This window comes from Malus sylvestris, chromosome 8 (assembly GCF_916048215.2).
Source record: "Malus sylvestris chromosome 8, drMalSylv7.2, whole genome shotgun sequence".
Classification (NCBI taxonomy): Eukaryota; Viridiplantae; Streptophyta; class Magnoliopsida; order Rosales; family Rosaceae; genus Malus; species Malus sylvestris.
In genome coordinates this window covers 21,306,432-21,378,520 of record NC_062267.1, presented here as the reverse complement: position 1 = coordinate 21,378,520, position 72,089 = coordinate 21,306,432, and the positions used below count along the sequence as shown (strand labels likewise).

The 72,089-nt window shown below is 40.0% G+C and overlaps 1 protein-coding gene and 1 pseudogene across 1 annotated transcript; both read left to right on the top strand.

Annotated features, from left to right (window-relative positions):
* Positions 1 to 24,082: 24,082 nt before the first annotated feature.
* LOC126631436 (kinesin-like protein KIN-14S) lies at positions 24,083 to 26,218 on the top strand (annotated as a pseudogene).
* Positions 26,219 to 32,213: 5,995 nt separating this feature from the next.
* LOC126630985 (FCS-Like Zinc finger 6-like) lies at positions 32,214 to 33,598 on the top strand. Its single transcript, XM_050301148.1, has 2 exons — positions 32,214 to 32,830; positions 33,382 to 33,598. The coding sequence occupies exons 1-2, from the start codon at positions 32,472 to 32,474 to the stop codon at positions 33,509 to 33,511; spliced, it is 489 nt and encodes a 162-aa protein (XP_050157105.1). The 5' UTR covers positions 32,214 to 32,471; the 3' UTR covers positions 33,512 to 33,598.
* The last annotated feature ends 38,491 nt before the right edge of the window (positions 33,599 to 72,089 follow it).

Genomic DNA, 72,089 nt, shown 5'->3' with positions numbered 1-72,089 from the left:
TCTTTGACTCCTTACAGAATGGCTCCTGCTGAATTAAGAGAATTAAAAGTGCAGTTGCAAGAGTTAGTGGATAAATGTTTCATTCAGCCTAGTACTTCACCTTGGGGAGCTCCAGTCTTATTTATGAGGAAGAAAGATGGAACTTTGAGGCTATGCATTGATTACATGCAATTGAATCGGGTAACCATTAAGAACCATTATCCATTGCCTCGTATAGATGATTTATTTGATCAACTCGTAAGTGCTTGCATATTTTCTAAGATTGACTTGAGGTCTGGATACTATTAGTTGAAGATTAAAAATGAAGATGTCCCTAAAACCGCATTCAGGACTCGATATGGTCATTATGAGTTTCTTGTGATGTCATTCGGGTTAACTAATGCACAAGCAGCTTTTATGGATTTGATAAATCGAGTATTCCAGCCATATTTGGACAGGTTTGTTATTGTCTTCATTGATGATATCCTGGTATAAGTCTAAGGCTGAGCATGCTAAATATTTGAAGTTAGTGTTGAGCAGTTTGAGGGAACACCAACTATATGCTAAGTTTAGCAAATGTGAATTCTGGTTGAATCAAGTGGAATTTTTGGGATATGTCATTTCTGCTCAAGTCATTCAAGTGGATTCTCAAAAAGTGGTAGCTATGGAGAATTGGGAGCAACTTTGAACCGTTACCGAGGTACGGAGTTTTCTTGGCTTAGCAGGTTATTATAGACGGTTCGTTAAGGATTTTTCGGTGATTGCCTTGCCATTGACGAGATTGACTCGAAATGATGTTAAGTTTGAGTGGGATAGTAAATGTGATCAAAGTTTTCAGCAGTTGAAGTACTATCTCACTCATGCTCCGGTTCTAGCACTTCCAGATGATAGTGGTAATTATGAGGTTTATAGTGATGCTTCTTTGAATGGTTTGGATTGTGTATTAATGCAATATGGTACGGTGATTGCTTATGCTTCGAGACAGTTGAAACCTTATAAGAAGAATTACCCTACACATGATTTGGAGTTAGCAGCTATCATCTTTGCTTTGAAGATTTGGAGACATTATCTTTATGGTGAGAAATGTAAGATCTTCACAGATCATAAGAGTCTTCAGTATCTGTTTAATCATAGAGATCTTAAACTTCATCAGCGGAGGTGGATTGAGTTACTTAGTGACTATGATTGCACGATCGAGTATCATCTTGGTCGTGCAAATGCAGTGGTGGATGCACTTAGTAGAAAGACTCCAGCTAGACTTAATGCCATCTATGATTGTCATGTTCCTCTCCTAACAGATTTGAGGTCCACTGGAGTAGAGCTATGAGTGGAAGATCGAGAAGAAGCTCTGCTTGCTAATTTTCAGGTTAGACCAGTTTTAATTGATCGTGTGCTTGAGGCTCAAATGATTGATAAGGAGACCTAGGAAATAATTAAAGCAAGGAACCAAGGCAAAAAGAAAGATTTCGAGATTCGAGAAATTGATGGCATGCTTATGCAGGAAAGCAGGATGTATGTGCCGAATAATGCAAAGTTAAAGAAAGAAATTTTGGATGAGGCACATATTTCAGCATATGCGATGCATCCATGAGGCATTAAGATGTATCATACCATTAGACCATTTTATTATTGGCCAGGTATGAAAAAAGAAATTGCCGAATATGTGAGTAGATGTGCCATTTACCAACACGTTAAAGCTGAAAGAAAGAAGTCGTTTGGGTTAATGCAGCCACTTCCTGTTCCACAATGGAAATGGGAAAATATTACTATGGATTTTGTGTACAAGCTTCCTCATACACATAATGGTCATGACGGCATTTTGGTGGTACTTGATCGGCTTACGAAGTCAGCGCATTTTATTCCAATGAGGGAGAAGTATTCGTTAAGCCGATTAGCTAAGTTATTTTTATATCACAGATTGTGAAGTATAATGGTGTGCCAGTTAATATTATCTCGGATCGGGATCCCAGATTTACTTCCAAGTTCTAGATAGTATTCCAGTAAGCTCTTGGTACGAGATTGCTTTACAGTACGGCATATCATCCTCAGACAGATGGACAATCTGAAAGGACCATTCAGACATTAGAGGATATGTTGAGATCTTCTGTGCTGCAATTTGGAGATAGTTGGCATGATTGTTTAGATTTGATGGAGTTCGCCTACAACAACAGTTATCATTCGAGCATTGGTATGGCACCATTTAAGGCACTTTATGAGAAATCTTGTCGTACGCCTCTATGTTGGTCAGAGGTTGGCGAAAGAGTTTTAGTATGCCCTGAAATTGTGGATGTGACTACTCAAAATGTTCAGGTAATTAAGTTTAACCTGAAAGCGGCCCAAGATCAACAAAAGAGCTTAACAGACAAGCATGCCACTAATCGGAAGTATGATGTAAGCGATTGGGTATTTCTGAAGCTATCACCTTGGAAATGTGTTGTACGATTTGGAAAGAAAGGAAAGTTGAGTCTTAGGTACATTGGACCATATATGATCACCGAGCGAGTCGGTGAGGTTGCTTACAAGCTTGAGTTGCCTCCAGAGTTGTCCAAGGTACACGATGTGTTTCATGTTTCGATGCTTTGACATTATGTTTCAGATCCTTCACATGTGATTCCTCCTCAACCTTTGGAAATCAATTCGGACTTGACTTATGATGAGGAACCAGTGACTCTATTGGATTGGAATGATAAAGAACTGAGGAACACGACAGTTCGTTTGGTAAAAGTGTTATGGAGAAATCATTCAGTGGAAGAAGCTACTTGGGAGACAGAGGATCGGATGAGGGAGATGTATCCATGATTGTTTTATGATTATTAGTGGATGTAATTGTTATGTATAATTTCGAGGATGAAATTTTATAAGGTGGGGAGATTGTCACAGCCCGTCCCAAACATATAATTTTCGACGATGTAAAATGACAGTTTTATCATTGGACCGGAAATTGTAGTGTGTATGTGTGACATATTGAGATTTTGAGTTTATTGTGTGGTTTTGAGTTTTGTAACCACGTGGACCACACACACACCACATTCACTCCCTCTCTCTTCCTTCCCGTGCCCTCATCTCTCTCGAACTCACTATCTCCATCTTCTTCCTCGTACGGACCAAGCTCAAAGTGAGCTTTCCAGTCGCAGATCGAAGATTCTAAAGGCACCATTGCATTCCTCGTGCCATTTTGAGTTGGTTGGTACACATTTCAGGTAAGGATTCATTAGAAATCTCGAGAACCCGAAACTCATTTTTCATGCATTATTCATGTGGACGTAAAACCTTGTGTTTCAGAAGATTTCAAGCTCACAGGGAGCTTTAGGAGGTCCTAAGGAAGCTTGGGATAGTTCATTGGAAGAGTTTGGACGTCGGAGGGCTGAGATCGAAAGTTTTCAAAGTTGGCTGGATTATCGAGCTTTCTCAAGTAAAATCTAGTAGATTTCAAGGCCTAAAGATGGTATAACGTGATTATACATGTTATTAGCTTCATTTTGGTACCAATTTAATGAAAAATGGTTGAGAAACGAGTGAGAATAGTGGGTTTGAAGTTTTACCCAGTTTCCCGATGACCGGTGACTCGCCGGAGAAAATGACGGCATATTCCGTCAGTTGGGACGGAATATGCTGACGCCGTTAGTTAGTTTTAATGAAATCTGTTAGGTTTTAACGGAATATTCCCTAACGGTGGTTAGGGAATCCGTCAGGTTTGGTCGTGCGTGGGGGGGCGTTTTGCCGTGCCCTTAGCGGCATGTGAGAACTCAAAAAAAATTTCTAAAAATATCACGATGTTCGTGAGGTTGTGTAGGTCACTATGGTATATTCATATACCCATTTTGAGCAATGTATGAGAAGTTATTAGCTAGTTTTGTCTATGTGCTTTAAAATAACGTTTTTATAGTTAATTCGCATATAGGTGAGGCTTATCCCGAGGACGAGCGTATCCACGGGCGACTCGGGGGCTACGACCCTTCGACATATCAGTGAGTGGGCTTTTGTTTTCAGTATATACTTATATACTTGATATATTTCCTAGAAATGCATTTTTAGGAAAGTATGCTTTGAATTAATATGCCAAATGTTTTTATATTATGAATATGCATTTCATGGTTGCATATATATATAAATGTCGTGCTATGGAGGCATAGGTAAGTTCAGGTAAGTTATATTTGGTTATGTGAATCATCGATGATGTGATATGTGATTGAATGATGTTGAGCTCATAAAACTGCACCTAGGGTGATTGTGATTTAGGCAGAGATATAAAGTACAGGCCTGGTTATTTACGTCACCTCCTGCACTATATGCTCATATTGGATCCAACTTAAGTGCACAGTCTTGTCATACAGACCTTATTCATGGTTCCGACTCGTAGGTGACTAGCGATTTATCGCCCAGCTATTATGAGAGAATAGAGTTAAGCATAATTATATTTCACCCAATCTTGTCGTACAGACCCTTCTTAGTGGTTCCAACTTATGTGCAGTATATTGCTGTATAGGTCATTGTAGTGACTCCGGCTAGATTGATTTTGAGCCATGAATTCAGCCGTACAGACCACCTCAGGGGTTCCGGCTAACATATCATATTTCTACGAAATTATTCTTACCTGGATTGTTTACTTGGTTATATTTTGGCATGGCATACATATGAATATGATTATGTGAAGTATGAATTGAATTGATATGAATTAATATATATGTGTGTATATATATATATATATATATATATATATTATGCATATCCTTATATTCTGATTCTGAGAAAAATTATACTTGTTTTACAGCGAGGGGTAGTTATGTTGATAGAGAAAATGATTTTGTAAAACATTTGTTTTTGCCCACTCACGTTTTCTGTTTTGCGCCCCTCCAGGTTTTACATAAGCTTGCTGTTACTGGCTCGACGGCGTCAGCAGTTCTAACTTATCTAAATAATAGTATGACATTTCTAGTACTGTATAACTAGTACTTGTCCTACTGGACTGCACCTAGACTTTATGCTCTGATTAGGAGTGTCCACTATTGTAACTAACTCCTATCACCTTCTGTTTAGTCGTGCACTCTAGTAATTTGGTTTTTAATTATTCGTACATTTCTTATCTTTGTTGCTTCCGCACTGTGCACATGGCTACCTCACTCTCACGTGACGACCATCATGCCTTGATCTCGGTCGGGGTGTGTCAGTGGAGAATATACTTGAGGAATTGTATGTTAATTGCCTATTCCTTGTGCCTTTATTTAGAGTAATAAGGAAGATAGAAACTTGCTCTCCAAGTAATACAAAGTCTATTAGGAAAGTTCTTCTAGATCCCAAAGGATTCTTAATCTGTCTCTACTTAGGATTGACATAATCACAATATGCATTAGAACATATGTCACAACACTCCCCTTTAAGTGTGCAAATACTCAAGTAGGTGGCGTATCAGATCTTCAGGCAAATATAGAAGTAGTTGATGAAGTCGCCTCGTCTAGTCGGCATGAGTAGTGAATGTAAGTCTAAAAATAAACGAAAGAATGCATGGGTGGTAAAACTCACGAAACTTGCTATGGCAAAGCCCAAGGTGCGACAAAAGCCCATAGTCAAAGGAGAAAAGTGAGAAGTTGCAGTAAGTCAAAACCATACGTCTTGGGATGCAAGTAAAATGTACACAAGGGTATGACCAACCCAGGATTAGTACCTTGTCAAAACCTAGTCAGGTAGCAAAAACCCAGTCAGAAAAATGCTTATAAGCATAGGGAAAAAAAGTACATTAAGGTCAAGTGAGTATACTTCTGAATACTCCCTCTGAGTTTGATAGAACTTCCAAATAAAACTACAAGCATTGCAAGTGAGAAAGTTATGCATACCAATTCCTCAGATAAGCTTCTAGAAGGTGGACTTTGGCAGTGACGTCGTGTAGAGGTTGGCAAGGTTGTCTGGGATCAAACTACTTGACTTTAATCTTCTGATGCTCATGCTGATGTAGACACAATATGCTTGGCGTTGACTTGTTAGATGTATCATGATCTGGTCGATACATACGGTGTAATCTTCATGAATCGTTATTGGGACTTAACAATAGATGAAAATTGCAAGGAGTTTGAATATGCTCAACAAGAGTTCTCGACCATATCTCTCACGTGATGAGATACAGTGAGTCTTGAAACGATTCAAAGGTTTAGCAACTAAAGGTATATATCACAGACCTCCAAGATATTGCGATGTTCCTTAATGGTAAAAACATAACCATTTGAGAACGTACCTTGTGCGATCAGATAGATAGTCTAATTCAGTAAATCCTACAAGGTAGATATCATTTCAAAGATCAAGAGGGTGTGATCTATTCTGAGATGTATAGGAATAGATAAACCCAAATCCGTAGTAACGGAAAAACGCTTTAACACCAAATTTGGTGGTGGCGTGTAAATGCATTGCTGCTTTATGCCAAAAGATTATCAACACATAAGATGTCTAATCTAGTGCATTGAGTTAAGTACAACAAACGCCAATTGTACATAGATATGGTTGCCTCACGTTCCAGTATGGAACCTTATGCTCCATATCATTTGTAAAGGTCTCATTTGCATCTAGCGTAAAGACGATCAGGGTATACTCGAACATAACACCTTCTGGGTCTAGTTCAAGTGGTGGACCAAAATACCATCAAAATTACCTCGAAACTTCAGGTTGAGGTGATGTCAAGTTTGCCCAAGATCATTCATATCAAAGTCCGACTTCATGTGCAATTCAGTTTCTCAACTCTAGCAATTTTGAATTTTGTACACGTAGGGGCATTAACTGATCAAATATTCACTTAGACGGGTATACCACATCCATTTGGATAGTTCTGCATCCACAAAGTGAAGGCCTCATCAGAATCAATAGGGTGTTCTTGTGGTCTAGAACTATTTGAATCAGTACATGTAAGTCATTTGGAAACTCCATGTAGGTTTCCTATCAGGATCCAAGAGATACTACAACCATGTTAGTAATGCTGCAACCAATCACATGGCGTATAAGAGAAGCCTTGCACCAGAAGTTGTCATATCGCATTCTTTCATTCATCTTACTCATCATGGATTGATTCTTTTAGTGACCAATTAGTTCTACATTGACAATAATCAATAGAACGTGGTTCATTATCATCATTTTTCATTTATGTCGGTAGTAACTATATAAACAAAACATCGTCTATGATAATCTCATTCCAATTCCATATCTCATCCAAACTAGTATATTGGACCAAGAACTTCAGGTCTCGGGAGTAATCCGGATTTAATCTCATGAGATGGAAAGGATTGAGATAGTGATCAAGGGGCGGATTCATTCGTGTCATTTTCCTCCATTTTCTGGGAGGTGAATCCTTCAAACCGAGTGATCTGCCATGTTTCTGGTGCAGGACAGATTGATAGGATAGCCGCCAATGTACGAGGGTCGACCACAGTAGTGGCGTTCCTGTTTTCAGGGATGAAGTTCCCTCGTACATTTGGTACATTCATCTTTATGGGCACTTTTACAGTTGGTATATGTGATCTCGTCAATTTTGCTAGATCAGAGGAAGCGTCTGGTTATACTTTGACGATCTAGATTAGGATCAAAATGAGACATAGTTGGGACATCCATGATAATTCGAGTCGTTCTTTAGGAACGTTGACATTCTTATCTTCCCTTAAGGATAGGAAGACTACCTCATAAAAGTGACAATCCACAAAAACGAGTGGTAAAGAGATTGTCTGTCAAATGTTCTAAGTAACGAATATTATAAGGAGAATCATAACTGACATAGATTTTCATCTTTCTCTGATGACCCATTTTTGTATGTAAGGGCGGCGCAAATGGTACATAGACCGCACAACCAAAGATGAGCAGATGCGATATGTTGGGTTCATATCTGGTAACTAACTAGCACGCGCTTTATAAGGTTGGGTTGTGACGAGCCTCAGGCGGACCAACATGGTTGCTTGCAATATTGCATGGCCTCAATCTGAGATCGGGAGCTTGGTACGTATGAGCAACGATCGCTCAATCATTTGAAAGTGTTTAATAAATGCTTTTGCTAGGCCGTTCTGGGTATGAACATGGGGTACTCGATATTCAACTTCAAAACCGAACCAACATACAATATCCATCGAAAGTTTTTCGATGTAAATTCTCCAATCAAATAAATTTGATCAGATAATCAGGGTGGTTAGCCCTGAACTTGTTAATCTGAACCACAAGTGTGAATAAGGCAGCTTATGGACAATAGCCACACGTGTGACCAACGTGTATAATCATCAACCACTACCATAAAGTATCTAAATGGTCCGCAGAGTGGTTGAATCAACCTATAAATGTCCCATTAAATCCTTTGTAAAAAAGATGGAGGGTGCCAAGGCATGATACGCTTCCAGGTATGATGTCTTTACTTATGGTAAAAGGATGCCCAAAACGGTGCATCACATATCATCCTAGAGATCCCAAACATACGTCTACAGTGAAAATTCCTTTGGAATCCCGAGCATCTGGTCAACCACACAGTGGGCCTGAATGGGTGAATTCCACTCGTTAGACGTTCCATTTTCTCTAGAATATGCTTCTACCTATATTTGTTGGAAATACAAAGGAATTTTACTCTATTTTCTACATTGGTTTCAATATGGTAATAATTCTCTCGAATATCCTTAAAGCTCAAAAGAGCATTATTCAGGAACAAAGTGAGTATAAGGCTTTCCATTATGGTAAAATTATTACCATTGGACAACATAGAGCAATGCCATGCCCCACATTCAGGTTGGATAAGCCTGAAAGGGTTGTCAGGGGATGATTAGGCATGAAGTTAGCATATAACTAGACATTTAACTTCCCCACAAAACATACCTAAGCGTGAGTTAATTGGATTTGTCACATGCAGTAATTTTCATTAATTAACTCTTATTCGTGAATAATAATGTCATCTAAACACCAATCTTAAATCCGAGAACAAGATATACTGTTCGCAAAGTAAATCAAATATACAAACTTGATTAGTCTCACGGATTGACTACGGACTCCTTAACAACATTGGTAAAAACACATAAAGTGCATAACCAATGATCTATTTTGTCAAAACGAAATTAGATCAACAAGGTTGAGGTTCAAGAATATTATCCTTTATTCTTGAAGTTTTAGGTCATAGATGCCGAGAATCATGCTTTGGGCGTGATACCACCTCTTAGCAGGCCTTAATTTTTACCATATATTTGTAAAACAAACTCGAAATGTGATTGTGAGAGAGAGACAGACCCATACTTGGGTTTGGTAGGCTCCAGCCGAAGCTGGAGGTGTCTGTTCGGTAGGCCTTTTCCGAAGCAAAGCAATAACGTTCGGTGCACCTCTGTCGAAGCAAAGCATGCCTTTCGGTGCATCTTTGCCAAAGTAGGGCACCACCATTTGGTAGATTCCAGCTGAAACTAGGTCTACACCGTTCGGTACCTACCAACCGAATTACTGGGATACCTTTCTTTCACAAGTGTGGTGGTAATTAGATCCAAGAATTTGGTAAACTTCCCCTCTCTATAGAAAGACGAGAAAGATTTTGTTCCAATCATGTTTTGATTCGGGCAAAAATTCATCTTTACATGATTTGAAACGATTCATAGAAAGTCAAACAGCCATAGAGTCCTCGGCAGTGAGGTACTTCCATTTGATATGCTTCAGGCATAAGTCTTCAAATGAAGATCATGGCGGAGGCTTATTCAATCTTCCACACCATAACTGGCTACAATGATTACGCAACTAGTCGTAGTCAAGTAGGGTGCCACGTCTTGGATCCACATAAAGTAGTTTCTTGTTCGAAACTTCCATATCAGTGAAATCTAACTTGTTACGATTCGACAACATGCTAAATAGAGGAAACAAGAATGTGATTGGTGTTTTAGGAAATTTCCATAAACATCAAAGTTAGAACATTTAGGTTCTAAGACATGGGTTGGATTAAACAGATTTAAGCATGAGTGGGACTCAACATGAGTGTTGCACATTAAGAAACTTTAGGTTTCTATGGCACTTATCCGAAACTTCGGGTTCAGAAGTATGAACTTCGGGTTCATAATACCTGCAAATAAGTGCAAAATATACAAGACAAAAATATGCAATAGATAAATGCATGTAGGTCTTCAAGGCCTATGATAGTTATTTAATTAATTATTAATCTTCGACCTAATGGGAATAATTGGGAGAAATATATATACCCAATAGTGCCTAAAAAAATTTCAGGCAATTAAAATTGGTGAACCAAAATGGACCAAAGTCCATAGGGGCTTTAAAAAAAAAATGGAACCATGAAGCCCAAACCTAAAAATTGGGCTAAGGTCAGTTCGGGCCAAGCAGTGCAAGAAGCAGGCCCATAATCGGGCAAGATCTAGCAACCCAAAAAAAGGCAGCGATTGTGTGCTTCGCAGGCACGGATGCACCAGTATACGACATTGATCTGGTGCAGCGTGATGTAGGGGAGCACCACATCTATACAGGATTGTTATCGTGAGCTTTGTGGTGTACAGAGGCGCCATAGCCCCACAGGCTGATGTCATGCGGGTCAAGCCAAAGCAATGGTAGTAGACAAAAAAAAAAAACATCCCAACCACTGCCGAGTGTGCTTGCCGAAGAAAAAAGTCAGCCTCCTCGCTTCAGGCGGCCATACTTTTGGTCAGGAAAACTTGGGGTGAGTTCGTGGTTCAACGACGACCATTATTGGTAACGGAAAATAGATATCGACGTTCAAAATCAATAACCCTGGAAATTTAAATCGGGACTTAGAAAAATGTGATGAGATTCAAATGAATCTCGACCAAAAGTCTGTCAGGGACGATTTTTAGGTCGTTGGGGACGTTGACCCATGGCGGTAGTGTGGTTGTAGGCCAAACTTGGCCGTGGTTTTGGTGATGGCGACGCCATTCATGGCGTCGGGTCTGGGTTCAAGCCCTGAGCAATTGCTCCGTGGCATGGCTCAGGGTTAGCTCAGCTCTATTGGCTCAAGATGTCAGTCTAGCATGCTGGTCTCGGCGGCTCGCTCAGTGAGAGGGGTTTTCAAACCCTAATATATATTTGTTTTTTTCAAAATTCAATTATGCATATATAATTTAATGCTGATCTATATATAATTTCATGCAATATCAGTTCCGTTAATTCAAAATTATAAGTTTAATGCATACAAAATACATGTAGAATCTAAAATTCAAAAAACGTAAAGTTGGGTTATGCATTATGGTGAATGTCCATGTTATCAGGGCTGCAAAAATATTGAGATAAAAATCGTTGTTTTAGAAGAACCTGATTGCGTGATGATATTGATGAATTGGTTTGGTGCAGAAAATTATTTCTTCAATTTCGGCTTTCCATCTCTAAAGCTTGTATCACGTTGAAGAAAAAAAATTGTAAATTGAATCAATAAAAGTATATGAATTCAATAAAATCAAAATTTAATGAATTAAGAATAATTGAAACGTAATACTCCCCTGACTGAAGAATAATCACATCAGATTGTAGACATCGAAATTTCGGTAAATAAATGTTGACCGATAAATCAAAGTTTCAACGATCATGTATTACATAAATTTTACACGTAGCGTGTGTCTAAACAAAAAATCGAAATAAGTTGGAAAAGTCATCAAACAGGACACGTGTCAACACCTGGCAGAAACGACTTATTTCATCTGGAATATTATATTCAAAATTAGGCCTTGGAGAATTCTATAAATAGAAGGCTAATTCATTCATTTAAGGGGACCAATTCATATTACACCTTGAAGCTCTTAAGCTCTGAAACTCCGAAGCTCTCAAGCATCCAGGTTCCCGAAGAATCAAGAAAACCTTATTCATTCTTCGTTCATCGTTCTTCCAAGATCAAGCCCCAACGGCCCTTTGGATCAACAATCATCCACCAATTCAAGATCAAGCCCCGACGACCCTTGAAGAAAGTGTTCTTCGTTCTTCGTTCATCGTTCATCCTAAGATTAAGCCCCGACGGCCCCTTGGATCAACAATCATCCACCTTCAAGATCAAGCCCCGACGGCCCTTGAAGAAAGTGTTCTTCGTTCTTCGTTCATCGTTCTTCTAAGATCAAGCCCCGACGGCCCTTTGGATCAACAACATCAACAAATCCACACGTCCAACCGTTCTTCAAGATCAAGCCCAAAAGCCCTTGGAGATCCGTTCATCACTGTTCTTCAAAGATCAAGCCCAAAAGCCCCTTTGAAGATCCGCTCAAATCCACCTTCAAGATCAAGTCCACGGCCCTTGAAGAACGTTCATCCTTAGATCAAGCCCAACGGCCTTTTGGATCAATCGCACATCCACAAATACACACCTTACGGAGATTGAATCAGAGGATCAAATTTAAGAGAGATTGTAACCCAAAATCATCAAATACAAATATTTGTTTGTGCACGTTGTTCTTGTCTCTTTCGTTTCAGGAAATTTTCGTGTTCACAAATTGGCACGTCTGGTGGGATAATCTCTGCCTCTCATCTCTTTCTCCGTTCAAGAAATTCAAGCGCACTTCCAAAATTAATGGCATCAAGGAAGGCTCAAACTGTTCCCGCAACCGGCGCAAAGAACAAAAGCGTCCTCGTCGCAACTGGTGTCACTTTGGGCATCACGACTCGAAGCATGGCAAGAGCTACTTCTGCCGCCTCTTTCACCTCTGCATCAACTCTGCCAAGGGAACAAAAGCACCCAAGGCACGAGCCTTTGATCACCTTAACCTCACTAAGGGCACCAAGAGGGGAAAGCCCAAGGAAATACTCTGAATCCATGCTCTCCGATGCCGATTCAAGCGACAGTTCAGCCATGCAAGTCATGACCATTGGAGCAACTTCAATCGATGAGTAGCTGGCTCAAATGAATGAAGCAATTGCAAGGCTAACCAGAACTATGGAAGAAAAAGACTTGCAAATTGCAACACTAGTCAACCGACTAGAGGCGCAGGACGGCGATAAACCTGACCCAGAGGATGATCCACTAAAAGGAGGAGCTGGCGGAGACGAAGAACCCCCGATGAAGAAAATCGATGGGAAGCCGGAGCCAGACCAAGCAGCGACACTCATGGGATCTCTTTCTATCCAGCAGCTGCAGGAGATGATCACCAACACCATCAAGGCACAGTACGAAGGGAGCTCACATACCTCATTGTTCTACTCGAAGCCCTATTCCAAGAAGATTAATGCCCTAAGGATGCCAAGGGGTTATCAACCACCAAAGTTCATGCAGTTTGATGGAAAAGGAAACCCAAAGCAGCACGTTGCACATTTCGTCGAAACTTGCAACAACGCGGGACGGAGGGAGACTACCTCGCCAAGCTGTTTGTGCGCTTGCTGAAAGGAAATGCCTCTGAGTGGTACACGGACCTAGAGCCTGAGTCCATCAATAGCTGGGAGCAATTAGAGTGGGAATTCCTCAACCGCTTCTACAGCACCCGCCGCACTGTGAGCATGCTAGAGCTAACGAGCACAAAGCAGTGGAAGGACGAGCCAGTCATTGACTACATCAACAGATGGCGCACTCTAAGCCTCGACTGTAAAGACAGGCTCTCGGAAACCTCTTCAATCGAGATGTGCATCCAAGGCATGCAATGGGGTTTGCAATACATCCTTCAAGGCATTAAACCACGGACCTTCGAGGAATTGGCCTCCCGCGCCCATGACATGGAGTTGAGCATCGCCCATCATGGGAAGAAGGAACCAATCGCCAACTACAAGAACGACAAAGTTCTTGAGACAAAGGTGGAGAAGGCTACGTGGAAATCCACCAAAGAAGCAATGACAGTCAACACAGCTCCCGTCAAAATCCCTACACGAGGCAAGGCGATTCAAGCCGAAGGCTTTCGTGATCAAGAGATGCGTAGACGCACTTTGAAGGAGCTTGAGGAGAAAACTTATCCATTCCCCGACTCTGATGTGGTTGCCATGTTAGAAGACTTACTGGAAAAGAAGGTGATTAGTTTGCCTGAGTGCAAACGGCCAGAAGAGATGAATCGCACTTGTATAGCCAAAAATATTCACAAGGCGACACGTGGGTTTTTTGGACAAAAAGGAAAAAAATACCCTTGCAGTACAACGAGGTTCCTACGCGCAAGCAGCAAGCAACCCTCTTTCAACCAAGACAGAAGTGCCCAAAATAGGTAACAATTCAAAGTCCATCTCATCAAATCCTTTCTACAAGGTAATTCCCAAACACATTCCTTTTAAATTATGTTAATTGGCTAATTAATGGGTTTATTGCCTAATTAACCCATTAATTCTCAATTAAACCATCCATTATATACAAATAACCACAAAATACAACCAATTCAACCCTAAAACATCACATGGCCGGCCATCCCCTTAAGCTTTCTACCTTCCCTATCTTTTCCCACTTTACTACCCCAATTAAGCTAGCTAATTGATTATATAACCATCCATTTATTCCCTTTATGTTTAATTAGCAAATTTATCATAATAAATTGGCTAATTAAACCTAAATTAAACCTAAAAACCCTAGCCACCTCCTATCCCTATAAATATACTCCCATTCTCACCAAAAAGCTAATTCCAACACTTTGGCAAAAATCCCAAAATTCTCTAAACACTCTTTCTCTCTAAATTCTAACTTTGGCATCGGAGGTTCTTCGGCCAAAGCCCCCCCCCATTCATCGTGGGCGCGTGAGGCTCTTGGCCTTAACCTAAGGTGTTAATTGTTTTGTAGGTGCAAAATTGTCTAAGATCAAGGAGGAAGAAATTCTCCACAAAAATATTCACAAGGCGACACGTGGGTTTTTTGGACAAAAAGGAAAAAAATACCCTTGCAGTACAATGAGGTTCATACGCGCAAGCAGCGGGCAACCCTCTTTCAACCAAGACAGAAGTGCCCAAAATAGGTAACAATTCAAAGTCCATCTCATCAAATCCTTTCTACAAGGTAATTCCCAAACACATTCCTTTTAAATTATGTTAATTGGCTAATTAATGGGTTTATTGCCTAATTAACCCATTAATTCTCAATTAAACCATCCATTATATCCAAATAACCACAAAATACAACCAATTCAACCCTAAAACATCACATGGCCGGCCATCCCCTTAAGCTTTCTACCTTCCCTATCTTTTCCCACTTTACTACCCCAATTAAGCTAGCTAATTGATTCTATAACCATCCATTTATTCCCTTTATGTTTAATTAGCAAATTTATCATAATAAATTGGCTAATTAAACCTAAATTAAACCTAAAAACCCTAGCCACCTCCTATCCCTATAAATATACTCCCATTCTCACCAAAAAGCTAATTCCAACACTTTGGCAAAAATCCCAAAATTCTCTAAACACTCTTTCTCTATAAATTCTAACTTTGGCATCGGAGGTTCTTCGGCCAAAGCCCCCCCCATTCATCATGGGTGCGTGAGGCTCTTGGCTTTAACCTAAGGTGTTAATTGTTTTGTCCAAAAAACCCACGTGTCGCCTTGTGAATATTTTTGGCTCCACAAATGCCCCCACACCTGTTGGGCTGCTCGCAGAAAAGGGCGGCAGGTGTAGAGATTTTCTTGCTTTAGGAAACTTAGGACTGCTTCCTATTTTGATGTAGATTCTCTCTTTAATAGGAAATTAGATCCTTCTAGGAAAGGGAAATAAATTTCTCTCAAAGCCTATTTAAGTCCACCTTAAGTGGGTTATTAAATCAACTTTGGAGAGCGATTTATTCTACTCTACAAGAGAGAGATAGCTTAGAGGATATTTGTTCCCCCTCCTCTAGTAATCTTCTACATCTTGCCCGTGCAAAGGACCGTCTTTCATTGCTTTCTTCGTCTTCTTCGTGCCGCACCAATGTAAGAAAAATTTAATTTTTCTTGCCTTATTCTTGGATAGTGCTATTGCGGGGTAGCCGTCGGGGTGGTGCGGCACGTCGGCTGGCAGGGGGCAGGAGCTGGCTCGGCATGAGCTGAGGAGATGTCGTGGCAGGGACCACTGCTTGGGCAGCTTGGCTTGGCTTGAGCCAAGGGCAGCTTGTGCAGCTAGGGTTGAGGATTGTAGCGCTAGGGCACAGTGTTAGGCGAGCCGCATGGCTCATGTCCTTTGGGCTCTTGGACCTGACTCGAGCCAGGCTGGCGATTGAGAGAAAATAAGGAGATTGCGGGTCTCATGGGCTGCTGGAATGTTGGGCATGCAGGCCTTCTGCCTGCTGGAATGCTGGGTTGAGCTCCCCTGCTGAGTACCATGAATGTCGTTGGCTGCTTAGTCTTCTTTGCTGAAAGAAAGGTGGGCTGCTCCAGAAATATAAGGTAAAGAGGATCAAGGCGGATGCATTGGCTCGTCTGATCGCTGTCGTGGAGCTTACTATGAATGAAGATGGAAAGAAGAGATCTTCCCCGCCTGCTCATGAGATGCCTAGTTAAGAAAAAACTGAAGATTTCTTCTGCTGCTCATGAGGGTCCGCTTGCTACCGAGAGGTATGTGATTGACATGACTTCTTCTAATGGGAAGAAAAATAAGGCTGCTAGATCTGAGCATGTGGCGTCTTCCATGTTGAGAATGGCTAGTACAATTGTGGATAAGATTGCTCATCGTAAAGGTTTTATCATGCCCCTAGTGCCGAAGTCTGTACCAGGACGTTCTTTGGGAGCCAAGTCCGGTTCACCTTTGTAGAGACTTGCTATTATGAAGAGTGGTAAGGTGGACTCTGCTGCTAAAGTGGCGCCAAAGCCTGCTCCCTTAGCTGCTGAGATTGATTCGCCTCAGATTCAAGATCTTAAGCTTGCAATTTCTGAGCTTCGTTTCGCTGCTTATGCTAAGAAGGGAGTGGATGAGCTGCAGCGTGTCTGTGTTAGTCTGCTTAAGAAGAATGAGCAGCTGAAGGGTGAGAATGATAGGCTTGAGGTTTTAAGACCTTCTCTATTTCTCCGAAAGACTTGCTTGCTTTTACTTTTAAGGCTTCCATTGGTGAAGTAGTTGGAGAAGTTAGTGCCCAGACTGGGGCAGCCGGGGGTGAAGCGCCGGATGATGTCGTTGCTAAGAGTGTTACGGCTGTTGAAGGTGTGGCGACCGAGTAGTCGTGGGATGTCCAAGCTGCTGTAGTGTAGTATTTTAGGTAGCCTTTAGGATTTTCTTTGTTTTTCCTTGTAGCTCTTGTTTTGCTTGAACTCCTTCGGCCTTTGCTAGTTGTTTATAAACATGTTTTCCTTCGTTTTTCTTCATCTTCACTTCTTTTGTTCATGCCCTAACCTTTAGACTTGATAGACCAGTGACAGGCATGCTACTTTTTTATAGGCAGACAAGCTCGCGTAGCCTATGCAACTGTAGGTGTTGGTGTAGAACTTTGCAAAGTTGTTAGCCATAGGGTTGGCAGCCGGATGCCTTACTTACAGAAGAAGACAAGTCCGCGTAACCACTAGGCTGTTAACCTTGACTTTCTTCAATTCCGTAGGTTGCGTAGCAAGTATCACAACACTTTAGGACTTGGTGTAGGTTGTTCCGCGCTTGGCAGAGGTAAAGCTTATCGACTACGTAGCATGTCGGCAGTGGATAAAACTTCGTATATGCTCGCTAGCTTGTCTAACCTTTCACAAGAATGTACGGTTGTATAAGTTTAGTGCGGCTTTACTGCTCGAAGGGCAAGCCGTAAGCAGTCTTCCGGAATCTGTAGGCTACCTTAGTGCACTCGGTAGCAGCTTTAGGATTCCAGGGCAGCCGTCCATCGGATGTACTGCGTAATGTGCCCTCTCCGTCTCTAGGGCCCGGTTCTCCACGGATTAGGCCAAGAGACCCAAAATCCTTCAGTTAGCTAAGCCTTGAAAAAGACCATTGCGGCTACTTCTAGGAATCCCGGCGCAAGCCATCGTGCATCTAGTTATACTAGGGCAGCCAGGCTCATCCACGTCTGGATATTTGGACTGTAAAGTTTATCCTTCCGTCTTGGAGAGCTGACCCATATGGGTGTCGGGGAATTGGTTTACCCTCTCGCACTGGAGAGCAATTAGTTTACCCTCTCGCACTGGAGAGCATGGTTGGTCCCTCGGGGGGCACAATTCCTGCGATGGGTCCCTAAGAAGGGCACAGTCTTCTTTTGAAGTACTGGAGTGATCACTTGTTGTAAGCATGCAGCCGAGCCAAGTTGTGATTACTTCTGAATTCCTCATTGAAAAACGAGTGAAACGAACGAGAACTTAGCTGTAAGGTAGGAACTGCATAACAACTGGATAGTCCTCGACTTGTGAAGTGGTGCCCGTCGAGCTTCTTAAGTCTTCGGGCTTTGATGTAGTCGGAGGTCACACATGGTACTTCTTCAGATTGTAGGCGCTCCACTACTTTTTGATCTTTTTATCGTTTCATGGTAGCGGAGGTATAATTACTCTTACCGCCTATTCTGCTGAGCTTGTACGGACCTTCCCAGATGAGATCCATATTTTTGGATGTTTCGGCCTGCCTATTGCCTTGAGGATATCTCGGCATGGACATATGCTGCTTGATGCCATATTTTTTGAAGAACTTCGCCAAATCTTTGCCCACGAATTGCAGGCCGTTGTTGGTGACGATGGATTAAGGGATGCCAAATCGGTAAATGATGTTCCTCCATATGAAGCGCTCTATGTCCGTCTGAATCGTGGTCGTCATGGGCTCTGCTTCCACCTATTTGGTGAAGTAGTCGGTTGCTATGAACCACGGCTGCTCGCAAGCCTTTGTAGTTGGATGCGTCGTTGACATGCGAATGCCAGAAATCTCCATTAAGGGAATATGTGCAGTTAAAGTGTGCTCGACTACCTTCGGGGCATCGTTGGGCCGAGTTGTTGCGTTCGTCAGAAAACTTTGCATCTGCCAGGGTCTACGCCTTTATCGTCGCCGGTTTGGATTCGGCGGAATAGTGCGTCATGATGATGACTGCAGGTAACTGTAGAATACAGGTAGTCGGGCCCCCAGCTCTTCTCGCATGATGGTAGAGCTTATTGCTACTTTAGATACCGTCAAACATGCGAATAAGTCCTCCGCTGCTTCTAGGGAGGTGATGTCGGGTACTTCTTCAAGTCCTTGAATATGCATTGGCAAGCCTCATCCCAAAGTGCATGCTTCTCTGCTAAAGCAAAAGAGTCTGCCAGAGTTAGATCTTCTTTCATGATCAATTTTCCGAATAGCGGGTGGTCTGCTGGAAGTCCTTTTTGGAAGGCTGCTCTAGCTATCGAGTCGTTGCATCCGACTATTTTTGCCTTCTCTATTTTGAACCTCCTCACATAGTCGCGAAGCGACTCCTTTGGGTTCTTCTTGACGTCGAACAAATGGTCAAACTTCTTTTTGATCGAGCGATAGGATGAATATTCTTTGGTGAAAACCAAAGAAAGTTCGTAGAAATTCCGGATGGATTATGGCGGCAGGGTGTAGAACCAATCTTGCGCCTCGCTTTGTAGAGTGGTGGCGAATATCTTGCACATGAGATCATCGTTGTTTCGATAAAGGATCATTGTGATTTGGTAACGTTTTAAATGTCTCTCCAGGTCTTCATCCCCTTTGAAAGATGTGAAATGTGGCATGCTGAACTCGCGTGGAGGCTCTGTCTCCTCGATCTCCTCCGTGAAGGGTGACCTGCTTATGTTGATTATGTTCCGTCGTAGTGCCTCGTCGGTGACCTCGTTGCGTTGGAAATCATGCAATCGCTTGGTCAAGAGTCTCTCTACTTCTTCCTGAATTTGCCTTTGTTGGGGTAGCGGAGCTCTTGGCTGCCCCCAGTCATGACTTGCTGGTCTAGGCTGCTCTTCCATGTGTTTGGCTCGTCTATGCCGCGGATGCAGTGCATGTGGTGCGTTCCTAGTAGGCGAGCGAGTTCTTCGCAGGCTGCTGGTTGAACTTGAACTGGATTGAGTGACTGCTTCTCTCCGTCCATCGTGCTGCCTACTCTGATGTAAGGTGGATGACGCTCTTTGTGGGCTTAGCTGCGAATAGACATTTTGCCCGGAAGGTTGCTCATCTTGACTATCGGAGTATGACCCCAACCGTGAATGTATGCTCATTCGTGGGCCTAGTCGAGAGTGCATGCTCCCTCGTGCTCTAAGACGGGAATGTACACTGCCCAAACGTTCGGCTCGTGGCTGGTCGAGTGGCTGCTTACCGGGACGCTGCTGGAAATGTTCGTCTGCCCTTGTCCTACTTCGGGATACCTCGTCCGGGGCACGTTGGATCCCGATACGTTGCAAAAGTTGATTCACCAAGGTTTTCTGTTGTGCAAGGGCGCTCGTCAACTCTATGACTTGTCGAGACAAGTGTTGTTCGCCATTTGGATTGGAAGAGCTTGGAAGGAATGCGCCTCCTTGGGCAGTGGAAAGGTGGTAGACTCCGAGCGCGAGATTTGAGTTGGGAAATGTCAAATCCGCGAAAAAATGTGGTGAGAATGCCTCCGGTTCGATGGTAGGTTCGGATGGTTGAGATAGTTTTGGGCCGACTTGGGCTGCTTGGAAAGCCACGGGAGCAGGCTGGGCCGTGAGAGTGGGCTGCTCGAAAGAAGCAGGCTAGACCACGGGAGTGGGTTGCTCGTTGGGAGCAGGCTGGGTCACGAGAGCAAGCTGCTTGGCAGGAGCAGGCTGGGCCACAAGAGTGGGCTGCTTGGCAGGAGCAGGCTGGGCCACCGGAGTGGGCTGCTCGACGAAAGCAGGCTGGGGATCGGGAGTGGGTTGCTCGTCGGGAGCAGGCTGGGTCACGAGAGCAGGCTGCTTGGCAGGAGCAGGCTGGGCCACGGGAGTGGGCTGCTTGGCAGGAGCAGGCTGGGCCACCAAAGTAGGCTGCTCGACGAAAGCAGGCTGGGCCACGGGAGTGGGCTGCTCGTCGGAAGTAGGCTGGGTCACGAGAGCAGGCTGCTCGGCAGGAACAGGTTGGGCCGTGAGAGTGGGTTGCTTGACGAGAGCAGGCTGGATCACGGAAGCAGGCTGCTCAATGCGCGGTGCATGTGAATGCGAGGCTTGGGCTTGGGTCCACGTAAACTTGGATGGCACGGCTTGGATCGTGGTCTTGGTACCATGAGCCTTGGATGGCACGGCTCGGGCCGTGGTGAAGGCTCCATGGACCTCGCCACGAGTGGCTACCGAAGTAGCCACCGCGGTAGTTCCCATGGTGGCCGTGGTGAAGACACCATGGATCTCACCGTGGGTGGCTACCGAGGTAGCCACCGCGGTGGCTCCCATGGTGGAAACTCGTGGTGGTGATGCCGCTCCCCTTATTGTCGCATTTTGCCTCACGGATCTCCGGGCCGTGGTGAAGGCTCCATGGACCTCGCCACGAGTGGCTACCGAAGTAGCCACCGCGGTGGTTCCCATGGTGGCCGTGGTGAAGGCACCATGGACCTCGCCGCGGGTGGCTACCGAGGTAGCCACCACGGTGGTTCCCATGGTGGAAGCTCGTGATGATGATGCCGCTCCCCTTATTGTCGCATTTAGCCTCACGGATCTCCGCAATCCCATTTCTTGAACATTAGAATTTTCACTTGTGGAATTTTCTAAATTTCTAGCCATTATATTTTGCTTATACGTTTTATCAAAGAACCTTTGCAAGTAAAAAATTCTAATAATAAGAACGTATGAAAAATATTCAAATGGACTAGAAAATAAAGAAAAAACCTTTTTGTGCGAGAGTCTTCTACGAGTATGGATTTCAACTCTCAATGAAAGCACCAATTTGTGGATGCAAATTTCTTCCTCCTTGATCTTGGACAATTTTGCACCTACAAAACAATTAACACCTTAGGTTAAGGCCAAGAGCCTCACGCGCCCACGATGAATGGGGGGGCTTTGGCCGAAGAACCTCCGATGCCAAAGTTAGAATTTAGAGAGAAAGAGTGTTTAGAGAATTTTGGGATTTTTGCCAAAGTGTTGGAATTAGCTTTTTGGTGAGAATGGGAGTATATTTATAGGGATAGGAGGTGGCTAGGGTTTTTAGGTTTAATTTAGGTTTAATTAGCCAATTTATTATGATAAATTTGCTAATTAAACATAAAGGGAATAAATGGATGGTTATAGAATCAATTAGCTAGCTTAATTGGGGTAGTAAAGTGGGAAAAGATAGGGAAGGTAGAAAGCTTAAGGGGATGGCCGGCCATGTGATGTTTTAGGGTTGAATTGGTTGTATTTTGTGGTTATTTGTATATAATGGATGGTTTAATTGAGAATTAATGGGTTAATTAGGCAATAAACCCATTAATTAGCCAATTAACATAATTTAAAAGGAATGTGTTTGGGAATTACCTTGTAGAAAGGATTTGATGAGATGGACTTTGAATTGTTACCTATTTTGGGCACTTCTGTCTTGGTTGAAAGAGGGTTGCCCGCTGCTTGCGCGTAGGAACCTCGTTGTACTGCAAGGGTATTTTTTTCCTTTTTGTCCAAAAAACCCACGTGTCGCCTTGTGAATATTTTTGGCTCCACAGCACTGACAGTCCAAGGTACTATAAATTCCACCGCTTCATCAGTCATCCGACAGAAAAATGTTTCGTGCTGAAAGATCTCATCATGAAGCTGGCTCAGAAAGGAATCATCGAGCTAGATCTTGACGATGTGGTGAAGTCAAACTATACCACCTTCACTTATGGCTCTTCCGACTCGAAGTTTTCACCTCAACCACTGGGGGCATGCTCCAAGTCAAGGAAAGTTAAAGGATGGGCTCAAGTCACTCCTAAGAAATTGCACAAGAAGCATACGTCTCCTCCACAAGTCCGCCAATCGGAAAGGGGGCAAAGCAGCTCTTGTCAACCTTCAAAACAACGTGAACGTGTTGAAGATGATGAAACTTCGACACGAAGATCATCCGTCCCCATCACGATGCGCGACTTCTTGCCCGAAGACTTCTTCAATCACGCGGTCAAAGCTCATTGCTATGAAAATTGTGAGGAACGCCTCTCCCGGATTGCTTGACAAAATTCACAAATTCTCCTCGCCCGCACGAGTCTAAACTGCATGGCACAAAGCTCCTGGTCTGCACGAGCATAAAAGGCAACATCAACGCTCCTGGTCTGCACAAGCATAAAAGGCAACACCAAATGCTCCTTGTTCGCACGAGCCTAAACTGCAGGAACCAAACGCTCCTGGTCTGCACGAGCATAAAAGGCAACACCAACGCTCCTTGCCTGCACGAGCTGAAACTGCAACACGGCACAATGCTCCTGGTCTGCACGAGCATAAAAGGCAACACCAACGCTCCTTGCCTGCATGAGTTGAAACTGCAAATGGCACAAAAAAGAAAAAAAAATAACAAAAAAAATATGTATGTACTTGAACTACGTTTTGACTTGATCTCTTTCTTTGGAAGGGTACGTAGGCAGCTCGAGCATTCAAAATTTCGAGTTCAGTCACATCAAAATATAAATAAATGTTTTATTAAAGAAAGTCAATTTTATTAAAAAAAAATTGATGAATACATATGTTTATGCATTTAAAAAAAAAATTCCTTATACATATATATATATATATATATATATATATATATATATATATATATATATATGTCTTCTATCTAGCAGCAATAAGCCCATCAAAAGGAGGTTGGCCAAGCCCAAAGCCTATTGTCCAAATCCAGCTCCAAGAAGAAGAAACCCAAATCAAACCAGTCTCATCTCCTTCCTTGTCCACCAATTACAAAACCGGGCCCAGCTCTCAAAGCCCATCTTCACAAGTCTCACTCTCTCTGCTAAAATGGCTGCGGGGAATGTGAAACCGAGCGAATCGATGGTCTCGACGATCGTCCTTCCTTCTCCACCGTTCCGCCGCCTACTCTCGTCTTCTCTCGGTCGGAGCTCCACAAGGCCTTCAGATGCAATGGTTCAAGATTAGGGTTCAAAGGTGCTGGGATCAAATAGATTTGCAAAGCTTCAGAGAAAATGGTAGATCTGCTATCGTCTTCTCTCGTCAGCCTTTATCTTCCCCCGTGACGCAACTGCAGCTCAGCAGCAACCTCTGCCATACGCTCCACAGACCTGTCGCTGCAACGACCGCGGCCTCACCCAAATCAAATCCTTCCATTCCCTCCAAGGCTTATCATTCGCTACTTTCTCCGACGGGTTCGATGACGGCATCGAACCGACCCACGACCTGGACCTCATCAATTGGAATGCTCAAAAGACTCCAAACCGTAGCCTTGTACACATCTCTACCCTCCGGTCCTGAAAGAAAACGCTCTCTCTCTCTCTCTCTCGCTCTCTAAGATCTTCGTCTAAATTCACTACCCCCTCTCTCTCTTCTAGAACTCGCGTTCTTGCTGTGATTCGAATCCATGGAAGATCAAACGGTGGAAATGTTCCCCCAAATCTGCAAAGACGTCGTTCCAGATCACGACTCCAAGTCCTCTTCGACCTCTGGTGCAGTTAAAACCCTAGAGACAATTACAACCCAGTTGGACAGTGACGTGAGCAACAAAGAATGTACTCCAGATATTGCTACCGAACCCGCCGATGGTGATTCTGATTTGATTGGTGAGAGTAGCATGTCGAAGGGAACTGAAGAAGGTTCTCCAGGTCAGATGGTTCTTCCAGTTTTGCAGAAGATCACTGATTTGACTACCAAAATTCAGGATTTGAAGAGAGAGCACACTGCCTTGTCTATCGAAGTCAAGCTCACAACGAATTCCTTTCCAGACCCTGCAGTTATAAACACCATTCAGCTTCTAAGTATTGAACATGAACTTTTAAAGAAGAAGTACCTAGATGAGTCGTCTGAGCGAAAGAGACTATACAATGAAATGATTGAGCTTAAAGGCAACATCCGAGTTTTCTGCAGATGTAGACCCTTGAATCAAACTGAAATTTCAAGCGGATCAGGTTCCGTTGTTGAATTCGAATCCTCCCTAGACAATGAGTTACAGGTCATTTGTTCTGATTCCTCCAAAAAGCAGTTCAAGTTTGACCATGTTTTCAGACCTGAGGACAATCAAGAGGCTGTTTTTGCTCAAACGAAACCTATTGTGACTTCGGTGTTGGATGGCTACAATGTCTGCATTTTTGCCTACGGACAAACTGGAACTGGCAAGACCTTTACGATGGAGAGTACTCCTGAAAACAGAGGTGTTAACTACAGGACTCTGGAGGAGTTGTTTCGGATTTCAAAAGATAGAGGTGGCTTCATGAGATATGAGCTATGTGTTAGTATGCTAGACTTCTATAATGAGAAGATAAGGGACCTCTTGGTTGATAACACAAATCAACCGACAAAGAAGTTGGAAATAAAGCAATGTGCAGACGGAACCTTAGATGTTCCAGGACTTGTTCAAGAGCGTGTTTATGGCTTTGAAGAGATGTGGGAACTGCTAAAGTCTGGAAGCCAAGCTAGATCTGTTGGATCTACCAGTGCTAACGAGCAGAGCAGCCGCTCTCATGCTTGTTGCGGGTGACAGTAAAGGGGGATAACTTGATAAATGGGCAAAAGATAAGGAGTCAACTGTGGCTCGTAGACTTGGCTGGCAGTGAGCGTGTGGGGAGGATTGATGTTGAAGGTGAAAGACTGAAGGAATCTCAGTTTATAAATAAATCTCTCCTGGCCCTTGGCGATGTTATCTCATCCCTTGCATCTAAAACAGCCCACATTCCTTACAGGAATTCAAAGCTTACTTATATGCTGCAGTGTTCTCTAGGAGGAGATTGCAAAACCTTGATGTTTGTCCAAATCAGCCCAAGTGCCTCAGATCTTGGAGAGACACTGTGTTCACTGAACTTTGCCAGTGGGTGCGGGGAATAGAGAGTGGCCCTGCTCGCAAACAGGCAGACCTCAGTGAGCTGTTCAAGTACAAACAAATGGCTGAGAAGGCTAAACATGACGAGAAAGAAACCAAGAAACTACAGGACTGCATACAGTCTCTGCAGTTGAGGCTTGCTGCAAGGGAACACATTTGCAGAAGTCTACAAGAAAAGAATCGAGACCTTGAGAACCAGTTGGCTGAGGAAAGGAAGACCAGACTGAAACAGGAGACTAGAGCTTTTGCAGCTGCTTCTCATCAGTCTTCAGCATCATCATTCTGGAAACAAGGAGCCCAGAAAACTGTTGCAGAGAAGAAGCCACCTTTGGCTCCTCCAAGAGCGAGCCTACCTCTGCGAAGAATTTCCAACTTCATGCCCTCACCTTCATCTGCTTTACCTCCTAAAAAAAACCAGCTCTACAACTTCCGTCCCATCTTCAGTGGGAGGCAAAGAAAATATCTCCACCATCCGCAACAACCACAGTTCTCCGGCAACTAGAGCTTTGGCGACTCTCAGATCTCCAGCTCCCCATCCTCTCCTCCTTGCTCCGCCATGGCTACAGCCTTTGAATGAGATTGACAAAACCAAAGTTTGACAATCCACACCCAAAGACCTCCTTCGTCTCTTGCCTCGCAACTGCCAACAACTTCAAAGACCGCTGTCAAACGACTAGCCGGCCGAGAAGCGCTTCCTCAAACTCCAGCTCTCCGTCCGTCTTCGTCCGCTCCCTGCAAATTCCTCTACCCACCACCCAAATTTATACAGAAAAATATATTAAAAAAAAAAAAAGGATGGTGGAGCAAAGTGGTGCTGGCACCACGTGAAAAAAGAAAAGAAAAGGGGAATGGTGGATCAGCACCATGTGAAAGCAAAAAAAAAAAAAATAATAATAATAATAATAATAATAATATATATATATATATATATATAAAATAAAAATAATAAAAAATAAATAAAAAATAAAAAATAAAAAATAAAAAAGGAGAGAAGGTGGATTCTTGGTGGCTAGCACCATGCAAAGGGGAAGGGTTTTGGAATGGTGGATCAGTCCACGTGAAAAAATATACATATATATATATATATACATAATATATGTATGTATATATAAAAAAAATAAAAAAAATAAAAAAAACGCATTGAGAGAAATAAAGTCCATTTCATTGATTTTGCTAGAAAATTACAGAGGGAACATTTACATGCCAAAAAAAAAAAAAAAGTGCAAACAAACAAAAGCCTTTATTGATCAGGTGGCGCCTCAGTACTCGGCGGAGCCCCAGGTCGGAGAGGCACAAGAGGGTGGTTATTTAGAGCCTTAGTACTAGGCAGAACCCCAAGAGGAGGAGGCACCGAAGGTTGATCATTTAAGGCTTCATTACGCGGCACAGCCCCAGAAGACGAAGGCAAATGCTGCTGGAACAAACCCACAAACCTCTGATGATCAAGTAAAATCTGACCATCAGATTCCTGCATCTGGTCAATCTTCCTCTTCATGTTTGTCGCATAGCTATGGGCGAGCTTATGCAACTGTTTATTCTCCTGCTTGAGCCCTCTAATCTCTTGTTTGAGACTCATCACCTCAGCCGCCAATGATTCAACTTGACGGGTTCGAGCAAATAGGCGTTGGGCCATATTAGACACAGAACCTGCACACTGCACACTAAGAGCCAGAGAATCCTTAACAGCCAACTCATCAGACCGTTTGGAAAGTAGTCTGTTATCTCTGGGAGTGACAAGGTTTCGGGCCACCACCGCAGCGGTCATATCATTCTTCACCACCGAATCCCCAACGGTAAGAGGACCAGTAGGGGATATGAAGGATGGGCGCCATATGTTGTCTGGAGAAGGCGGGACTGCCTCTTCACCAAGGTTCAAATCAAAACGACGGTCGGAGGGCCCAGACATTTTCAAAGGTGTTGAAGAAAGAAGAGGTCGGACAAATTAAGATCTTAGAAGTGCAAGAGGGGAGTTTCTACATGTGAAAATTCAAGTGTGCTTTGAAACGAACTGCGTGCCTCTATAAAAAAATCAGCACTCGACGGGATTTCAGGGATCGAAAAGGTGAGCTCAGAGATCGAAAATGCCGATTCAAAAATCGAAGAGGCAAGCTCAGAAATCGGAGAAGCATTTTGCTTTTCCAGACGCGTTAGCACTCGTCACACGCAAACTCAGCTTTGCGGAAATCACGGGCAATTTGTTAAAGCGCCAATCCCAGGTATCGAAGAGGCGCCAGTCTTTTTCAGCTTCGTTAGCACCCGTCACGTGCAAACTCAGCTTTGCGAAAATCATGGGCAATTTGTCGAAGCGCCGATCCCAGATATCGAAGAGGCGCCAGTCTTTTTCAGCCTCGTCAACACCTATCACATGCACACTCAGCTTGACGAAAATTACGGACAATTTGTCGAAGATTTCTGATAAAGAAGAAAGCACGTGAAGCCATACTGATCAATCACGCATTGGTTACCGACACGAGTAAAAGAATAGTACCTCTACAGGTACTAAAGAAATTCCTATAACTGTCCACCTTCACCCTTCATAGCAAGGCAGACATATAGAACCTTTCTTCATCTCTGAGAATGCCTTCCCAACGAAGCCTCTCGGGTCACTCAGTGTTCCTTATTCCTTAGGGTACCTCTGCAAGCCAATGACTCCAAAGCAAAAGTATCTCATATCACCAGGGTAGAAAGCAAGAGTATCTCATATCATGCGTTCTCCCTGTCCTTTCCTTTGTCCTTGTTCTTACCTACAAAGACAAGGATAAAGAAAACAATATGCCGGAACCTCCACTCAAACTCGGGTAAGGAACCGACTGCTTGGAACCCTTCCCTGATTGCCTACTTAGCACTGCTCTCGAGTACTCACTGCTGCTATACTTCCAAAAAAGCTGCCACATCTGCCTGAAGAACAGATAAGGCAAGTGAAAATGATACCTTGCAGCATGTGGAGACAACGTGCAGAAGAAACAAGCAGAGAAGAATGCAGCCTGCACAGTCAACTCAGCAAAAGGAGTTTGAGATGAGGAACTCGAGAAGATGCCACATTTGCCTGATGAACAGATAAAGGAAATGAAAATGATACCTTGAAGCATGTGGAGACAAGTGCAACAAAGCACATGCTGATTCATCCGCTACTTCTTCAAAATCAAAAGTATCTCATATCATCAGGGTGCAATCACTCTGGACGATGAACTCGTTTTGACCCTCAAATTCTTGGGTCGACTTACTAGGCGTTGTGGGCTGCACATGCCGATTCACCACCCTTGAATCAAATCTTTAAAGATCAAGTCACCAACTGGAAGAAGAGCCCATCAATCTTGAAAATCATACCGTTGACCAAACTGCTCAGGTGTGAATTAGAAAGATTGAACAAAGCAACAAGTCGTCACCTCCACCTCGTGCCTGTTTGCCATGTGTTCGAGTCAACCTTCAAGAATCAAGCCTTAACGGCTCTTGAAGAAGCTTCCAGCCAATTCAAGATCAAGCCTCGACGGCCCTTGAGGAAATCACAAGTCCGATTCAAGATCAAGTGTCTACCACCCTTGAATCAAATCCAGTTCAAGAATAAGCTGTGGAAAGTCAACAATTGGAGGAAACCAGAAAATCCTCCAACCCAGTTCAAGAATAAGCTGTGGAAAGTCAACAATTGGAGGAATCCAGAAAGTCCTCCAATCCAGTTCAAGATCAAAGCTGTGGAAAGTCAACAAGTGCAACAAAATACGTGCCGATTCATCCACTACCAAAGCCAAGGATGATCTACCACATGAAACTCCTTGTGGTCCAATTTCAACCTTCAAGATCAAGCTTCGACGGCCCTTGAAGAAATCTCCAACCCAATTCAAGATCAAGCCTCAACGGCCCTTGAAGAAATCTCCAGCCCAATTCAAGATCAAGCCTCGACGGCTCTTGGATCGACATCTACATTAAGGGACTTCAAAACGCATCTCCTACACGTGACAAACACATGTATACGACGCGCCTTGAAGTGGGGGCATTTGTAGACATCGAAATTTCGGTAAATAAATGTTGACCGATAAATCAAAGTTTCAACGCTCATGTATTATATAAATTTTACACGTAGCGTGTGTCTAAACAAAAAATCGAAATAAGTTGGAAAAGTCATCAAACATGACACGTGTCAACACCTGGCAGAAACGACTTATTTCATCTGGAATATTATATTCAAAATTAGGCCTTGGAAAATTCTATAAATAGAAGGCTAATTCATTCATTTAAGGGGACCAATTCATATTACACCTTGAAGCTCTGAAGCTCTAAAACTCCGAAGCTCTCAAGCATCCAGGTTCCCGAAGAATCAAGAAAACCTTCTTCATTCTTCGTTCATCGTTCTTCCAAGATCAAGCCCCAACGGCCCTTTGGATCAACAATCATCCACCAATTCAAGATCAAGCCTCGACGGCCCTTGAAGAAAGTGTTCTTCGTTCTTCGTTCATCGTTCATCCTAAGATCAAGCCCCGACGGCCCCTTGGATCAACAATCATCCACCTTCAAGATCAAGCCCTGACGGCCCTTGAAGAAAGTGTTCTTCGTTCTTCGTTCATCGTTCTTCTAAGATCAAGCCCTGACGGCCCCTTGGATCAACAACATCAACAAATCCACACATCCAACCGTTCTTCAAGATCAAGCCCAAAAGCCCTTGGAGATCCGTTCATCACTGTTCTTCAAAGATCAAGCCCAAAAGCCCCTTTGAAGATCCGCTCTCATCCACCTTCAAGATCAAGTCCACGGCCCTTGAAGAACGTTCATCCTTAGATCAAGCCCAACGACCCTTTGGATCAATCGCACGTCCACAAATACACACCTTACGGAGATTGAATCAGATGATCAAATTTAAGAGAGATTGTAACCCAAAATCATCAAATACAAATATTTGTTTGTGCACGTTGTTCTTGTCTCTTTCGTTTCAGGAAATTTTCGTGTTCACACAGATTTCTTAGCGCAGCAGATGAGCGTGCTGATAACGTGTTGTGTCCTATATTTAATTAAGAGGTGCGGCATGGATAGAAAGGGAGTGAAGAATGGATTTGAGTAATTGTGTGTTAATTCATCAGTCCTTGTACCCTTATTTATAATAATAAGGAAAAGAGAAACTTGCTCTCCAAGTAATGCAAAATATATTAGGAAAGATCTTTTAGATCCCAAAAGATTCCTAATCTATCTCTACTTAGGATTTACATAATCACAATATGTATTAGAACATATGTCACAAGTAAATATACACTGATGGTAAAAATAAAGCGGTTGATCCTAAAAGCCTTCGGCCCTTCGGTGAAATCAAAGTGGTTGATCGCGACCATGCATTTTAAACTTTGGCTGTTCTTACCTCATATTTCCTTGCTTTAACCACTTTCATTTTATTGGAACTTCCTTCAATATTGGTGCATGAATTTATACTTGAAAACCACGACATGGGTGGACTAAATAAAACGAGGGCTAATGAAAAATGATTTGAAAATTTCGAATTTTAATGATAAAGATAAAATAAAGGGTAAAGTGAATAGTACTAGAATTAACTTTTTCGTGTAAAAATATGATTTTTCGTTAAAATGAACAGTACTATGAACTTTTCGTTAAAGTCCCCCTAAATAAAAGGAAGCATCAATCAATACTTAACTAGTATGTTATGGAGCTACTTGAATATTTCTATTGTTTGTACGGAGCAAATGGGTAGACCAGGAGTAAAGCCAATCCCCCGCAAATAGTTGAACTGAAGCGTGCAAGCTCGGAAAATGACATCATAAGTAGAGGCGTCCTAACCTATATTACCTTTTTGTAATGTAGGTATACTGTATGTACTTGCACTTCAAGCTGATCATTAGATATTTTCTATCCTTTACTCAATCCATTTTTAATTAAATCATCGTTTTTTTTTCCTTCGAAATGACGATAATGGATTAGACGAGTCGAGTTACATATAAAATTTGCTCGTCGAACCAAGACCCTAAGATTAATTATCAATTACAAGTAGGCTTCCTTCCTGCTATGAGAAAAGCAAAGAAACATTAACAAAAACAAAAAACAGCTAAGAGCTAAACCCACTGCAACCACTCAAACAAGAACTCGATTTATCTATCATTCTGAGCTAAGTTTAGGACAAACACTAGGTTCATTCTATACTTAGATGACAAGTTTATTTATTAAGAATGGGAAAAAGTAAATAATTAAAGAATTTAAGATTATGAGAATTTAAAAAAAAATCAGTTTTTTTTTTTTAAAAGCACAACAAAATCAAACCAACCTTAAATAAGATCGACCATATTAATCTTATAATATCATTTCACTCGATTTCGTTTCAAATCTTCTGTGAACTCCAAAAAATATAAAATGCACTTTCTAAGATAATTTGCATCTCTCATTGAAATATGTTCACCATCGATATGTTGTACAAGGTAATATCCAATCACCCAATAATCAACATAAGTTCTGTGTGTCAAATGGATAGCATGTAAAACTCTTTGTAGGTGACTCCAAGCTTTAGAAGGTAAAATAAATAAATAAAAAGCATCCAAAGCTCCATTTGCTTTAGAATTAAATAAATAAAATAAAATAATTAAAGTGCTGGCGTGGATTTTCCTTTCATGCAAACAGCTCACTCTTACAAATCACAAGTCACAGGTCACAAGACTCCACAACCCTCAATCTCCGTTAAGAACTGCAACAACCAACGGTCCAGATTCACTCCTCAGTTTCTGGCTCTTCTTTATCTTCCCCACCTTCGCTTCACCCCCTCTCGCTCTTTGCCTCTCTCTCTCTCTCTCTCTCTCCAGAGATTTAGAGAGAATAGCAGTTTGTAGCCTTTTCAGGTTGTTAGTAGTATAAGCAGAGAGGAGAAAAATGTTGTTGGGGAAGAGACCAAGGCCTCCAATGAAGAGGACCACAAGCATGTCAGAAATCACCTTCGATCTGAACACCATTAGTACTGGGGCACCTCATTCTCAACCGTCCGATCCCAACAACCCTTATCAGCCTCTGGCCTTATGGGGCAGTGGTGGTAGTGGTGGTGGTGGTGGTGGTGGTGGTGGGCTTGATGGGTTGGATCAACGGCTTATGATGAAGTTGCCTTCACCATCATCAGCATCGCCAAGAAACCACAGAAGAAGTTCTGCTGATTTTGGAGAAACTGCCCACTTCTTGAAGGCTTGTGGTCTCTGCAAACGCCGACTTATTCCCGGCCGCGATATTTACATGTACAGGTATTCTTCTTCTTCATTAGAAATTTACTAGTAATTTTTTCTAGTGATATTTCTACATATTTTGTCACCATTAATTTTTCGAATTTACCTTTATTGGTCTAGTGATATTTTTATCTATTTTGTTTGACGAAAATAAGGTCATGTTCAATTCCTCGCATAATAATCATGAGGTTGCTTTTATGAGAAACTTTTGTGTACCTAACGGCTTTTCCTCTTAATTTGCTCTTAGAAGTTTAGAAAGAAATATTTTAGATAATATGCTATTAATTAATTCTCGAAATCCAGTTAATATTGTTTGGACAAATTGAGGGTTTTGTCAACTGTATGCCAGACAAGGTTGACATGGATTTGTTTTCACTTTTCTGTCAAATTAATTATTTTTCATGAACATTTCTTTCTTCTCGCTTTTTTACCATTTTTAGTGTTGATCTAATAATCTCCCCGAATATTTATTTTTCTTGTTTTACTGGGATACGCAGTAAATATGCCAAAATTAGGAAATCGTATTTAATTAATTGTGACTATATATATATATTTTTTTTCTTTTGCAGAGGTGACACAGCTTTCTGCAGTCTAGAGTGCCGGCAGCAACAGATGAATCTTGATGAGAGGAAGGACAAGTGTTCTTCCATCGCTGGACACCAAGTCTCCGCCAAAGGCGAAACCATGGTCGCCTTGTAGGGTTGTCGACCCGAACACAGAACCATCTTTGCGAGCTTTGCTCGTATGAATATATAAGTATAGGGTTGGTGATGGAGGGGGGAGGGGGGAGGGGGGAAGAGAGAGGGGGCATGGGGCGGGGCGGGGGCAGATGTTGGGGGAAGTTGTTAATTAGGTACGTTGCATGAAAATTGGGGAAAGATTTTGAAGCCCTGTAGTCTTGATTATATATATGGATTAACCTCAAGTGTGTACTTATCATCTTCATGGTTTGCTCCCTCTTGTTTTCATATAGGTAGTACCGGAAGAAAATTGAAAATTTACAGGGTTAATTGAATCTTCCATATATTATACATCTTTTTGTTTTATTTATTTACTGGGATTTGGATTCCATTTTCAGTGGCATATATATATATATATATATATATATATATATATATATAATTGCTATTAACACTTTAAAAATCGTATTTTGTACTTCAAACTTTCTATAAATAAAGAACAAAACATACTTGTTGTGAAGAGTATAGAATGAAATATTTAGAGTGTCAATAACAGTTTCATATATATATATATATATATATATATATATATATATATATATGTTACTATTTGAGTGGTACCAAAGCCAATTAGTGAGAGAATCGATGCATATCTGGGTTGGGCGAGGCCTAAGTTGGATGGTAATTTTATTTTTGGTCAAGAGTAGAATGGTATTTTACAGTGATGGAAATGTGTTGTGCCCTTATATGACGGCGTGGGCTCGAAATCGATCAATGGCTAATCTAACATCTAATATTAACTTACTAACACTATCGCTTGACTCAAAAGAAAAATAAAAAAGTAGAATGGTATTGGATTCCAATAGATTCACTTTGTTTTGTAACTTTTGTAATAGTAGTACCCCCTCGATTTTCTAGTTTTTTGTTTTGTTAAGTTTATGTTTTTTGCAAACAAGATAATTACAATAAATTTAACTAAATTACAAAAAGGATATTCGAACTTACCTGCTGAGATGAAACATTCTATTGATTAAGGGGGGTGTATTCAATTGAGATTTTGAGGGATTTTAATTCTTTTAATGAATTTAGGGGTATTCAATTAGGATTTTAAGTGATTCTTTGAAATTCAAAGTGTATTCAATTAGAATTTTAAGATAGTTTATTAAAATCCTTAGAAATCCGGGTGTATTCAATTAAGATTTTAAAGAAGTTTATAACATTCTAGGTTTATTTAATTAGAAATTGATTTTAAAGAATTTGATAAAGTTGAGGAATTAGAGGGAATTGAAGAGATTTCATAGGGTATTTTAAGCATCCACAAATCTCACATCTCCTCATGAGATTTCGAGGGAATTGTATCAAAATTTTATATGAAATCTCTACAAATCAATTACACTCCATAAAAATCCATAGATTTATAAATCCATTAAAGTCACCTAAGTTAAAGAAAAACAGAAAAAGCTTCACAAAATTTCTATTTAATTCATTGAATAAAAAAGGTTAAAAGAAATAGGTAGTCCAACTCAGAATGGAGAACAAATTTAATAAAAAAAACTCAATCAAGTTTATGAATATTTTTTTCTTTAGTCTAATGGTTATTTAAATTATGAATTGGTCAACATGCTAAAATCAGACCGAATGGCTATCGTAATTTGTTGTTGGAGGAAATTTTTCAATGGATACACTAGTTTTCACCACATAACGCACTTCAAAAAGTTAGTCTATGTATGAACTAAACTAATTAAATCAAGACGTGTGTTCGTCGTTATACATAGTTGAATCATTGGAAATTCGACAAAAAAAAAAAGAATCGTTGGAAATTAAGTAATCAAATCCTTTAGTTGCTCTATATGACCTTCATAGAGAGATGAATGATTTCTTACTAACAACAATTTTCATCCAAAAATGATTTTCTCACCACTAACATATAGATGTAGGGTCACATATATAATATCATGGTCGAGTTTTTAGTGGGAATTGTGTGGAGTTGGGTGAAATTTGATCACCGCATTATTCATATTTAAGAAGATTCTGTTGCAGTGACATAAGAATCCATGATTAGTGCTTACATATGAGGGGAGGGAACTAGATCCCCTCCTGAGCATGGGAACCGAAGTGTGTTGAGCAACCTATTCAGGTTCTTAAAATTTGATTCAACGACTACAAACAGGAGGTTTCTCTAAAAATTATAATAATTGTAGTTTTTAAATCAAATTTCAATAGTTCGAATGGATTACTCAGGTTCCGATCGCTACGCTCAGGAAAGGATCCCGTGCCTGAGGGGAGGAATCTGTGTCCGGGTCAGCTTTGCATGTGGAACGGCCCCACTTTACAAAATAATAGAGAATTAACAAACTGAAGGAAAGATTCATTTCAAAATTAATTGGAGACATTGGAAGGTGCACTTCTGCGGCCTGCCCACTGATTTGATCTGGACTCGAGAGAGACCAAAGCCAAGGTGGGACCACCCTGTAAATACAGGTGTCCCCACATCTTTTGTCTCGTGGGCCCTAACTATTGGCTCCACATGATTTCTGATCTAACAACATCAGCCATGTGAGCTGGGTGATCGATCTCCAAACCCTATAGTGGCTGATATCTTGGGTGTTCTACTACCTCTTGCTAAGCACAGAAATGTTTGATCCAGAAAAACAAGCAAAGAAGCAGCATGTATGCGGAATATGAAGAGTAGAATCGAGAGAAGTTTACTTACAACGAAATGTCATTACGATAATATCTCAAATCAATAACATGTTGGAAAAGAAAATAATTCTTGAATAAAATTGAATGAGTGAAATACAATGATATGTTTGATGTGAACAACTTACCCACATTATTTTCTATGGGACCATACACAGCTGTTTTTTGTTCTCCAACTCCCTTATTTTTTTTGTTTAATAGAAGATGGATTACGTGAAAATCAGTAGTTTTGGCATTTTCAGCTGCAACAAGAGGCATTGCTCTCAGGTGTATATTGGCTGATTCAAGGGTTTAAGGTTGTACGTTATAACAAAAAATTAACTCATGTAATGGCATTTGACAAAAAATAAATCTCGCTAGTTCAAGGCACTTTACTCAATGAAAAAAAAATTTACAGGACAAACCTGGTCAACACTTAGGTTTTTGTTATAGACTTTGTGTGAAATATACTCAAAGGGCAAAGTTAATTTCGTCAGGCAACGTTTTGGCGCCAAGCTAAAAAATTGGCACGTAATCAGCTTTTGGATCGTTGTCTGACGAATGATTTCATCAAGTAAAGTGTTGTACTTGTCAGGTAAAGTTCCACTATGGCCTGTAAAAAAACTTTTTGACACATTTTTTGCTCGACGATGTTTTTATTGGAGGCAGATTGTCTGCTCTCCTATTTGGATGTCTTTCCCATTCCCTCTTATTTTGTGTGGTCATGGTTAAGCCACATTAACATTTTATATTAATTTTTTTTATAGAGATAGTAATAAGAATATAAAATGTTGATATGACTTAACTGTAACCACACAAATAAAAGAGGATGGGAAGGGCACCAAAATAGGAGGGCAGACAATCTGCCTCCGTTTTTATCGGGCAAAACCAAATTAATTAAAGCAAGGCGTGCAATCTTCTCTTTCTCCTTCTCTTTTCCCTTCTTCCTTCTTGCACACTGCTGCTCTTTGTCCTCTACAATATGCACCTCTCACTTTCCCAACGGAAAAATAGTGTTTCGTCTGGCAATGTGTATATTATGATTTAGGGTTTAGGGTTTAGGATGTTGGAAAATTTAATAATAATATGATTATATTAAATTTATTAATTGAATGGAAATTAGAAGTGAAACATTTTGGTAGAAAGATGTGCCTACTCGAATGAAGAGTTGCAACTTTTGACTTTTCATGAATAGTCATATACTTTCCAATGAGGTATCTTACATTCTATAAATAGGGAAGCCCCCTATAATCACAAATAATTTTTCATTGTTTTACATAGCCATACATAGAGTGTACTAAATATTAGAGAGTCTCATTGAGTTCATATGAGAGAGTTTTCAACACAATCGTGGTTCATGGAGCCTTGTGATTTGGAGTGCTACTATTACAAGGACGTGGTCGTTGTATCTTGGGAGACATGCGCCGATCAACCATGAGCATCGTAATGGGGCGTAAACTTGTCTTAAGGACAAAGTGTTCAACACTTGCCTCGATCGTATTTTCTAGGTTTTTCTAATCCATTATGTCATGTTCATTTAGCATTGGTTACTCATGTACATGCATTAATTTTGATATATAATTGCATGAATTATTTCTTAAATTTTTATGTGATTTAATATAGCAATTAGAACCAATTATTCCAACAATCTTAAGACAAGTTTACGGTTTAGTTTGCTATAATGTTATGTGAAATGGTTTTCTCATTCTGGTCTGATCATTTTCAAGCAAACAGAACTTGATTAGTTTTGTTTTGTAGTTTTGATTCACATATTGACGTATGCCATGTTAAACCCCATGATGCATATAATATTGATGCCCAATTTCTATGTGTGGGATGACCGATTGTATATTATGAAATATTAGAAACAATTAACGTTGGTTCCATATTGGTGATTTGCATATATGTCTATATAACTGATGAAATGACTCACATATTCATAGAAAACTCGTGTGGTGTGTATACACTTGTTTGTTTCAATTTTATTTTTATATTTTAATGGATCTATTAACTAACTCATGCATTAAGATTTGGACCCTGGCTGACAGTAAGTGATGGTGTTCACACCCTTCTGTGAATGCAGAGTCTCATGTTCCTTATTGGCAAGCTAATAGATGCAACGATTCGAAGCATGGAATTGAAGAGATCCTTGGTCCTGCCTGAAGTCAATATTTCTTTCGAGTGGAAAAAAGACGAAATTTCCAAGATTGGATGTAGAGGACCAAAGGACACAACTGACGTTTTTAAATTTGGTAGAAAGACATGATCACTTTGCATGGATCATTTGGTCCTTTTTCAGGCTGCAACTAATCGTTACAAAGATGGTGTTGTTTGGGTAGAGCTCTGTTGTTTCAAAGTTCTGTGAACATCCACTAGAGCAAGCAGGGCAATTAAATATGCAATGATGCATTCCTTACGAACAACCATTTTGTTTTCGAAATGAAAATTAAGTCGCTTTGTTATGCATATTGAGAAATAATCTTTTCATTAACTTGTGATAATAATACAACCTGTATATATACAAGTATATGGAAAACCATCTAACAAACTTAACTTTCTATCCAATATCTAAGTAGGATCTTTATTATCTACATTTACATTTATACCCTCAATATCCCCCTTCAAACTGAACTGAGGTTGCTGAAGTGCAAGTTTGGACCGGAGAAACAGAAATCGGGATTTGGACAGAGTCTTGGTACAAATATCAGCTACCTGATCCTGGGAGCAAACAAAATGCAGAGAAAGTTCATTTGCCAAAACCTTTTCCCGGATGTAGTGATAGTCCAATTCAACATGCTTAATGCGAGCATGGAAAATAGGATTCTTGGCAAGAGAGATAGCCGATATATTGTCACACCACAGCCTTGGTACACAGGGTAGTGGAAGACCAATATCACTAATAAGTTTGCATATCCAAGATAATTCGGCAGCAGTGTTAGCCAACGACCGATATTCAGCCTCTGTAGAGGACCGAGCCACGGTGGATTGCTTCTTAGCACTCCAACTAATGATAGAATTCCCCAGAAAAATGCAGAAACCACCAGTTGAACGGCGATCTATGGAACAGCCTGCCCAATCAGCATCGGAACAAGCAGTGATATAGAGTGGTGAAGAACTTTTAGAAAACCAAAGTCCACACTCAATGGAGCCCTTGAGATAACGCAGAATGCATTTCACAGCTTGAAGATGAGACATACGAGGACAGTGCATAAATTGGCAAACAAGATTCACTGCAAAAGAGAGATCGGGCCGAGTCCATGTGAGATACTGAAGAGCACCAACAAGAGATCGATATTCAGTAGGATCATCCAAGAGAGGAGAAGAGTGATCAAGATTGGATGTACTCAGGGGAGTGACACAGGGTTTGGCACCATCCATTTTGGCCTTGTGCAACAGGTCCAGGATGTATTTCGACTGAGAGATGAAAATACCCTGGGAAGAACGCTTGACTTCAATGCCAAGAAAATAATGTAAAGAACCAAGATCTTTGATTGGAAAGAGAACACTGAGTTGATCAATAACATGCTTGCAGGCTAAAGAAGAAGGGCCTGTGACAAGAATGTCATTAACGTAGACAAGGAGAAACACCAAGTGAGGATCCTTCTTAACAAACAATGAATGATCCGATTGTGAGCCAACGAATCCCAAGGAGAGTAAGGCACCATGTAGTTTATCATACCAAGCTCGAGGAGCTTGTTTGAGGCCATACAACGATTTATGAAGTCGGCAAACAGAGTCAGGTTGTGTAGAATCCTGAAATCCTGAAGGTTGTTGCATGAATACAGTTTCTGTAAGAGTACCATGCAGAAAAGCATTGCTGACATCAAGTTGGTTGAGAAACCAATCATATTGAGCAGCCAAAGTGAGTAAAAGACAAATGGTGACAGGTTTGGCAACAGGACTGAAAGTCTCTGTGTAGTCTAGCCTTTCCTGTTGATGAAAGCCCTTTGCAACCAATCGGGCCTTATACCGATCTATAGAGCCATCAGGCTTGCGTTTGATACGAAATACCCACTTGCAACCTACTAAATTTTGAGAAGGAGAATAGGGAACCAAGGACCAAGTACCATTATTGAGAAGAGCATTGAACTCTTCTTGCATTGCCTGTCTCCAGTGGGAATATTTTGATGTCTGATGATAGGTGGTAGGAACAAAGTCAACACTAAGATGAGATGGCAGAGTATGTTTAGTGGCAAACAAGGCTTTAGGTTTGAAGATGCCAGATTTGGAACGAGTCTGCATAGGATGAAGGTTGAGAGAAGAAGAGGGCAGTGGTAAAGAAGGGATATGTGGGTGTTGGGACGAAATATGTGCAGAAGAGGAATTTGGTAAGGAAGATGAATTTGGAGATATATGAAGGTGTTGGGATGGAGATGTAGATGGGGGATGAGATGAATGTGGGAAAGGAGAGGTATGGGGTGATGATGACTGGGAAGTTTGAAAAGAATTGAATGTGAGATGAGATGGTATTGTATGTACTGGTGAGGAAGATATAGGCTGAGAGGATGCAGCGGGTAAAGGATTATGGAAAGGGAAATTGTGCTCATCAAAAATGACATGCCGGGATATATAGATTCGGTGAGATAAAGGATCCAAGCATTTATACCCTCTGTGATTTAAACTGTACCCCAAGAAAACACAATGTTTGCTCTTTGGTTCTAGCTTAGAGGTAGTGTAAGGCTTCAGCCAAGGAAAGCAACTACAACCAAAGACTTTGAGAGAAGCATACTCTGGAGCTTTCTTGAATAAAGATTCCCATGGAGATACAGTATGAGCAGTAGGCATCCAGTTGATGAGATAAACTGCTGTAGAAAATGCATGATCCCAATATCGATGTGGAACTTTAGATACTGTCAATAGAGTACGGGCAGTTTCAACAAGATGTCGGTGCTTGCGCTCAGCACACCCTTTCTGCTCAGGGGTGTGAGGACAGCTGAGTTGGTGTGTAATACCATGGTCAAGTAAGAACTATGAGAACTTGGAGCTTAAGAATTCTCCACCAGAATCCGAACGAATAGAGATAACTTTGACACCCAACTTATTTTCAATAAGAGACTTGAAGTGAACAAATGTAGAAAGAACATCAGATTTGAACTGCAAAAAATAAAGCCAAGAATACTTTGTATAGTCATCAACAATGATCACATAGTATCGAAAACCATGTACAGAGGAAATAGGAGCTGGTCCCCAGACATCCATGTGAAGAAGCTCTAAAGGCTTGCTTGTAGTACAAGAACTAGAAACAAAAGGAAGCTTAGAGCTTTTGCTTACAGCACAATCTGAACAGAAAGTGTTATTCATAGTATGAGACATAGAAATACACGAAGTAGAGGCCAATTTATTTAAAATTTTGGTAGATGGATGGCCAAGTCTCTTGTGCCAAAGATCCTGATAAGCCATTGTTGTAGCAGCAAACAAGTGTGGAGAACCAGGAGCAGGAGACGAAGGATGAAAAGGGTAGAATCCATCACGAACTGGTCCACTAAAAAGCATCTTTCCCGAAGAAATATCCTTCACAGTGAAGTGAAAAGGATAAAGATGCATGGAACACCAGTTGCCAAGAAGAAATTGATTCACAGATAATAAATTTTGCTTTAAATCAGGCACATGAAGAACATTTTTCAACTGAAAACAATGGTGATCAGTATTTAAAGAAGAAGAAGAACCAGAGTGATGAATGGGCAAACCTTTGCCATCACCAATGTAGACCTGCTCAGGACCATGATAAGGCTCAGGATTTTGCAGATTTGTGTAGTTATTTGTCATGTGAGAACTGGCGCCAGAATCAACGAGCCAAGTAGGAGCAGATGAAGTAGAATTAGTATGAGCAACCATAGCAGAGAGAAGAAGATCCAGTGTAGCTAGGATTCATGCGTTGGGGACAGTCAAAAGCTTCATGATCATATTGACGGCAGATTTGGCAAGGAGGACGTTTGCCAGAGAAAGACCGACCACCACGAGAAGAGCGCTGATTATTCGACCGGTAATAGGTGCGTTGAGAGTTGCCTCTGAAATTGCCCCTGCCTTGGAAATTTCTAGGGTTTGAAGAACTGCCACGATTTTGAGAGTAATTAGAAGAACGACCTTGAGAGAAAGGCTGTGAAGAATAAACCGGAGCAGTGAAAGCCTGAGGAGCCATAGGTGGTGTGGGAAGAATACCCGTAGAAGAATTAAACGCCTGGAAAGGAGCAGTGAGAGGCGATTTCTTGAGATTATTCAACTGAATTTCTTTACTCAGAAGAAGACCATGCAGTTCATCAATGGTAGTCGATCCGATACGAAATTGAACAGCATCAACAAAGGAATCATACTCCGATGGTAGGCCATGAAGTGTGACATAAATGAGCTCGGAATCGGCCACCGGAGCGCCAGCACTGGCAAGAGCATCTGCGATTTCCTCAATTTGTTGGAGAAATTGAGCAGCAGTAGATTCACCTTTTGTAATTGTGCGTAGACGCAATCGAAGATCATGAATGTGAGATTGAGAAGCAGCACCCAACCGTGACTCCAATTTTGCCCAAAGTTCACGAGAAGAATTAACTCCAACAGTGTAAGGAATTAGGGTTTCAGACAATGTGGAATTGAGCCAGATGAGAATGTTTTGATCATTTTCATACCAAGAAACATAATCAGGATTGATGAAAGACGTGCGATTGCCAGAGTCATCCAATAGCATTTGAGACGGCGGAGGCGTTGAGCCATCAACGATGCCGGTGAGATTGTAGCGGCGAAAAATTGGAGCAAACAAAGCACTCCAGGTAAGGTAATTGGTAGTGGTAAGCTTAATTGGTACCATAGATCCAATATTTTGAATTGTGATGGAGGAGGTCACCGGAGGAGAAACCGTGACAAAGGACGGAGGTTGATGACCATGAGTAGTAGAGTCAGACGAAGAAGCAGGAACTGCCATTGATGCACAGAGTTAGGGTTTGGGAGATCAAGACGGCGATCACAAGTAGAAGAAAAGAAGAAGAAAGGTCGCAAGGCGGTGAAGCGTGTTTGGATCAGGTCGTAAGACAGAAGGCGGTTGATACCATATTGAGAAATAATCTTTTCATTAACTTGTGATAATAATACAACCTGTATATATACAAGTATATGGAAAACCATCTAACAAACTTAACTTTCTATCCAATATCTAAGTAGGATCTTTATTACCTACATTTACATTTATACCCTCAATAATGCATATGTGTTACTTTAGATCATAGTGCCATCAGTTGGCTTTGTTATTTGAGTAGATGCACCATATCTCTAGGTGAAAAGCCATGTGATGTTCGTTGCAGAAACTACAAAGAGTTCCACAAATGTTTGTAGTGGTGCTTCATGCATATTACTGTTTCATGTAAGATGATCAGAGTGATCACCATTTGGTGGTTGATAGCTATCACAAGTTGATGACTTGGCCAATATCACAGGCATATGCAACTCTTGGTAAAAATGTTACAGTGTTAATTGCCCATAAGGAAAGAAGCAAAGGTTGCATCTTTATTATAGACACTGTCTCCAGCAAAGGGAAGTAAGGTAATGACAACTACCTTCGAGAAGGGAAGTACATGGGAGAATAATGTTTTGACTTCAAGGTACGACAACTGAAATGGTGTTGTCATTGATCAAGAGAGGCCCTAGCCATTGGAGCTCGATAAGTTTATAGGTTAAAGGCAAAGTGCCAAGACATGTTTCTCCAAAAAGGCTATAGTGATACTTTAGGCCATAACAAGTGAAGATAGATAAAAACAAAATATCTTCCTTGATTCCTACTATTAAAAAAATGATGAATGAGTAATTGATAGCATTAAAAAACAACCACAATGTAAGGGAATTGTGGGGGTGGCTTAGCTATTTTTGAAAAATGATATATACTTAAGAATACTAAAAAAGTAATTTGCTTCTAGAAAGAGATAAAAATTATCTCTTGCAATGGTATTTTAAGGTATTGAAAGGTTATAGAATTTTCGATAAATACCTTAAATGTGGGGGAGTTTACCCAAGCATAGACAAATTACTTAGTAAGTCCCCATATATGTTTGGAAGACTTAACATTGGAAAACAACTACTCTCAAAGGAAATAATTTCCATGCATGGATATAAGGTTTGTGATAGACATATAAGGAGTAGTCAACCTAGTGGTACCAATTTTTAAGGGTTTGACTAGAGAGTAAGTTGTATCATCAAGGGGAATAGGTTAAAAGCCTATGTCTTTAAGAATTGCCATAATGGCAACCCAACCTAGCTGACTGGAGATCCTAAGATCTAGGTTCAAAGTGACAACCGAATTGTGGATGATTCAATGGGAGCACAGGGGAAATTACCTCCTACCCATGTCCTATGATGAAACAGCGTTATCTGCAGCGTATTTAGGATAAGCTTTGCTTTTAATGATTCCTATACTGGGAAATGACAAGTGGGGTATTTCAGGATACTCTTAATCGGAAGTCACCTATCTTAAGTGAGGAATGGGGCCGTTCCTGTAAGAATTTTTTAAGGGCTTAGTTCTCTAAAAGCACTCATGAGAAACCAAGAATTGTTCAGGGCCAAAATGAACACAACCGAGCAACCACGAAGTGTCTAGAAGGGTATTGTGTGATCACTATTGCCTTGGTTTACACAAACGGCTAAGCAGTTTAAGACATTGCATTCACTGATTAGCCAAGTAAATCTGATAGCAATTCACTACAGAAGGTTCAAAGCCAAAAGCCACATATCCCGATAGGGTACTTTTCCTACTGAATTCTCTATGTAGTGTCTGCACTGTCATTTGCATGGTATTGAGTCAACTTCCACTCATGTGGGGGATTGTTGGAAAATTTAATAATAATATTATTATATTAAATTTATTGATTGAATGGAAATTAGAAGTGAAGCATTTTTGGTAGAAAGATGTGCCTACTCGAATGAAGAGTTGCAAATTTTGACTATTCATGAATAGCCATATGCTTTCCAATGAGGTATCTTACATTCTATAAATAGGGAAGCCCCCTATAATCACAAATAATTTTTCATTGTTTTACATAACCATACATAGAGTGTACTAAATATTAGAGAGTCTCGTTGAGTCCATATGAGAAAATTTTCAACACAATCGTAGTTCATGTAACCTTGTGATTTGGAGTGCTACTATTACAAGGACATGGTCGTTGTATCTTGGGAGACATGTGCCAATCAACCATGAGCACCGTAATGGGGCGTAAACTTGTCTTAAAGACAAAGAGTTCAACACTTGCCTCGATCCATATGTCATGTTCATTTAGCATTGGTTACTCATGTACTTGCATTAATTTTGATATATAATTGCATGGATTATTTCTTAAATTTTTATGTGATTTAATATAGCAATTAGACCCAATTATTCCAACATAGGATTCTCAATTTGTCAGGCAAATTGAACAATTTCGTTGGGCAAAGTAGAATGATATTTTCGCATATTCAATTCCTTCGATGGATTTTGTAGTATGCGAAACTAATTTCAACGATCTAGCTGTCAAACTAGTGTGAATATAGTAAGAGATGAAAGGTTTGATGGTTACAAATGTACCATCACAATTTAACGGTTTTTTTAGTTCTGATTTTGATGATTTTCTTACAACTACACTCCTCAACCCTAGAAGAATACAACAAGCAGAACCAATCATCATTTTTAAACATTTACACTAGTGGCAACCACAAAATCTTATCTTCTACTTAGTAGAAGTATAAAATAAACTAAGTGTTTATTGAATCTATTGTTTTTACAGGATACGCAGACTATGAAACTAACTTCCACTAGTATGAGATCATATACGCCAAAAATCACCAAAAACAAACTTTCAGGGATTACGTAACGGCAATCTTTCGACGGTTAGAAAAGAAAATTCATGATTTAACAGGTATATCACCTTAGATTTTGATACTTATTTCAAGGACGCTAATTGAGGATAAAACTACACACTAAATTGATTTGATTGTCAAATTTTGATGATTTTTCATCGTTTTAAAATAAATAAAAAGAGAAATTAGGTTCTCATCCTTCCTTTTGCTACTCCATTGATTAAAATCTTATTCCTTTTCAAATGTCCTTGGGTATTAATAACATCATTAATTATTTCAATAATAAAATATTTTTTATTTCTAAATATATTCATTTAATGTTAAAAATGTTACAATTAGTATATTTATATTTATGACAAAAAATTTTATCATATACTTTTAGTTTTAGTTTGTACCCATTTTTAATTTGCAACCCTTTTTTAATTTGTACCAATTTTCTTTTCAGTTTTAATTTATACCCATATATTAATTTCTTTTTGTGCCCATATTTTTTAAAGTTTTATTTGTATTTGTACCCATATATATATTTTTTAAATTTATTTGTACCCATTTTTTTTGCCAAATGTACCCATGCTAATTATATGTACCCATTCATGTAATTTTTTCAAATTTTTAATCTTAAAATGTACTCATTCTTAAATATATCACATTAATTTCAGGAACTTCGATAAAAAATTGAAAACCAATAAGGTTTCAATCAAAAAATATTCATAGTTAAAGACCGCTTCCAAAGTCTCCCTAAATAAAATAAGTTGGGAAAAAACCAAGAGACCATTCATTATGTCTAATGGAGAAGGCCTTTTGATTCACTGCAAACCTTTGAACCTCATATGTTCCATCATAAAATTCCTTCTTAGGGCTAGTTCGGGATTGTTATGCTTTTAAAAAAAAAAAAAAATCTTCTGCTATGTTTTAAGAATAATCAGCTGTAAAATAAAGCAGATGAGCATTTGGTACATGGACATAGCCAATGAAGACTCATTGGGGGCAGATACCCCCACTCAAGTAATTCGTTTGTTTAGTTGCAGACTACAATTATATAATATACACGGTTATCTTTGAAGAAAATATATGTATCTAATATCCAACATACATTATTCTACTTATACTCCATATCAAATATTATATAAGCAATAATGCTCTTGTTCTGTCATTCAAACCGAAAAAACCCTCTCCCGCCTATCATGTACTTATATTTTTCTCATCATTTTGCCACTTTCCACTACTATATTGAAATTTTTGTAACATTAGAATTGTGATACATCATTATTGGAAATCATCCTTAATATCATTTTGCGTATAACCATATTATAATAAGGTTTTTTTAGTTGTTTTCGGTTGCCCCCACTAAAAGAAATTTCTAGCTATGACATCCCATGTCGACCAACGGAGAGGGGGTGATGTGCCTTATATGTACATGCTCCACTCCATATAGCACGAGGCCTTTTGGGAACTCACTGGCTTCGAGTTCCATCGGAACTCCAAAGTTAAACGAGTTCGAGCGAGAGCAATCCTATGATGCGTGACCCCCTGGGAAATTCTCCTGTGAGTTCCCAGAAACAAAATTGTGAGGGTGTCGCTGGGGCCCAAAGTAGACAATATCATGCTACGACGAAGTCGAGACTGGGATGTGACAGAATGGTATCAGAACCACTCTGTTGTGTGGTGCGAGTGTGAGGACGTCAGGCTGCTAAGGGGGGTGGATTATAACATCCCATATCGACAAACGGAGAGGGGGTGATATGCCTTATATGTACATGTCCACCTCCTTATTGCACAAGGCTTTTTGGGAGTTCACTGGCTTCAGATTCCATCGGAACTCTGAAGTTAAGCAAGTTCAGGCGAGAATAATCCTAGGATAGGTGACCCACTAGGAAGTTCTCGTCTGAGTTCCCATAAACAAAACTGTGAAGGCGGGGTCAGGGCCCAAAGCAGACAATATCGTGCTATTGCAGAGCCGAGACTAGGATGTGACAGAATGGTATTAGAGCCACTCTACCTTTTGGTGCGAGTGTGTCGATGAGGACGTCAACCCCCCTCCCAATAGCACAAGGCATTTTGGGAGCTCACTGGCATCAGATTCCATCGAAACTCCTAAGTTAAGTGAATTCAGGCTAGTGCAATCCTAGGATGGGTGACCCATTGGGAAGTTCTCGTTTGAGTTCTCAAAAACAAAACTGTGAGGGCATGGTTGGGGCCCAAAGAGGACAATATCGTGTTACGGGGGAGTCAAGACTTGGATGTGACAGAATGGTATCAAAGCCACTCTGCCGTGTGGTGCGAGTGCGTCGACGAGGATGTTGGGCCTCTAAAGGGGGTGGATTGTAACATCCTACATCGACCAATGGAGTGGAGGTGATGTGCCTTATATGTACATGCCCACCTCCTATAACACGAGGCCTTTTGGGGACTCACTGACTTTAGATTCCATCAAAACTCCGAAGTTAAGCAACTTCAGGCGAGAGTATTTCTAGGATGGGTGACCTCTTTAGGAAGTTCTTGTGTGAGTTCCTAGAAATAAAACTGTGAAGGCTTGGCCAGGGCACAAAGCCGACAATATCGTGCTACGACGGAGCCGAGACTGGGCTATGACATAATGGTATCAGAGCCACTCTGTCGTGTGGTACGAGTGTCTCGACGAGGACGTCGGGCCCCTAAGGGGGTGGATTGTGAAATCCTACATCAACCAACGGAGAGGGGGTGATGTGCCTTATATGTACATGCTCCACTCCATATAGCACAAGGTCTTTTGGAAACTCACTGGCTTCGGGTTCCATCAGAACTTTGACGTTAAGCAAGTTCGGACGAGAGCAATCCTAGGATGGGTGACCTCTTGGGAAGTTCTCGTGTGAGTTCCCAGAAACAAAATCGTGAGGGCGTGGCCAAGGCCCAAAGCTAACAACCTCATACTACGGCGGAGTCAAGACTAGGATGTGACACTAGCTCAGTCCCTGGTTTGGTAAATTGTATTTTAAAAGTGTTGTGAGTAAGAAAAGCAGGTGTAAAAGTGTATGGTAAATTTTAATGTAAAAGTAATATAATTGTATACAATAACAAAATGGATATAGTAGTAGGAGTGGACAATGGTGGTAATGGTGGTGGTGGTGGCGGTTGCGTTGATGGTGGTGATGATAATAGTAATGGTGGAGGTATGGTGGTGGTGTTAATAGCGGGATATGGTGTAGAGGTAACAATGCTGCTAGTGGCGGTGGTAATGTCGATGGTGGCAGTTGTGGTTGTAGCGGCAGTGGTGGCGGTTGTGGTTATAGTGGAGGTATGGTTGTGGTGTTAATAGTAGGATGTGGTGGTTGGGGTGTAAAGGTAACAATGGTGCTATGGGCGGTGGTAGTGCTAATGGTGGCGATTGTGGTTGTGGTGGCAAAAATGATGGTGGTGACAATGGTGGTAGTGGCGGTTATGGTTGTGACGGCAATGGTGGTAGTTGCAATTAAGATTGTGGTGGTGACAACAATGGTGGTTGTAATGGCATTGATAGTGTAATGTTAGTGTTTGTAGTGGTAGGTCGTAATGGTCACTTTATTCTCTAAGGGATAAAATGTGTGTGGAAGGCAACTAATGTCATCTTTAAAATATTAATGAAGGTATTATAACAACTGAAATATGTATTACCTGCTCAACTCTACTTTTTATTAAAACAATTTTTAAAAGCAACCTACATAATAATTTTAAAAGCTGCTGTCTAGAGGCAATTGCTTTTAAAATAAGCAGCATATTTGACTTTTACCAATCATTTTTTTACTGCTTAACTTTAAAGTGAAACGGTTTTTGGTAAAAAAAATCAAATACCAAATGGGGCCTTGGTCCACTCCAAATTGCATGCACAAGCAAGTTTTAATCAGAGTTAACGTTTCATGATCTCCGGAGCCATAGACATAAGTAACCATCCATTTACTATCTAATTAATTGTCTTCAAACCACACTTCTCATAGGTAGCATCTTCTTGGGCGGGATGTTGGGTTGGTTTGGGATCGTGGTGCTTAAAAATAAAAGAAAAATGGTTTATTAAAAAATTTGGAACATTAAATGTGTTCGGTAAAACAAAAAACAATGGTTTTTTTTTTTTTAAAAAAAACCATTGTCAATGAAAGTAGAAAAGCAAAGTCTACCATACTTTTAAAAAAATGTTTTTTTTTTCAAAGCATAATAATCAATGCCCATTTAATGAAATTTTCAAATAGCAAGTATACTCCCCATGTTTTATAAAATTACAATCTTTGCCCCTACATTATTGTCTTTGACAATTATTATATTACATTAAATAATATATCCATTTTAGTTATTTAACATATTCAAAGCAATTTATATAAAAGTTTACCAAACACACAGACACTGTTTTTTTTATTATTAAAAGCACTTTTACAAAAAAAAAAAAAACAAAAAGTTTACCAAACATTCAATAACTTTACTTCACAATTGTTTATTCTCACAAGTAGCCGAAACATTTTTTTATTTTTTTTAAAGCACAACTATACCAAATTTGCCCTAAATTATTTCATGTCAAACCATGTGGATTTCCATCATTTGAGACCACACATCACGGTTCGATTCGTTCAGGGTGCTTGCGGCATTAAATTCAGAATTTACGCGATTGGACGAAAATGGGAGCAACCTCATTCCGAAAGATGTTCTTGACATCGCATGTGGTGATGAAGTAGAGAAGATCCACTAGTGCAGGAGCACGACGAGGAGGACAGCGGCGGCAGCGACAAGCGGGCACACCTGTCTGAGATTGAGCGACGGCTCACCAAAATTTTCGATGATCCAACCTAAGGTTTTTTTTTTTTTTTTTTTTAACCTAGGCTTATGATACCAAGTTGAAATTCTTCGTTGAATTGTATTCTTCTCATAGAGGAGGAAATTAATATGTGTGTGTGTGTGTGTGTGTATAATATATACGTATATTTGTATAATAATACAACCCTAATTACAATGAACATAAAAATTTTAGGAAACCTATTAAGGATAGAAATCACTAATTACAATAACTAAGTGTTCCAACCGTATCTTTAATCTCAGATCCAAGCAAGAAAATTATAATTTCACACAATTAAATCTCTATGTAGCTAGTTAGCTAAAATATCCAAATATATCAATCTTACATATACATCACTCGTAAGTTATGAGAGAAAATATTAATTCATTATTCTCTCATAATTAAGAGAGGATGTTGCCCTTTATACTCATATGAAAGGCACATTAGCAAATATGATGACTTGGGTAGATTGTTTATATGGTGTGGCAGTGTCATAGTTGCATTTTTCTATGTAATACATATTTACACAACTTAAGACTTTTTAAGGAAACATTGCAAAACTCTACAAAGTGATATGTATCGAATTATTCATGGATCAAAACGTGAGTTCCTAACACAAAAAAGGTAGATGCATTCGTAATTAAAATCGATGGTCTAATATTTGCAATTGTTCCTTGTTCCCTATATTCTTCACTCTTGCATATATTCACTTCCCGAACCTATCAAATTGGTCAACAAAGCAAATCCCACAAAAAATATTAAGGACATTCGGTAGACCAGCTTTATTAATTTTGTTCCCCTCGAATATTCATTTATTTCTGTTGAGATTAAGTCAATTGGTAAAATAAAAAGGAGTTGATATATAGTTTGCTTACGTGCTAGCAAATTTTACAGGTAGCAATATGAAATGCACAAACATACACAGGTTAATCGAAAAATAGAAAAATATTACCGAACAAGGTTATAAGATCTATAACAACTGAACAAGGTTACAAGGTTAAGGGAAGATAAAGTACTATAATTATTTTAAAGGGTCAATGGCCCTCAAATTGGCCAGGTGGGGAACAAATTATTGGGATCGAATAATAGCAAATGCCTTTCATAGATATTTTTAATGTTCTTTCTCTTTCCTCGTACACATAAAACAATTGCTCGGCACTCAAGGATGTGCGACACCAAGCTATACATACCTGTACTTCGATAATTTGATTATATTATTTGTTTCCCAAATGTGCGGTTTTGTGTGCATCGTCACATGCCAAATCTTGAAATACAAAAGTGAAGTAGTTAATTAACAAAAACGGAGTGGCATTGTAACTTGTCGATGCCTTCCTTGGCCGATCTAGCTACCTTATGATCCTTCAGAGAATCTAACATTTAAAACAACAGGGATTTTAATTTCTTTATATGGCAAGTTGTGCCTAGTAGCCCATGAGTTTACCACTTTGGTTTTAAGCTTTAGAAAATTATTTTACAAACAAACAAAGTTCCGACAAAGCAACTTTTGAATACGTGCACTCACTTGAGAAGCACATATATGAAGTATTCGGATGTTTATTGTGATTGTGGGAATTTATATTTACCACATATATTATAATTTGTTTCATATCCACATGTTTTATTAACTGACAACCGTGCAGTTAAGCTTTAAGATTGATTTCATACATTCTGACAAGATTTTACGAATTTTGTGGCTATAGCATGACAAATGAAATGGATTTATTATATGTTTTTTTTAGTACATCAATATTTTTACACTAAGGAGAGAGAATTCGGCTAAGTCACATAATGAGCAGCCTAATTTGGTACAAATAAGGATTGTGGATGCAAATTTCCACCGTCTTCTCCTTTGACAAAAATGCACCTGTAAAATAATAACACCTAAGATTAAGACCAAAAGTCTCACGCGCCAGTGATGAATGGGAGGCTTTGGCCAAATAATCTCTAATTTCAAAGTTAGAATTTGAAAAAAAATGTGTTTGGAAATTTTTGGGAGAGAATTTTTAGTGGGGAAAATTGGACTATTTATAGGGGTGTGGTTGACCCTTTTTGGAGAATAGTGGCCGGCCATATATGGTGTATCTGTAGAATAATTGTAAGATATTATGTGAAATAATATCTTACAATTAACATGGTAATTAATATGAAATTAAATAAGAAGTTTTGGAAGTTACATTTTGAATAAAGTAAAAAAGGAATCGATGATGAGTGATGAGAAGAATTTGAATAAATATTATATTGATCATCTTTGACTCTTCCTTAATTGAGCCGGTTATTGTCTGTTGCATGCGCATGAGAATCCCAGTGTACTTCGAGACTAATTTTGTCATTCTTACCCAAAAGTCTACGTGTTGCTTCCATAATTTTTTTTGATTATTTTTTACTCTACAAGAATCATATTGGGATTTAGTTTGATTTTGGACAAAATTTAATATAAATCAATACATTTTTGTTACCACAAGATATCTTGACAGTTGGGGATCATTAGATTGGGATGAAACTTTTTTTAAGTCATTATTGGGTTCATTCCACCTTATTGGGTTAAGTCAACGCACTAATAATTTATTAAAATATTCTTCTCTTTCTTTGTGCTCTTAATTTTGATTTAAAATTTTTGCTCTACATACACCACAAATTAATTGTGTTAAATAATTTATGTTGTAGGTACTATCACTGTTTTAAAAAGCTTTCTAGGCGATGGGCGGAGATTGGGCGCCTCGGTTAGGGCTTAAGCGTACAGACTACAGACAATTATTAAAGTCTCTAGGTGACAATTAGCATTAGGTGTGCCTAGGCGGTGCTCCTACGGGAGAGTTCAGGTAATTAAAAGGGATTGGTTCAAATCCCCTATAGTTAGTTAAGGGATTAGTCCAGCTACAAATAGTCAATGACAGTAAATTTTATAAATAAATAAAAAATTAATCCTATAATTAAGGGATTATGTGTATTTACATATTTAGTACAATTTATAAGGGTATATGTGGTATGAAAATAAAGTAAACTAACATGTAATCTCAATCATTGGTCGACCTATCTCAACAAAAACACAAAAGATGACTATTTTTAATTATGGCTCATAAAATTGGATTTATTTCAAGTTTACTCCTATATATCAACATATATACTTATATATACTAGTATGAATTTATAAATGGATGAAGATGAACTTTCTTTAAGCTATTTTATAGACGATAGGTAGATCCAATTTTATTCATTTTCGTATATTGTACCTCCATTATTCCATCACAAGTTAAACATATTTTACAAAACCTATGGTGTAAGTATCATATATGATGCCATATAATTTTTTTTAAACTTTTAGCACAAAAGTGATTAGATCTTTATATTAGAATTAAAAAGTTTTAAAATTTGAGTAAAGATGCATAAGTTAAGAAATTTGATTAATTAAGGTAAAAAAACATAGAAAATTGAACTTTATTTAATAAAAGCTCAAATTTTTAGACCTAGATCAGAGTTTTTTACTTTTATTTTTTATTATTTTATTTTATTATTATTTTTTATTTTTTTAATTTAACAAATTGAAGTTACAATGATGATATTTTTACTGCAAGTACATGTATGTTTTTAAGAGAATGGAGTATTGTCAAGTCAAGTATAGATATTTCGTTCCTTTCAAATATCAATATGCTAACAAATTGCACCTTCCTCTTTCCCGACAAACAGGAAACCATATGCACGCTTTAATGCTCCATCGAGTGCAGTTCTTACAAAGAAACTACATACTTTTGGAACAAGTTTGGTGAATAAGTAACTGGGCTCTGAATTTCTTTCATCAAACAGTATCGCAGTCCAACGTTCAAGCAAAATAATTTGAGGTCATTTGTGCAAATGGGCATGTGTCTCCATCTAAGTAATTAATAATTCGACGTAATTTACATCAATGTATACTTTGAAATCTCATAATATTTTATTTGACATCATATATGAATCAAAGGTGGAGGTAGAGTATGGGTAGGGTGGGCTACAGTCTAGGGTAAGTTTGAAATTTTAAAACATAGCATGTAGTTTTATAAGCCAAAGTTGTCTAATTTGAAATTGTTGGGGACTTTTAGGTCAAGGTGGACTTGGGTTTTGAGAACGTCCTCTTGCCTCTTTTGGTTCGGTTTCGTACCAAGTCCCGAAATATCTCGAAAGAATTAGCACATCGTAAGAAATATTCCTGTTGGACCAATAACTTGAAGATAGCATGATTAAACAAATAATGGCTTGCACAAGTGAGGTATGGTGTAAAATTTAAAAGTTCATCAGTTTACCATGAGAGAGAGAAGTAGTTGACATGGTTGCATAGTGTTCTAGGCTAGATACTCTGGGCTTCCTGGGTTGTAAAGAGGTTTTCCCTAACTGAAATGATTGAAAGAAGTATGGGAGAGAACTCTAAGGTTGCAGAAAGATGGTTTTGTGTTTCTCTCCCTAACTTTTGAACCCCTCCTCTGTTATGGTATCCCCCCCTCCCCTTAATGGCTTCTAATACCTCTTTTGTAAGTGAATGATTTCTTTCTAGGGTTCCTAAGGAATCTTTAATTTTGGCTTGGTCTTCTCACCCCTTTCTCCTGACCTAACTGTAACATTCCATTTTGGTGTAAGACAACTAAACGTAGCTTCTCACGTGAAGCTGCGCCTCCTTCCCGAGGCGCTACTTTCCCGGGTCAGTTTTCCACATGCATTACTTTTGGTAACGCATCTCCTGGCTTTCATGCGTTGGTCTTCTGCGTGAGCTAAGAATGGTCTTTTACATGACTCTAAGGCTCAAGGCTTGGTTCCTTCCTAACTAAGTTGGTTAGCTTGCTAGGGAACACTGGCGGAGCCACATTATGGGCTACCTGGGCTGTAGCCCAAGTAGCTTTCGGTAGAAAATAAAATTACATGTAATTTTTAGGGATTTTCAAATGTAGCCCACCATATATTTAGTCACTAATTTGAATTCTCTCGTTTTAATTATATAATACAGCTTACAAACCATTTTTTTTCTCATCACTTCTTGTACATGTAGAAGTTTGAATTTATTTGAATAACGAAAGTTTGTGGCTCACCTTGTGAAAATTTTCTTAAACTAACTGATACTGTAAAAAATATAGTATCACATTTCTTTGTTTATAAAGATTTAAATCTTTAAGCTAGCTCACCCGGTGAAAAATTTCTAACTCTCATTGCTAGGGAAATGAGGAAACTAGGTTGGTTCTCTCTCAAACTTACCCACATGGAATACAAAGTTTATGGACTTAGACTCCTGGGCTCCCAAACAACCCATATTCTTCCACAATATCCTTTGCTGAGTTTTAGTACAAGCAGCCAAAGTTTCTAAATCCCGATCCTTTGCCGAGTTTTTTCCCTCTATCAATATCCTTTGCTGAGTGTTTTTTCTTTGTGGTCCAACCTTTGATGAGTGTTAGAAAACAAGATGAATGTAAATTTTCCACGCAAATGATTTTTCATTATTGCTCCAAGAATGATTATGAAAATGACACCTGTTAGGACAGAGTACTCGTTGGCCTTTGCGAGTCACAAACAACCATTAATAGCTTTACGCCTAAGCACCGCAGTTGCAAGAGTTGGTCGATGCCCAACGTCAACCACTGTTTTCTATTGGTATATTTATGGTTTTGGGGTTTCCTACCTGTTTGGGTGCGGCCCACTTTTCGGACAGCAACTACCCATGGGGGGATGCATGGACTTCTGAATCCGAAGAGTTCTCTCACCAGCTTCCAATTCTCAGTTTTAAATCCACCACTATTTTGTAGGGATGAATCGATTTCTTTCTTTGGGCGCGTTTCTGTACATAATTATCAGTTTTTGTTAGGAGAAAAATATATCAAACTGAATGTAGTATTCAAATCACAATAAAAATTGACCCAAATAATTATTTTATTTCAAATATTTTTACACCGTAATACTAGAAAGATAATTTATTTAAATTATATTTTGTAAACTGTATGACGTGGTTGTTGATGACTGAATTATTACTTCAATGTTTATTAACGTGCTCATTTCCTATTGGTGACACATCAAATGATTTGCAAATGTAGTCTAAAAAGTTGATCTCAGTCGTTCAAAGTTTAAATTCAAACATGCAAAAACATCCTGAGATTACCTATACAAATGTTTTACCTTAAACTTTAGTCCATAGCTTTTCCTCATTAATAGCCAGAAAATATATTTTGCATGGAGACCATTTCCCGCATGATTGGCTGATTTGTCGTCTTAATTTGAAGTTATCACTATCATTTATATGTATTACTGATGCATATATCAAATAATGGGGAATTGAACAAAAATGAGTGCAAACACCAAGATCTGTAAAAAAAGTAATATAGATTGAGTAATAATTTAATCTCCGTAAACAACTGATGGAGTGATGGGTGTAGCCATATTTCAAGAGGTGGTGACAATACTTCAGAAGAGAACTTCTGTTTCTGGATTGGCAATGAAATACGAGTGGAGGCGAGGAAAGTCATTAGATTTGGAAGTAGGGTTGGGGACAAGGGGTGGTTAGGGAATTATTGGCTTTGTGCTTGGTCCAAGCAATAATTTGGTGTCCCAACCACATAATAATATGTTCATGAAGTTTATGTTAAGGCCCATGCTTCATAGAGAAAAATCAGCCACATGAAATGGAGACGAGCTGCAGTTATTGGTCCTATAAGATCAACAAACAAAACGCTTGTCCTTTACATTTATATTGATGGGCAATCCATTGGCTTCTACTCAGAATTGTATGAAATATTTGAGTTTCCAGTTGCTTCTCTTCATATAATATAATACTAGCATATGGGCACACACAAAGTGTGTGAGAATATTTTTTATTTTTGTTTTTGAAATAGAAGGAGAGAAGGAGAGAAGAAGAGAGTGATAGAGAATGTGGGAGGGGGAATTATTTTATTTTATTTTTATTTTTATTAGTTAGAGATATGTTAGGATTACATGCATGTGAGGCTTTGAAAAAAAACAGCAAAATTTGGTTGTGTGAAATTACATTTCTGCCCCATATTTCTTATTCATGTTCTGTTTTAATTAGAGGGTTAAACTGATAATTTCATAGGATTTTTGTTGTTGACAATGAGTGTTTTATTAATTAGTAGAGATAATATATAAATAGGAAAAATTAGTACCCGGTCCCTAGTTCTTACTGTTCATTGACTAAGACCTTATTAGTTCTCAAATTTTGATTCAAGTCCCTAGCATTAATGTGATAATGAATTTACATGTTTATTATATAATTTTTTAATATAAAAATTAGTAATTAATTTAGGGTTTAATACTCACACCTCTATTAAACTTCTAATTAATTTTCAATTCAAACATTTCCAAAATAATAATAAATTAAATTAAATTAAGTGTACCTATTAGTTTTTTTTTATATATAAAAAGATTCTCAATTTTTAATCTTAAATGTACCCATTCATATAATTTTTCAATTTTTTTAATCTTAAATGTACCCATTCTCAAATATATCAATTTGTTATATTTAAAATGTACCTTTTTTTTTAATATAAAATCCTTTCAAATTTTTTAATCCATGTTTAAACTTATATGGATACATTCTTTTTCGTTGATTTGAGAATGTATCCATGTTTTGGTACAATAACTTTTTTTGTTAATTTTGGTTAATGTACCCATACATATATGTGTATATACACACACACACACACAATATAATAGAGAGTATAATTTATAATTTATTATTTTTAATCCCATAAATTATGGGTTTTATTTAAAATCTCATTAATATAAACAATTACAAATTTCAATTTTTAATTTTTAATTTAAAAAATATAGTAACTTACATTATTACATTAATGTCAGGGACCTCAATAAAAAACTAAAAACTAACAAGGTTTCAATCAAAGAATATTGATAGTTAGAGACCGCATCCAAAGTGTCCCATATAAATATTGTAGATATATTTTGTTGATGCACAAAATCAGTGGGGACTTTGGTACAACATAAAATGTTAAGTTTGTGACATTCGCTAGATTGTTCCAGTCACTAGTGTGGATAAGTATATAAATGGATAGAGACAAGGAAGTAAACACAAGATGTACGTGGTTCATCTAGATTGACTACGTCCACGGAGTAGAAGAGTTCTCATTAATTGTGAAGAGTTTACACAAATACATAGGTTCAAGCTCTCTTTTAGTGAGTACAAATGAATGATTTAGTACAAATGATATTAGGAAATATTATGGGAGAATGATCTCCTTTTATAGAAGAGAGTTTCTAGCTTTGTTTTGACATTGACACGTGTCGTGTTACGATTGGTTTCTAATATTGACACATGTCGCGCTATGATTGGCTTCTGATGTCGACACATGTCGCGCTGTGATTGGCCTTCTGGTTGGAGGGAAACTCTTCTGGGTTCTTGACGGTATAACGTTGATCGGTCCTCAGTAGTTTCGGGATTGGTCAAGTATAGTACAAACAGTGCTCCCCTAAGTTCCCGAGTGAGGGAAGTTCTTCGGTTAGGGACTTGCAAGATCCAAGCCGCTGAGTAATCACGAAACTTCTAAGTACCGAAGTGTGGTATTGTCTTCACTTGCCTTATCTATCTCATAAGTAGATGTGGCATCTTCTTTGGAAGTACTTTTCCTCCATCTAGGGATGGTATCTTTAACCGGTGGAGATGCACAAGGTAATGTATCAATTTGACTTGAAGCTTACTTGTAGTTTCAGGCTTGGTCAAGCGTGATACAAACCATGTAGTATGAGTCCTCCAAGTCGTCGAGCTAGAAGATTTGCCGAAAGAGGTGACAGACAAGGTAAGCAATCAGAGTTCCAAGCAATCAGTCCCAGACCAGAAGTTTGATTTCGAGTTCCGGCTGATTGTTCTCATTCTCCCTATCTTGCAGGCAGCACGAAGGATAAAGAGAAGAAAAATGAGAAGAGATGATATGAGATACTTTTGCTTTTGAAGAAGTAATTTCCTATAGGATTATTCTTGAATTGGGCTGGAGGGTTTTCTGGTTTCCTCAAGAGTATAAGGCCAACTTAAGAATTTGAGGGTCAAAACAAGTCCATCAAATCTAGAGTACGTTCGACCTTGATGATATAGGATACTTTTGCTGTTGACAAAGTAATGGATGTATCGGCATGTGTTTTGTTACGCTTGTCCCCATATGCTTCCTTGTATCCTTCTCACTTGCCCTATCTGTTCCTCATGCATATGTGGTATCTTCTCTAGAAGTATAAGATGTTGAAGATGAGTACTCGAGAGCAATGCCAGGTAAGTAATCAGGCAAGGGGTTCTAGGCAGTCAGTTCCTGACTGGAAGCTTGATTCCAAGTGTTGACTGATTGCTCTCTTTCTCCTTATCTTGCAAGTAAGAACAAGGCCAAAAGAAAAGACAGGGAAAAAGCATGATATGGGATACTCTTACTTTTAACCCTGATGATATGAGATACTCTTGCTCTGGTGTTGCTTGTTTGCAGAGGTATTATCGGGGGGGGGGGGGGAAATAAGCTGAGTATTTCGAGAGAATCTGCTGAGAGTGCCCTCTCAGATGTGAAGAAAAGTTGAGCATTTTTTTTATTTGCAGGTCTGCCTGGCTGTGGAGGATGAAGGTCGACATATATAGAAATTGTCCCAACAGCGAGTGGTAACGCTGTTCCTTTACCCTTCTCGGTCATAGCAATGTAGTGGGAGCTGCAAGATTCATGTGTTTTAACTTTGTCATAGCACTTTGAAAAAGTGGTCTGTGGTATCTGGAAAACTGATGTTGCGTGTGAAGATTGCAGACAAGCTTTATCCAAGGAAATCTGGCTCTTGAAGTTCGGAGAGCGGCGCCTCTTCGGTTTTCGAACAAGCAATCCTGTTGGGGATCTGGCTCTCGAGATTCAGAGAACGGTGCCTCTTCGATTTTTGAGAAAGCAATCTTGTTAGGAGTCTGACTCTTGAGATTCGGAGAGCGGTGCCTCTTCAATTTTTGAGCAAGTAATCCTGTCGGGAGTCTGGCTCTCGAGATTCAAAGGGCGGTGCCTATTCGATTTTTGAGCAAGTAATCCTGTTGGAAGTCTGGCTCTCGAGATTCGGAGAGCGGTGCCTCTTTGATTTTGAGCAAGCAATCTTGTTGGGAGTTTGGCTCTTGAGATTCGGAGAGCGGTGCCTCTTCGATTTTTGAGCAAGCAATCTTGTTGGGAGTGTTTTCTCGAATGTGAGTAAAGGTTGGGCATTTTTGCCAGTTTGCCTTGCCACAGAGCACGGAGGTTGACACACATATGGACTTTCCAGTTAGCAAGCAGTGGTGCTGTTCCTTTACCCTTGTGGGTAATAGTAGGGTAGCTGGACCTTCAAATTTTATGTGTCTAAACTTTGTCAGAGATCTTTGGCAAAGTTATCTATGGTACCCGATGAGCTGATGTTGCGTATGGGGATTGTTGACATATTTTTCTCAGGAAAATCTACTTCTCGAAATCCGGATAGTGGTGCCTCTTCGATTTTTGAACCAACAACCATGTTGCCCTTTCTTTTATAGGGGCACCAATTGTGTGCAAGAAGTACGTTCAGAGAGTTATTACTTATAGGAATTTTCCCCTCATTTTTGTACTTCAGAGATTTATTGCACCTCATTTTTCATTCATCATTTCTGAGAATGTCTGGCCCATCTGACCGTCGTTTTGACTTGAACTTTGGTGAAGAGGCAGCCATGCCTTCTCAAGACAACATATGGCGCACATCCTTCTTATCCTCTACTGGTCCTCTTACCGTTGGGGACTCTGTGATGAAGAATGATATGACCGCTGCGGTGGTAGCCATGAACCTTCTCACTCTCAAAGATAACAGACTACTTTCCAAACGGTTTGATGAATTGGCTGTTAAGGATTCTCTAGCTCTCAGTGTTCAGTGTGCAGGTTCTGTGTCTAATATGGCCCAACCCCTATTTGCTCGAGCCCGCCAAGTTGAATTAATGGCGGATGAAGTGACAAGTCTCAAACAGGAGATCAGAGGGCTCAAGCATAAGAATAAACAGTTGCATATGCTCGCACATGATTATGCTACAAACATGAAGAGGAAGCTCCACCAGCTGCAGGAATCTGATGGTCAGATTTTACTTGATCATCAGAGGTTTGTGGGTTTGTTCCAAAGACATCTATTGCCTTCATGTTCTGGGGCTGTACCACGTAATGAAGTTCCAAATGATCAATCTCAGGTGCCTCCTCCTTCTGGGGTTCTGCCCAGTACTGAGGCTCTGAATGATCACCCTTCGGTGCCTTCTCTTTCTAGGACTTTGCCAACTGCGGAGACTTCTACTGAGCAACCTTTGTGAAAGCTCTCTCTTGTTTGTTTATTTTGATTCATGTATATGTACATATTTGTAACTTATCGGAGATATCAATAAATGAGCTTTGCTTCATTTCAACGTATTGTGATAAATACACCAAAGCCTTCTTCACTAAGTTATTTGAATTTTTCCTTTTGTTGAAGCTTGTATGTTGAAGCTTTTGTGAGTGAAGCATGTAGGTTGAGGTAGTGCTCCCTTAATTTCTTGAGTGAGGAAAACTTCTCGGTTGGAGACTTGAAAAAATCCAAGTCACTGAATGGTCGTGAGACTTTCGAGTATCAAGGTGCAGTAGCATATGGTAGGAGTCCCCCAAGTCTAAGGTCGAGGGAGTTGACGAATGAGGTGTCTTACTAGTAGCCAAGTTTCCAAAGTAACAAAACTTCACCATTTTCCTTTCTAAGTGGTAGCCCAAAACTCTTTCTTCATATACATTTGTTATAAAAGTTGTTAGGCCCAAAGAAAATGAGGCCTAGGTAATTTTTTTTTTCTTTGAAGCTTTGTTGGGTACCATGAATTGATTTTGCTTCACACTATCTTGATCAAGATAATGTGAAGCTTTTGTAGGTGAAGCTTTTGTGTTGAAGCTTTGTAGGTGAAGCTTTTGTGGGTGAAGCTTTTGTGGTGGGTGAAGCTTTTGTTGGTGAAGCTTTTATGGGTGAAGCTTTTGTAGGTGAAGCTTTTGTGGTGGGTGAAGTTTTTGTGGGTGAAGCTTTTGTTGTGAAGCTTTTATGGGTGAAGCTTTTGTAGTTGAAACTTTTGTGGTGGGTGAAGCTTTTGTTGGTGAAGCTTTTGTTGGTGAAGCTTTTGTAGGTGAAGTTTTTGTGGGTGAAGCTTTTGTGTTGAAGCTTTGTAGATGAAGCTTTGGAGTTGAAGCTTTGTAGGTGAAGCTTTGGAGTTGAAGCTTTTGTTGGGTACCATGAATTGATTTTGCTTCACACAATCTTGATCAAGATAGTGTGAAACTTTGGAGAATTCGTAGTTGTCCTCCATTGATGAAGCTTTTGTTGGTAAAGCTTTTATGGTGAAGCTTTGTTAGGTACCATAAATTGATTTTGCTTCACACTATCTTGATCAGGATAGTGTGAAGCTTTTGAGAATTTGTAGTTGTCCTCCATTGATGAAGCTTTGTTGAATTTCCCAATTTTTTTTTTTTTTTGGGAAACTATAAATTTGAAAATGTCGGAGAGACAACATATACAAATTTTGCTTCCACACTGTTGAGCAAGAGATTGTGATGCAAGCCACACCTTGTAGTAGTCGAAAGTTTGGATGAACCATATAAATTGAATTTGCTTCGAACAGTCTTGATCAAGAGTGTGAATCTTTCTACGAGTTGTAGTTGCCATCCATTGATAAAAGCTTTTGTTGGCACCATAAATTGGTTTTGCTTCACACTGTCTTGATCAAGAGTGTGTGAAGCTTTCGGGAATTGTGGTTAAACTCCTTTGATGAAACTCTTGTTGGCACCATAAATTGGTTTTGCTTCACACTGTCTTAATCAAGAGTGTGTGAAGCTTTTGAGAATTGTGGTTGAACTCCTTTGATGAAGCTCTTGTTGGCACTATAAATTGTTTTTGCTTCACACTGTCTTGATCAAGAGTGTGTGAAGCTTTTGAGAATTGTGGTTGCCCTCCATTGATGAAGCTTTTATTGACACCATAAATTGGTTTTGCTTCACACTGTCTTGATCAAGAGTGTGTGAAACTTTTGAGAATTGTGATTGAACTCCTTTGATGAAGCTCTTGTTGACACCATAAATTGGTTTTGCTTCACATTGTCTTGATTAAGAGTGTGTGAAGTTTTTGAGAATTGTGATTGAACTCATTTGATGAAGCTCTTGTTGGCACCATAAATTGGTTTTGCTTCACACTGTCTTGTTCAAGAGTGTGTGAAGCTTTTGAGAATTGTGGTTGAACTCCTTTGATGAAGCCCTTGTTGGCATCATAAATTGGTTTTGCTTCACACTGTCTTGATCAAGAGTGTGTGAAGCTTTCTACAAGTTGTAGTGTTTGCATTGTTACAGAGGAGAAATGTCTGAAATAGATCCAAGAGGGCTGAATAGCTTGATCTTCGTATGCCATGCACTGAAGTTGTTGTTGGCTTGAAATAAGACTTTGCTAGTGACTATAACTCTTGTTAGGCATAAGTGTTCCCCTAATTAAGTTGTCAGGCTTGAGGGTTTTTGATTATTTGTGAATGCTAGGAGTTCACATGTACAAGTTGTACCACTCGTCTTCTAGTAGGTGGAATGAATGGTGAGTTGCTTTCATCACTTGGTTGGTGGTACGAAGGTGAGTTCCTTCATCACCTTTCATCACATTTCATCACCTGGTTGGTGGCACGAAGATGAGTTCCTTATTCACCTGGTTGGTGGCATGAATGGCAAGTTGCCAAATGATATTAGAGTACGGGTTGTACATTTCATTACCTAGTTGGTGGCATGAAGGAGAATACGGGTTGTACATTTCATTACCTAGTTGGTGTCATGAAGGAGAATACGGTTTGTACATTTCAGCACCTGGTTGGTGGCATGAAGATGAGTTCATTATTCACCTGGTTGGTGGCATGAATGGCAAGTTGACAAATGATATTAGAGTACGGGTTGTACATTTCATCACCTGGTTGGTGGCATGAAGAAGAGTACGGGTTGTACATTTTATCACCTGGTTGGTGGCATGAAGATGAGTTCATTCTTCACATTTCATCACCTGGTTAGTGAGAATAAGGGCAAGATGTCGAGGCACATTATAGCAAGTGTTGAATGATACAAAGTATGTTGAACCCTTTCGAAGCACAGTTGGCTTATGTATGAATGTGTTGGAATGTATGATTAAATGAATATATTGTGAAGCTATTCGTTTATTTGTATAGTCTTGTTGACATATACTTAGACTTTGTTTCATGTTGGAAACATTCATGTTGAAACTTTGAACCCGAGTGTTTCATTGCTAGGAATGTAAGAGGATTAGGACCAAGTTATCTAAATCACCTCTTTATTGAATTCATGCCAAATAGTCTTCGTTACATAGGATGCCGAACGGTTGAAGCTTAACACTTGTACAATGTGAGTTTACTTGTAATAGTACTTCAAGTGATTAGCGTTCCATGGATGGCCAAGGGTCTTTATAAGCTTGTAGGAGCCAGGGCGACTGATGCCAACAACTTCAAACGGTCCATCCTAATTTGGACTAAGTGTTCATTCACTCAGGATTCTGTTGCAGAGTAATCTTTTCTTCAATACCCAGTCCCCCACTTTGAAAGAATGAGGTTTGACCCTTGAGTCATAGTAGTTGGAGATGCGCTACTTGTAGGCAACATTCCTCAAGTGAACCTGGTTTCTGTGTTCCTCGACTAGGTCTAAGTTGAGGGTAAATTTTTTGTCATTTTTGCTTTGCACGTAGTTTTGGACTCGGAACATTGCTTGCTCAAGCTCAACTGGGACAACTGCCTCTATACCAAAGGCAAGTGAGAATGGGGTTTCTCTTGTTGATGTCTGATACGAAGTGCGGTATGACAAAAGAACTTGGGGTACAAATTCTGGCCAACAACCTTTAACCTTGTCCAAGCTGGTTTTCAAAGTTCGCTTGATTATTTTATTGATGGCTTCGACTTGTTCATTAGATTGGGGATGAGATGGGGAGGCAAAACATAAGTTGATATTGAACTTAGAGCAGAACATCTTGAACTTATTGTTGTCGAACTGTTGCCCGTTGTCAGTGACTATAATATTGGGAATGCCGAATCTACAAATGATGTTCTTCCATACGAAGTCTTTTATTTTTACCTCAGTAATGGTTGCCAAGGGTTCTACTTCAGCCCACTTTGTGAAGTAGTCAACTGCAACAATTGCATAGCAGATCTTACCCTTCCCTACAGGCATTAGGCCAATCAAATCAAGTCCCCATTGGGCGAAGGGCCAAAGGCTAATCGTAGGAGTGAGTGGCTCAGGAGGGGAGTGGGGAATAGTTGCGTAGCGTTGACACTTATCACATGAGTGAGATATTCTGATGGCATCTTGGTGGAGTGTTGGCTAGTAATATCCTTGGCGAAAAGCCTTGTGTGCTAGGGATCGAGATCTAGCATGATCTCCGCAGACTTTTTCATGTATTTCTCGAAGGACAATTTCCGCCTCTGCGGGCATAAGACATCTTAGGTATGATAGGTTAAAACCCCGCTTGTAAAGTTGGTCATTAATGATCAAGTAACGGGTAACCTTGTATCGAATCTGCTTAGCTTGGACTTTGTCATTTGGAAGGGTGCCATGAGCAAGGAATCTATAAATCAGGGTAATCCAAATATCCCTCTGTTGTAAGTTGCACACTTCCACAGCCATGATGCTTGGTGCTGCTAACAATTCGACCTGAATTTTTCTCCCAATCTTGTCTTCCACCGCTGAGGCAAGGCGAGCCAAAGCATCTGCATGACTGTTTGCCGCTCGGGGAATTTGGGTGATCTGGTAATGGAAGTGTTTGAGCAACAATTGTGTTTGTGCCAGATGTGCTGCCATGGAGCAATCTTTAGCGTCAAAGTTGTTGGTGACCTGGTTAACCACCAATTAGGAGTCACTAAAGATATCAATTCGTTTAACCCAAAAGTGTTTGGCCAAACGTAAGCCTGCTAGGAGGGCTTCATATTCAACCTTATTGTTCAACGCCTTGAATTTGAAACAAAGAGCATACTACATCGCCACTTTGTCAGAGGTCGTAAGGACTAGTCCTGCTCTACAACCCTGTTGGTTGGACGAGCCATCAACATATAGATTCCATGTTGGGGTTGTTGGTTCTATTTTCTTAGCTTCCGAAGGTAATGAAACCACTTCTTTAGGCATAGAAGCAATGTCAACAGGATATGTGAAGTCGGCGATGAAGTCTGCCATTGCTTGGCCCTTCTTAGCTGGCTTTGGTTGGTTGAAGATGTCAAACTCACTCAATGCTATCGCCCATTTGATCATTCACCCCGAAGTGTCAGGACTTTGGAGTATCTGTCGAAGATGATAATCGATAAGCACAATGATGGAGTGTGCTTGGAGTATCGTGTATCCGTATATTGTAAGGACTTGCTAGCGTAGTAGACAGGCCGTTCGACATTACCATCATTTCGAATGAGAACGGAACTTACTGCTGAAGTCGATACCGACATATAGATAATGAGAGTGTCACCAACCTCAAGTTTGGAGAGTATAGGGGCTTTACTTATGTAGTCTTTGAGGTTCTTGAATGCCTCAGCACATTCATCAGTCCATGTAATGTACTTCTTACTTCCTTTAAGTGCTTTGAAGAAAGGAGCACATCTATCTGTGGCCTTAGAGATGAACCTAGTTAAGGCTGCCACCTTGCCAGCAAGGCTCTGGATGTCTTTTGAAGTTACCGGTTCCTTCATGTCGAGGATTACTTTGATCTTCTCGGGATTAGCCTCAATGCCTCGTTGGCTTATCATGAAGCCTAAGAATTTGCTAGAGCCTACGCCGAAGGCACATTTGTTGGGGTTCAACCTCATTCGATACCTCTTCAGAATGGTGAAAGTTTTAGATAGGTTAATGATGTGTTGGTCAGCATGTTTGCTCTTGACTAGCATATCATCAACGTAAACTTTCATGCTCTTCCCAATTTGTTCGGCGAACATTGAATTGACTAGTCTTTGATAAGTCGCTTCTGCATTATTTAGGCCGAAGGGCATGACTTTATAGCAATATAGTCCCCTGTCAGTAGTGAAGGCTGTGTGTTTTTGGTCCGGAGGGTTTATAAGGATTTGGTTGTATCTTGAGTAAGCATCCATAAAGCTTGAGAGTTCACACCCTGCAGCAGAGTCTAGAAGTCTGTCAATGAGAGGAGGAGGAAAGCTATCATTCGGGCATCCTTTGTTTAGGTTGGTGTAGTCAACACACATTCTCCAGAAGACCTTTTGGAGCAAGAGACTTTCTTTGGTCGGATTTTTCTTAACAAGGACCACATTTGCTACCCATGTTGGGTAATTAACTTCGCGGACAAAGCCTATGCCTTTGAATTTTTCAACTTCTGCCTTCATTGCTTCGAATCGTTCAGTGTCATAAGATCTTCACTTCTGTCTCAATGGCTTGGTCTTGGGGTCAATACTCAAGTGATGACATATGATATCGGGAGAGATGCATGGCATGTCCTCGTATGACCAGGCAAAGACCTCAGTGTTCTCTTGCAAAAAAGAGATCAATGCCAACCAAATGGGTGGTGACAAGGTGGTGTCAATCTTCACCATGTGATATGGATAATCTTTTGATATAGAAACCTTCTTTAGCTCTTCAGCGGGCTGTGCTTGCTGTGTGAAAGTGTCGTCTCGAGGATCGTTGGGTTGACTATTGCCACCGTGAAGATCCAAGTTGGCTTCGTCTGGGCTGGTCTTTATGACTTGGTCATGTATAGAAAAGGTTTCCTTGGGCACATGCAGGTGTTGTTGCTTGATCGAAGTGTTGTAACATGACCATGCACTAAGTTGATCTCCTCTAATGTAACCATTGCCATAGGGGGTTGGAAATTTCATCAACAACATATATGTGGATACCATCGCCTTGAGATCATTGATGCCTGTGCGTCCAAAGATGACATTGTATGCCGTTGGGCAATCAACTACCAGGAAGTTAGTGGTAATGGTAGCTGTGTAAGAGCATGTACCAATGGTGAAAGGTAAGTGTATGCTCCTTATAGGTTGCACGATATCACCGGAGAAGCTTATTAGAGGAGAAATCGAGTGATTGAGCAAGTGTTCAGCTACATTAAGTGCCTTGAAAGCTTCAACAAACATGATATTGACCGAAGCCCCCGTGTCTACCAGGATTCGTCTTACTTCAAAGTTGGCTATATGAGCCTCCACGATCAGTGGGTCGTTGTGAGGGTAAATGATACCTCTTTCTTCCTCAAGGTAAAAACATATTGGATCCCAGTTAGGCTTTTGATACTTGCCTCCCCTGATATCTTCCACGTGAAACACTTAGTGGCCAGGCCTTAAAGCTCGTTTGCTGTTTTTCATAGCCCTATTGGAAGATTCAAATATGGGTGTGCCGTCGCTTATGGAATATATCACATTCACTTGGCGTTGGTTACGGTTATCCCTTGAAGGGTGAAGGAGGAATCGATTAATTTTTCCTTCACACACCAAAGCTTCAATATGATCATGAAATGTTGTACACTTCTCGCCGTCATGGCCGTTATGTTCGTGGTAGTAGCAAAACGTGCCCGTGTTCTTCGTGGGCTTTTAACCTGACTGCCTCGGCATTGGCTTCGGTATCAAGTGTGCTATGCTGGGGTAAATGGCCACGCATGTGGCGTTCAAAGACGTGTATGTCTCATACCTCGGGGTAGGGTCTATCCTGACACGTGCTTGGCTCACTGTGTTGACTACCTGGGGGCAGGCATTATCGTGGCGATACCCTTGGTTATCGCAATAGTGTCCCTTACTCCTTTTACTAAAATGGGACTAGTGAGGATGGAAATCTTTCCTTTTACCCTCATATTGATATGTCTGTTGACTTAGCGAAGTATTAAGTAAGGCAAGAGGAGGCACTGTTACCGTTTGGAAGGTCGAGGTCTTTTCATTTGGTTGGATCTGGCTTCCACTCCCTACTTGCTGATAAGGGGTGGCTGTGGGGGGTTTCCCTTGATATGTCCTTGCCTCAGCGAAGGCATGGTTGTAAGCCTGTGCCATCACCTTATAGTAAGTCTTCCAAGTGTTGGCATTGTTCATGTACTTGAAGAAACAATCACGTAGGCCTGCCGTGAAGGCTTTAAGGGCAGTCTTGTCGTCTGCCTCGGCACAACGGGCATACTCATGGCTGAAGTGGCCAGCATACATACGTAATGACTCGTCTGGCTTCTGGCGAATAGTGTACAAGTCATCCGTAGAGTGCAAGCGATCGGTCTGAAAAATATGTTGAGAAATAAACAGTTTCTTCAATTCCTTAAATGAGTCTACCGTCTCAGGTGGAAGACGACAATATTAGTTTAGAACTCCGCCATAGAGGGTGGAGGGGAAGAGAAGACATCGTTCTTCGTCGGTATGTATCCGGTATGCCATGATGGACTCAAAGAGGTTAAGGTGTTCAATCGGGTCCTCCTTTCCAGTATAGAGTTGCAAGCCAAGCGTTTGCTTTGTCTTTGCTTTGAGGGGGGTGTCGAAGATCTTCCTTGTAAGAGGGCCAGGCCTAGGTTGGTTCCAATCAGGTATCTCAGCTTGTCATTCGACCTTCAACTTGTTTACTTCCTTAAGGAGTTGTAGGACAATAGGGTCCTGAGTAGATTCATGTACCACTGGAGCTTTCTTTCGTAAATCTCCATCTCCTCTTGAAAGTAGGAAGGTTTGATCAAGAGCATGTGATTTTTCCCTGGACTCGCCGTACTGACTTCCAAGGTATGTTTGTCGGAACATCTCTAAGTCCCTTATGCCTTCGTGTTTCTCTAGGACTTGTTGCCCCTTCCCCAAATTGGTAGCCAGCTTGGGACATGGGAGGGGACCAAGTCTTTTAAAGACTCTTGGGTCATTGATCTTCGAGCTTACATGGATGGGATTGTCTCGACGTTGCTTTAGGAAGTCTCAATAGTCACAAAAGACGGCTTTCGATCTTTCCACTATAAATAGGTGCCTTCCTCCACTCCTCTTGCTTCGGGTCGAAGCAGCTGGGTTGAGAGAAGTCTCATGTTGGTCGCCATTTCGATGAGTAGCTCGCTCCCCAACAGGAATACCCATGTCAAAGGTAAATGACCCTCCGTGTTGGGGGGCACCCAGTTGATGGTTGACTTCCACAGGGGTAATGAGCTCATGTGTTTTAGTATATCTAGCCTGGTGGAGCATCTCAAAGACCTTCTCATACTGCTCTTGGAGGATCTTATTCTTCATCGCTATCTTGTTGTTCTGAGCCTCCAGCTCATCGACTTTAGCCTGAAGAGCAAACTTCTTTTGTTCATTCTTTCATTGCTTCGCACCAGGTGCAAGAGGGGTGTCATTCTGTGTGTTGTGGCTTCCTTCGCTCCCCATGTTGGAAAGGGATGCCTGATCAAAAGAGAGTGTGCGAATGGTGGAAACTAGCTTAACAAAGCTGAAGATAGTGGGAATAAGTGTCGTTCCACAGACGGCGCCAAATGTTGATGCACAAAATAAATGGGGACTTTGGTACAACAAAAAATGTTAAGTTGGTAACCTTCGCTAGATTGCTCCGGTCACTAGTGTAGATAAGTATGTAAATGGATAAAGACAGGGAAGCAAACCCAAGATGTACGTGGTTCACCCAGATTGGTTACGTCCACGGAGTAGAGGAGTTCTCATTAATTGTGAAGGGTTTACACAAGTACATAGGTTCAAGCTCTCCTTTAGTGAGTACAAGTGAATGATTTAGTACAAATGACATTAGGAAATATTGTGGGAGAATGATCTCCTTTTATAGAAGAGAGTTTCTAGCTTTGTTTTGACATTGACACGTGTCGTGTTGTGATTGGTTTATGATGTTGACACGTGTCGCGCTATGATTTGCTTCTGATGTCGACACGTGTCGTGCTGTGATTGGTTTCCTAGTTGGAGGGAAACTCTTCTGGGTTATTGACGGTATAACGTTGACCGATGCTCAGTAGTTTTGGGATTGGTCAAGTATGGTACAAACATATTTAACTGAATAATTATAGAAAGGAAGAAAGGATCCATCGGTAACACAGAAATTGGATGAATTATGAGATGTGTATTATCTCATCTCATTGTGTCTTTATTTATATATATATATATATATAAGGTAAATTTCTTACCCTTTAGATATTACAATACAATAAGAAAACTATATAAAAGATATTGTAAGATTTATATAATTGCATTCCTAACTAGGACTTCAACAATGAAGAGATTTTAGATTGTGGCTAATCAAATTCAAAGAAAATGCAGGTACTATCAATATGCCGTTATTATTGTATTGTGGAATTATAGTTGTCAAAATGTGTTTGACAATAAGGGTAAATTACACAAAATTACTTTAATTTTGGGTCAAATTACAATCTCATATCTCATGTTTTAAACATTACAATATTATACCTTAAC

Coding starts and splice junctions, on each gene's coding strand:
- LOC126630985 (XM_050301148.1), top strand. CDS start 32,472: ATGTTGTTGGGGAAGAGACCAAGGCCTCCAATGAAGAGGACCACAAGC. Junction 32,831..33,381: donor CGCGATATTTACATGTACAG/GTATTCTTCTTC, acceptor TTTCTTTTGCAG/AGGTGACACAGCTTTCTGCA.